The 71171-nt window shown below is 33.5% G+C and overlaps 8 protein-coding genes and 1 pseudogene across 11 annotated transcripts in view; 6 read left to right on the top strand and 3 right to left on the bottom strand.

The window, feature by feature from the left end:
• The window catches only part of LOC105803675 (probable protein phosphatase 2C 46), a 3325-nt gene extending 2499 nt beyond the window's left edge, over window positions 1–826 (bottom strand). Inside the window, exons 1-2 of the mRNA XM_012636029.2 lie at window positions 499–826; window positions 1–37 (exon numbers count right to left, since the gene is read on the bottom strand). The exon at window positions 1–37 is cut by the window's left edge and continues 387 nt beyond it. The gene's annotated coding sequence lies outside the window, so the exon portion shown is untranslated. The remainder of the gene's footprint in view (window positions 38–498) is intronic.
• Window positions 827–3698: 2872 nt separating this feature from the next.
• On the top strand, window positions 3699–6589 carry LOC105803672 (CSC1-like protein At4g35870). Its single transcript, XM_012636024.2, has one exon. It carries the CDS (start codon window positions 3861–3863, stop codon window positions 6267–6269), a length of 2409 nt encoding a protein of 802 aa, XP_012491478.1. The 5' UTR covers window positions 3699–3860; the 3' UTR covers window positions 6270–6589.
• Window positions 6590–7033: 444 nt separating this feature from the next.
• On the top strand, window positions 7034–8218 carry LOC105803676 (uncharacterized). The gene is made up of 3 exons (XM_012636030.2): window positions 7034–7600; window positions 7682–7733; window positions 7816–8218. Exons 1-3 carry the CDS (start codon window positions 7443–7445, stop codon window positions 8002–8004), a joined length of 399 nt encoding a protein of 132 aa, XP_012491484.1. The 5' UTR covers window positions 7034–7442; the 3' UTR covers window positions 8005–8218.
• Window positions 8219–8441: 223 nt separating this feature from the next.
• LOC105803673 (aspartyl protease family protein 1) lies at window positions 8442–11776 on the top strand. Of its 2 annotated transcripts, none has more exons than XR_001136553.2 (10): window positions 8442–8860; window positions 8967–9102; window positions 9650–9885; window positions 10031–10255; window positions 10379–10514; window positions 10586–10659; window positions 10755–10854; window positions 10940–11112; window positions 11232–11303; window positions 11379–11452. XR_001136553.2 is itself a non-coding variant. In XM_012636025.2 (10 exons), exons 1-10 carry the CDS (start codon window positions 8559–8561, stop codon window positions 11609–11611), a joined length of 1572 nt encoding a protein of 523 aa, XP_012491479.1. In that variant the 5' UTR covers window positions 8448–8558; the 3' UTR covers window positions 11612–11776. The 2 variants fall into 2 exon arrangements, 1 of the variants encoding a protein (XP_012491479.1); XM_012636025.2 differs by having other exon boundaries at window positions 8448–8860; window positions 10940–10997; window positions 11379–11776.
• Window positions 11777–27428: 15652 nt separating this feature from the next.
• On the bottom strand, window positions 27429–29963 carry LOC105803678 (uncharacterized). Of its 2 annotated transcripts, XM_052623516.1 has the most exons (4): window positions 29191–29963; window positions 28425–28506; window positions 28206–28337; window positions 27429–27455 (listed from the first exon to the last, which is right to left on the bottom strand). In XM_052623516.1, the coding sequence occupies exons 1-4, from the start codon at window positions 29194–29196 to the stop codon at window positions 27451–27453; spliced, it is 225 nt and encodes a 74-aa protein (XP_052479476.1). In that variant the 5' UTR covers window positions 29197–29963; the 3' UTR covers window positions 27429–27450. The 2 variants fall into 2 exon arrangements, with proteins under 2 accessions (XP_052479476.1, XP_052479475.1); XM_052623515.1 differs by having other exon boundaries at window positions 28206–28506.
• Window positions 29964–33999: 4036 nt separating this feature from the next.
• On the top strand, window positions 34000–37284 carry LOC105803679 (aspartyl protease family protein 1). Of its 2 annotated transcripts, none has more exons than XM_012636032.2 (10): window positions 34000–34435; window positions 34842–34977; window positions 35090–35325; window positions 35510–35734; window positions 35878–36013; window positions 36102–36178; window positions 36261–36360; window positions 36447–36504; window positions 36723–36794; window positions 36882–37284. In XM_012636032.2, the coding sequence occupies exons 1-10, from the start codon at window positions 34140–34142 to the stop codon at window positions 37091–37093; spliced, it is 1548 nt and encodes a 515-aa protein (XP_012491486.1). In that variant the 5' UTR covers window positions 34000–34139; the 3' UTR covers window positions 37094–37284. The 2 variants fall into 2 exon arrangements, with proteins under 2 accessions (XP_012491486.1, XP_052480502.1); XM_052624542.1 differs by having other exon boundaries at window positions 34232–34435; window positions 34868–34977.
• A 401-nt stretch (window positions 37285–37685) lies between these two features.
• LOC105801027 (uncharacterized) lies at window positions 37686–39713 on the top strand (annotated as a pseudogene).
• A 1245-nt stretch (window positions 39714–40958) lies between these two features.
• Window positions 40959–42699, bottom strand: LOC105801517 (aquaporin PIP2-7). The gene is made up of 4 exons (XM_012632789.2): window positions 42366–42699; window positions 41968–42263; window positions 41400–41540; window positions 40959–41311 (listed from the first exon to the last, which is right to left on the bottom strand). Exons 1-4 carry the CDS (start codon window positions 42625–42627, stop codon window positions 41192–41194), a joined length of 819 nt encoding a protein of 272 aa, XP_012488243.1. The 5' UTR covers window positions 42628–42699; the 3' UTR covers window positions 40959–41191.
• A 23586-nt stretch (window positions 42700–66285) lies between these two features.
• LOC105803680 (la-related protein 1C) overlaps window positions 66286–71171 on the top strand; it is a 4992-nt gene continuing 106 nt past the window's right edge. Inside the window, exons 1-6 of the mRNA XM_012636033.2 lie at window positions 66286–67096; window positions 68193–68718; window positions 68808–68967; window positions 69075–69165; window positions 70131–70202; window positions 70412–71171. The exon at window positions 70412–71171 is cut by the window's right edge and continues 106 nt beyond it. Coding sequence (XP_012491487.1) covers window positions 66647–67096; window positions 68193–68718; window positions 68808–68967; window positions 69075–69165; window positions 70131–70202; window positions 70412–70687 — 1575 coding nt within the window. The 5' untranslated portion in view covers window positions 66286–66646 and the 3' untranslated portion in view covers window positions 70688–71171. The remainder of the gene's footprint in view (window positions 67097–68192; window positions 68719–68807; window positions 68968–69074; window positions 69166–70130; window positions 70203–70411) is intronic.

Below are 71171 nucleotides of genomic sequence, written 5' to 3'. Positions count from 1 at the left end.
AAAGATACTTAAACCAATAAATAATCAGAGCGGTCTCCTGTACACCAAAAAGAATATACACAGCTGCTAAATTGATATGCAATCGAACAAATAATAGCTCACATCTAACTGGTAATAATACTTTCAGAAAAAAAAAAGAAAGAGTAAAACCCACATCCATTTCTGCCTAAAAATGGAAAAATAGAAAAGAAAACGAAACCCTTAAGCTACTACTACCAGCCAAGTAAATAAAAAACAACAGACACGACATAAGTTGAGGTCAATAAGAAGAGTGAAGAACAACAAATAGAAAGTCAAATCTACCTTTACATTCCTACACTTGAACAAAACAGTAAAAATCGTTAGCAACAGTCGAAATAATACAACTATAAATGTTGAATCACAAACTGGAATTAAAAATTAGGGGAAAAACATACCAAGTCGAGATTAAAAACATCAATCACATAAATTACTAAATATATATTTTTTAAAAAGAAAGGAAAAGAAAAATAAACTCACAGTAGAAATTAAGCTGTTTGGTTTTCAGCTACTGAATCATAGCAGGTGAAAACAACGGAGATCAAAAGAAACGGAGCGATACGTGTTGGGTTTTTTTTTTTTTCCTCAAAGCGTAGATCTACAGATCCATCAAATCAACAATCATGGGCTTTTAGGGTTTTTTTTCCCTTTCTACGGTTTTTCCCCCTTCTTAGAGATGAAGAAGATAGAAAGGGAGAAAAAGAAAAATAGAGATATGAATGAATATCGGGGTGATAATGATAATGAAAATGAAGGAACTAAAACTGGGTTCGGGTCTGGTCGCTGGGTGTGTGGTCTTTCTCGATTCTCAGTAGACAAAGGCTTATAAATGAAAAAGGAACCAAGTCATAGCCGATAGCCCGCTATGCATGTGGGTAGCCATGGGCTCCACGCACATTCATATATAAAAAATAATATAGGAATAACCATAAATTTAACCTCAATATTTATATTTTTTTTATCAATATGGTATTAGCCTTCTCAAAAAATCAAATCTCTTTCGTTAACGAAAATTTTGACCAAGACTTTAAAATTTTAACGATGTTTGTCAAGTAATGTATGCGACAGTCAATGTACATTTCATGCTGATATAATACTATTTGTCTTATATATCACGTTATGAAATAATATGAAATTTATTAAATATTTAAAAATAAAAATTATTATAACAAAATTCATAAGAATTTGCATAAAGTACGCTCAAATTATCATGTCTGTATTTTTTTAAAAAAAGCGTTTGACTCTTTTGAAAAATCGATGATCAAATTCAATTTCTTTTAAAATTTTGAAGACTAAGTTTAACTAAAATAATAATAGAGACTAAATCGACAAAAGAAATGTAAATATTAAATACTAAATTTATCGTTATGACAATAATATATTATATCGTCAAGTAAAATATAACTAGAGTAATTAATATTCGATTTCATATGTTCGGGTAAATAAATTCATTGATTTGATTAAATAAATTATTTAAAATTATAAAATTAAAAATATTTTTAAAAAATAGTTCAACTACCCAATTCAATCTATTCGTATCAATTCACAAATCAACTAATCAAATATATTTCTTCGAACTGATATTCCTATTGATTCCCAAACTAACCGGACTAACTAATCGATCTACTTCGATTCAAACAACCATGGAATAAACTATATGTTAAATTTCAAATTAATTTAAAATATTTAATTATTCCTTTCTTAGTTATTAAACAAATATAATTTGTATGAGAAAAAACGTAGTTGACATGCAAATGATAATTGATAAGTATAGCAAGGCAAGGTTCCTTTAAACATACACGTTCTACATGTAAATTTAATCTCCTTTGTATGTAGTTATAAAAGAAAATGGCAAATATTGAATACTAGGAATTAGAGGTACATTATATCCAGCAGAGATGACATAAGTACATAGGTGTCCTCCACCACTGCTCCAACTCCATCTCTCTCTCTGCCACACGTGTGCATCAATATTGATAAGCAAGTGGCCATTATTTTATGGTTGGATTCATGTTTAAAAAAGAAATCTGGTCTCACACACACACGTGGCTGCTGCGACTGCCATCTTCCCTAACAGCAAACAAACGCATAACTAAAGAAAGGAAAAAAAACTACTGCCTCACTGTCGCAGTGCATGCAATCCAACTGGGTTTCTCTGTGTGTCCGGTGAAATCCAGCTATTTTCTTAATTTCTTTATTTACTTAACCCCCCTCGTTAACCACACCCTCTTTGGGATCTGCATTAACACGGTTTACGTCTATCTATTATCTTTTAACACACATATAATCTCTCCAATTTAATAATAATGAAGAATTGCACTTCTTATGTTTTTCAACTTCTTTAGGGAAAGAGGGGTTGTTATGAGTCTTTAATGCTTTTTTTCCCTCATAAATAAAAAAGACAGAAAAAAATCAATTATTTTTCTTATTCATCGATATTTAAGGGTGAGTTTAGATGGGAGGTAGAATGTGGACCACATTTACCTTACTTTTTATAAAATGCTATAGTAACCGCAAGTAAACAAACCCACCTTAAATTTACTTGCACATACAAAAAACCCCAGTAGAGTTCAACCATGATCCTTCAATGCAAGTTTAGTATCTGATGTCTAATAAATTGTTTCCTCATAAAAGGATAATTTTAAATTTTAAAGACATAAAAATTAATATTATATACTTATATTATAATAAAACATTTAAAACAAGTAACTTACATTCGAAATTATTTCGGCCACAACTCTACTGGCAAGGGTAAAATGTGGTCATATGTCCTAAGAAAATATTTAAAAGAATAAAAATAATTTAAGACAAACACGTTTCATGTATTATTTGCTTTTACATATTCATGATCAATTTTATAAAGCTTAAAATGCGTTACAAGTCTCTATACTTTTTAAAAATTAGAAATTTAGTCTTCCTATTTTTAGATTTTAAAATTTAGATCCAATATTAATACCATTAACTTTTTCTTTTGTCAAATTTAAGTTAATTACAAAGTTATTTTTAATTACATGGCTATCAAATGAATATATTTTTTTGAAAAAATGATAGCAACAAATTTAAAAATGTTAATGTTAAACTTGAATTCGAAATTTAAAAAGTAGAAGAATTAAATTTCATGAAATATAAGTATAAGGACTAAATTCTTAATTTTTGAAAAGTCGGGAACTTGTGGCGCATTTTAACCTTTTATAAATTTATTGTCCCAACCTATCAAAGCTTTGAAAACTTAATAAAATGGATCAAGAAATTTAAAATAAAAACAAAGGCTACTAATGACTTATTTTTCAATTCTTTTTATAATTTAGATTACTAATTTTAAATGTTTTAACTAAAACAGATTGGATTAGAGTATACAATACTGATTTTATATCTCCAAAAATTAATGAGGTGTCATTATTTTATTGGTGTCTAAAAACTAAAATTTTTAAAATAATCCTAATATAAAGCATTCCCAATGGGCCCATTTTGACGACGTTGAAATGCCTTATCAATGGATCCGAAAATAGGCCTAGCAAAGGAAGCCCAACTGGTTGCCATTCAAAATTATAAGGGTATAATTGCAAGATACAGTATTAGGTAAAGGGTATAATTGCAAATACTCTATAGTTTTTAGGAAAATCCATAACTAGTGCATTCCGTTTCCGACAAATAAAAACCAAAATGACGCAGATTATTAGTTAGATATTAGATTAAAAAAAGAAGAAGAAAAAACACGCACACAAAAACGACAAGAATCTCACCTTCCTATTATTTCCCCCCTTCCCACACCCCTATGAATCGAAACCCCAAAATCCAATTACGAAATCCCTAATTTTCCCCTTCTCTCCGAGGAATCTCCAATGAGCGAGACGCTTCCTCCGCCGCCGTCCCCCTCATCCGATGAAGACTTCGCGAACGACGGCGCGTGGTATGGCAACATCCAGTATCTCCTCAACATTTCAACCATCGGCCTCCTCTGTTGCGTCCTCATCTTTGTCTTCCTCAAGCTCCGCAGCGATCATCGCCTTATTCCCGGGCCATCCGCTCTGTTCGCTAAGCTCCTTGCCGTCTGGCACGCCACCGGCCGCGAGATTGCCCGCCACTGCGGAGCTGACGCCGCCCAATTCCTCTTAATCGAAGGCGGCAGCTTCGCGATTCTCTTGTCAGTCGCCTTTGTGGCTGTTTCCGTCTTGCTCCCCGTTAATCTCTACGGCGGCACTGCTTTATTAGACGATCAGTTCTCGAAAACCACTGTAAGTCATATCAGTAAAGGTTCAGGGTTACTTTGGGTGCATTTTCTTTTCGTGGTTTTCGTTGTTGCTATTTTCCATTATGGAATGTCTGCTGTTGAAGAAAGATTAAGAATTACTAGGTTTAGAGATGGGAATGGAAATTTAAGTGACCCCAACTCGAATTCAACTGCAATTTTTACGATTATGGTTCAGGGTTTGCCTAAGAATTTAGGGGTTGACAAAGGTGTTGTGCTCGAGTATTTTCAGTATAAATATCCGGGGAAAGTATACAGGGTTGTCATGCCTATGGATTTATGTTCTTTGGATGATTTAGCCACTGAACTAGTTAAGGTTAGGGATGAAATTACCTGGTTGATAGCAAAGATCGATTCACGTCTTCTGCCGGAAGAAAGTGAAGATGTGAATGGAAATGAAGGGTTTCTGGGTTGGATCCGTTGGTTGGGGAGGAAAATACAACGAGTTTTTGATCAGATTTCGGGTACATTTGGGTTTACAGATGAAGAAAAATTAAGAAAGCTGCAAGAATTGAGAGCTGAGTTAGAGACTGAATTAGCGGCTTATAAGGAAGGGCATGCACCAGGTGCTGGGGTTGCTTTTGTGATGTTTAAGGATGTATATACAGCGAATAAGGCGGTTCAAGATTTCCGGAATGAGAAAAAGAGGCGGTTTGGGAAATTCTTTTCTGTCATGGAGTTAAAGTTGCAGAGGAACCAATGGAAAGTTGAACGAGCCCCTTTGGCCACTGATATTTACTGGAACCATTTGGGATCAACAAAATTGTCACTGAAACTGCGAAGAGTGTTTGTAAACTCATGTTTGTTGTTAATGCTTTTGTTCTTCAGTTCTCCACTTGCAGTAATCACTGCTGTGCAGAGTGCTGCTCGGATTATTAATGCAGAAGCAATTGATAATGCACAGTCGTGGTTGGCTTGGGTGCAGAGTTCAAGCTGGCTGGCATCCCTAGTCTTTCAATTTTTGCCCAATGTAATTATATTTGTTAGCATGTATATAGTGGTCCCTTCAGCTCTTTCTTATCTTTCCAAGTTTGAACGGCATCTCACTGTATCCAGTGAGCAGAGAGCAGCATTGCTAAAGATGGTTTGCTTCTTCCTTGTAAATTTGATCCTATTGAGGGCTCTTGTTGAGTCATCATTAGAGAGTGCAATCCTTCGGATGGGTCGATGCTATCTGGATGGAGAAGACTGCAAGAGAATTGAGCAATACATGAGTGCTTCATTCCTTTCAAGATCTTGCCTTTCTTCTCTTGCATTTCTAATCACAAGTACATTCTTGGGAATATCATATGATCTGCTGGCTCCAGTTCCTTGGATAAAGAACAAGCTTCAGAAGTTTCGGAAGAATGATATGCTCCAGTTGGTCCCAGAAAATACTGAAGAGTACCCATTGGAAAACCAGAACCTGAATAATTTGCGGAGACCGCTGATGCCCGAAAGTTTATTTGACTCTCCTAGGATGGGTGACATTGACATTCCAGGACAGGATCTTTCTGTCTATCCTATCAGCAGCCGGACCTCGCCTATACCCAAGCAGAAATTTGACTTTGCGCAGTATTATGCATTTAATTTGACAATATTTGCCCTGACCTTGATATATTCTTCATTTGCACCACTCGTGGTGCCAGTGGGTGCAGTTTATTTTGGATATAGGTATGTGGTTGATAAGTACAACTTTCTGTTTGTGTATAGAGTCCGGGGATTTCCTGCTGGCAATGATGGAAGGCTGATGGATACTGTGTTGAGTATCATGCGGTTCTGCCTCGACTTGTTCCTCATCTCGATGCTTTTGTTCTTTTCAGTCAAAGGAGACTCAACAAAGCTGCAAGCCATATTTACTCTTGGGTTGCTAGTAATTTACAAACTGTTACCTTCTGATAGTGATAGTTTTCAGCCAGGCCTTTTGGAAGGCATGCAAAATATAGACAGCATTATTGATGGACCGATTGATTATGAGGTTTTCTCACAACCTAGATTCGATTGGGATACATATAGTTTATGATTATCAAGTCATTTACGGTTCCCCACTAATTAATTAATTCAATGATTTGTGTAGCGTACCTCAATGGCTTTCTAGTGAAATCTTTTTAGGTGTATGTGGGTATCATATTGCCCTTCTCTTTTTACCCTTTTTAACACGTGGGTTGATTTTTGATCATTACTGTAATGACCTGCTTTGTATTCATACCTGGCTCGTGTGTTTTCAAGGATGTATTTCACAGTGTCGTGCAAGTGTACATGAAACGCATGACTGATTAAGTCCAATCAGAACAAGGAAAATGGCACTATGATCTTAATTCAAGTCGAAACATTTCATATCCATTTATTATAGTTTGGTTATCAAATTGCAAAACCCATATAGCATTGTAATAAATAAAACTGTAATTTGCATCCTTTTTTATCTTCTAATCTAGGCGATGGCATGTCAGCCTAACTGGATAATTATCCTTTGTTTTGTATATATACATAAAAGTGAATATATCACGATATTTGGCAGCAATAGAGAGATTTGAAGCGGAAAACAAGGCCTAAAGTATCCAAATCCAATAAAACCATGCTGTAAACGTGAGTAGAGGATTCATGATTTTCATGCGAATTTTGTTTTAGATGAGGTGTCATTTGTTCTATTAAAAGGTAAAGAGAAAATGATACGGTATATGAGTATGAGATAGCGAGAAAATAAGTGAAATAACGCAACCATTTATTATAAATGCCTGAAATGGTAGGGAGAAAGAGAAGTTCCAAGTGAGGAAAAACATGGACGAAATTATTTGTAGGCAAAAATTAGAAACAGAGGAAAACTAGGAGATGAATGCCAACTATGTCAACTGTCAAGAGTCTTTTAGACCTGTCCTATAACATATCCACTCTTGGCCAAGCAAATGGAACCTCTCCTTCACTCTACAATCCATTGCACACCTTGCCTTCCTTCACTCATCACTAATCTCTCTCCTTCTCTTTCTCTTTCTCTTTCTTTGACTGCCTTGTCTTTAAATTAAAGGGCCTTTTTTAAAAAAAAAATTATTTATTGCCATTTGAATTCGAATGAGAGAAGATTAACAATAATAACAAAGGAGGGAGAAAAAAAACAGTAGTCACAAGTAAGTTACCGAGTCTTTGCTTGTGACTTGGAATTTCGTTTCTTTCTTTGGAGAGGAAGGCCGACGAGAGAACCATGCAGCATTTACCAGTTAAAAGCAACCTTCTTGATTCAGGTTCGGAGACGACCAAATTCGGCTTCGGTGGTTACGAGCAGCTCCTTTGCCCCAAACCTCGCCGTGTCGGACCCGTCGTTCCCGAGTTTCTCAAGCCCCTCAGATGTACCAAACACAGGTTGGTTTCAATTTCATTGCCATGTTTTTTTTAATTTACATTACATTGGCTAATTTGGCCTCTCATGTAAATCATCATCAGCGAACACAACACTGATGGGAGAAGTGGAGTTCTGAACATAATTGCTGAGACGGTAAGGATTTTCATTCATCAAAACATAAATATATATACACATATATGTTTCATAGATTACTAATAGTATCACATGATCTTAGACCAATGATGGAAGAGAATCGGCATGCACGGGGTGTTCCCCATCTTGCTATGCAGGGTCACCCCCAGGCAGAACAGGCAACCCTCTGGTTCATGACGTCAACTTCATTCACCAGATGGAGCTTCTTTCACCTTTCACCAGAACCAAGCTTTCAGATAAATTTGGCATCACCTCTGCCTCTCCTGTTTGAGACCATTCATGTCAAATTTGTCCACTGCACCATCAGAAACTAGTCTTTTTCTGGGATTTTTTTGGTAGCTTAACATTTTAGTACCACTATGTCTTTTTATTATTATTTTCTGTTGTAAATATTATGAGTTGAAATGGACTGGGGTGTCTCTTGTACATAAAAAGCCAAAAGGGTTTCTTAATTGTTTTCAAGTTGGATTTCCTTCAATGAAGTTCAAAGTTCTGCCTATGAATGCTCATGCAAATCAGTTCTGCCTATGAATGCTCATGCAATTCCTTACTTAAAAGAAGAAATTATTGCATTGAATATAACTGCCACCGCCAGTTCAACTTCCTTAACTGTCATATAATAAATGAAAGTTAGGCCCCACATCTTCAAATCCTTTCAACATAAATCCAAATACCACCAAAAAAAAGTAATGATTTTTCTCTTTTAAAAACTAAAAGCTACCCAAGATCCAAACCCAATCTTTACTTCCTTCTTTTTTAATATCCATTTTTGTTTGTTCCAAATGCAAATCTTTGTGGACAATCCACTTAAATTCTCCTGATACAATGATTAAAAGAAAAATGTCATCTTTCACAAAGACTATATTTTTCTTGTGGGTCTTAAGCACTAAGCTCAGCGATGGCCGCATCTTCACTTTCAAGATGCACCACCTTTTCTCTGAACCCGTCAGGAACTGGTCCAACTCCACTGGGAAACTCTCTCATTGGCCTGCAAAAGGTTCTTTTGAGTACTACGCCGTTCTAGCTCACCGGGACCGCCTCCTCCGCGGCCGCAAACTCTCTGACATCAATGCAACCCTTTCTTTCTCTGATGGCAACTCCACTTTCCGCATCAGCTCTTTGGGATTGTAAGGATCTTTATGCCCCCTCTTTTTTTGTATTTTCTTGGAAGTTTTAGATTTAGGGCACTGTTTATTCTTTTGTAATCTTGCTTGGGGTTTTCTTGGGGTGCAGTTTACATTATACAACAGTTCAATTGGGGACTCCCGGGGTGAAGTTCATGGTGGCACTTGATACAGGGAGTGATCTTTTTTGGGTGCCATGTGATTGTACCAAATGTGCTCCAACTGAAGGAACTACTTATGCTTCTGTATGTTTTCTTCTTTTCGTTTTTTTCTCCCTTTTTATTCTGATTTTCTATGTTTTCTTCATGTCCCTGATGCATTTGAAAACGCTAAGACTATACCCCAACTTGTCCCCTCAAATGCAGCTCCTGTTTTGAATTTCACTGTTTATAACAAAGTTTTGCTCTCAGATCCTTTTCTGTTCATTCTAGAAGTCAAATCCAAATATGTAGTCCAAAGAAGTATAGTAGAACAATTTTCTTTTGTGTGTGTGTAAAGGACAGGGTATCCCAAGCCACATTGGACTCGAGGTCCCTCTCAACAAGTGCGCTTCTCAAGGTTTGAACTTATGCTTTCACCCTTAGGAGGGCAAGGCCGCTACCACCTCAACCTACAGCTTGTTGGTATAGTAGAACATTTAACCACATAAGGATGCTGTAATTTAACTACATTGAGTTAATGGGAAAAGTATTACTGGGGCTTGCAGTTAACCAGCTAGTGTGGAGATCAGTTCTTACACTGGTTGTCCTTTGAATTTATATTAAACTATGCATCTCCTTTGGAGGCTGGCAGGATTTTGAGCTTAGCATATACGACCCTAAAGGATCATCCACCAGCAAAAGAGTCACCTGCAACAGTAGCTTGTGTGCACACCGTAACCAATGTCTCGGAACGTTCAGTAGTTGTCCATACATAGTCTCTTACATGTCAGCTCAAACTTCTACTTCTGGGGTTCTACTGGAGGATGTTCTTCACCTAACAACTGAAGATGGTCATGCAGAATTGGTTGAGGCATATGTCACATTCGGGTAAGCTCTTGTAGTATGCAGCTTAAACATTTTGTATGCCTTATTCTTCCATCCTTCCCTTTTGCTGAAAGGCACTATGTAGGCCAATATTTGTTTCCCCAACGCTTTTCTAGGTTCAGATGAAAATGCAATATGAATTGTGCAGCTGTGGGCAGGTACAAAGCGGCTCATTCCTGGATGTTGCAGCTCCCAACGGTTTATTTGGGCTTGGCATGGAGAAGATAGCAGTTCCGAGCATTTTATCACAGGAAGGTTTGACAGCTAATTCTTTCTCCATGTGTTTTGGACACGATGGAATTGGAAGGATCAGTTTTGGAGACAAAGGTAGCCCTGACCAGGAAGAGACTCCGTTTAATCTTAACCCACCGCAGTAAGTGGTAATTTTCTTATTTACTTGATGCTTGATAAATAGTGAATTTAGATTGATGTATTAATGTTGCTGATGGAACATTTTATGTTATTCTTTAACATCTAGTCATGATTTATGCTGCAGTCCAACCTACAACATTACCATAACTCAAATTCGGGTGGGGACAGCTATAATTGTTGGTGATATTACAGCTCTTTTTGATTCTGGGACTTCGTTCACATACTTGGTTGACCCAACTTATTCAAAACTAGCAGAGAATGTATGTATTTTGCATGTTAAAAACCAACAAAACTTGATGTCCCAACTTTAGTAACTTATGCTTTCCTACAGTTCCATTCGCAGGCACAAGATAGGCGCCGCCCACCTGATTCAAGGATCCCTTTTGAGTACTGTTATGACATGAGGTACATTCTTTAGTCTTGTTCATACACTGTTTTTCTCCATTAGGGGTTGAACTTGAATTCTGCACATATTATCTCTTTCTCTTTGCATCATGCAGCCCGGACGCAAATGCTACTTTAATACCCAGTATGAGTTTAAAAATGAAAGGTGGAAGTGACTTTCCAGTCTATGACCCGATAATTGTCATTTCTACTCAAGTAGGATCCTTCTCCTGGACTTCTTTCATTTCGTACATAGGGAGTGAAGATCATGTTAAACACATTGATCTCTAATGATTTGCAGAGTAAACTTGTATACTGCTTGGCTGTCATCAGGAGTACGGAACTGAATATTATTGGACGTAAGTCTTGCATATAGCATGTGATTAATCGAGTGCTTCTGCTAGGTTATTAAGTTGGAACTGATTAAAAGACAAGCCTCAGTTGTTCCTTTATTGCTCGACTGTATGAAGATAGGTGAATTAGCAATGTATTTCATGAGGTTCATTAATGCTCTTCTCTGTACACCGTAGATGATGTCACTAAGTTCCAATATTTTATATCTTTGCTTATTGGGCTGTTCTTTCGCTAAACAGAAAACCTTATGACTGGTTACCGAGTGGTATTTGACCGAGAAAGATTTGTATTGGGCTGGAAGAAGTATGATTGTAAGTGATGCTTTGCCTCAATGCTTTAGTATGTTGGACCTTGTTTGCTTACGAAATTCAATGGCTTTCATGCAGGCTACGACGTTGAGGAAACTAATACATCTGAAGTAGAATCTTATGCCGTCTCCACACCTCCACCTGTTTCTGCCGGAATCCATAATTTTTCTACCCCAGAATCAACTAGTAAAGATATCAGAAATACCGATTCTGGCAGTTGTGTTCCCTTGCGAACTTGCCATCTCCATATTTCTCTTCTGGCTTTCTTCGGAGTTGTCTCCATATACATGCATATGGCATATATGGGTTAGATGTCTATCTTGTTGTTGTCTTAAGGCACATATGGCAGACAGATTTAGCAAAGGATAGGGAACTGTTGATCATTGTCGAATTTTAGAACACCGAGTCCAAGACAGAGACAGTATCGTCACAGTTTTGCTGGAAATAAAACCATGAATCAGTTTTGATCAGCGTAAGATATGATATCATGGGGCAACCACTGAATTGAATATTCAAACAGTCCACAACTAGGGTAGATAGGAAATTGTTGGATAGAATTTGCAAGTCATCTCTCAATCAACTTGGTAAGGTCGTGACTCGTACCGCTTTTGCTTTGCAGCTCCATCTTGGAACCTTCCCTTTGAAAAATTCCACACTTAAAATGATAATAATAATTAAACCCATGACGATAATTTCTTATCAAATAATTATTATATAAAAGGATTGCGTGCGACTTAAATAAATTTTCATATAATTGACCGCATCCCAGACTATGATATGGATTGGTTACCAACCTAAAGTAGAAGTGAAAGGTGGCTTTTTGGCTTTAAATATTAACCAAAAGGCAGGCGGAGTAATTGCTAGGCTACCATGGCTTTCTTCTTCTTCTTCTTTTTTTATTTTTTATTTATTGTTGACTCCTTCCATTGCAAACCCAAATGCAAATATGATGAAATCCATTACTATCCTTTATTGTTGTCGTACGCAAATGTGATTGAATATTTTACAATCAACCTTGGTTTTGGATACTTTTAAAAACATTCCAAAAAAATAGTTCTTAAGATGTGTTATTAACAAATTAACATTAACTTCAATTTTATATAAAATTTTAGTAAAAGAAAGTATTAGTTATTAATAGTTTTTATTTTTCTTAATTTTGTATTTATTAGTTAATTTACACTTATTTTTTAAAATTTTATTAATAATATACCTTCAAAATTAAAACATAATAATATATAATTGATGTCAGAATAAATCATATTTTGAATTTATTTTTAAAATATAAATATTATATAGTAACTACTCTCCTTCTTCTCTTGTATATTATATCAACAATTGGTGCAATGAGTGTAGATTATATGACTTCTCAATCCTAAAGTGGCACATCAACTAATTAAACCAACCAGACCAAAAACCTAACTGACCAAGTCAACTCTTTTGTTCCACTCAACACCTCCATCCCACCTATTTCAGGTATTTCTACTGGCTTGAGCTCTACACAAACCTTTTTTTCTACCTCCATTTTCGTTGGAGCTCAATTGCAATATGTAAACATCCTTCTCCTCACTTTGGAACAACTGGTAAAGGCTCTACAAGTTTCTCTAGCCTCCAACTCTACCACTCTTGGTTCACCAGCAGGAGTAGCTCCACTAGTCACCTTGACTCCCCTATCAATTGCAATGCCTCAATTGCAGCCTAATGTGATTTCTTCTAGATCTTTCGGCCATATAGCCCGCTGCTTGCAAGAAATTGTAACCTGTCTCACAATCGTACCTTCTCCTCCAACCACAACTCTCATCCTACTAGACCAGGGTTCTCACCAATAAGCATCAGTTCCTTAGCCTCATGACTTAAAGACTCAAAAGAAACTGTGATGTCTAGAAGAGCAATTCTCTTATCAAGAACGTCGCTTCAAGGAGCAACAACATATCCTTGACAAAAAGAGCGCTCAAAATGAGCAATTTATCACAAAGTTGAGGGCCGCACAAAAGGTCCCGAGGTAAGAAAACCTAGAGCATCAGAAGGAGGAAGCTCAATATGCGCTCTAAGGGGGCAACGAGCGCGACAATTTGGAAGGTCTTCATAGGCACAATGCCGACCTCCCGACGACATCCCAACACTCTTAAGGTAACAACATCTCCATAGAAGAACAACTTAAGGCTTTCAAGGCAAAGCTGATGCAAGAGGTAAAAAAGGGGAAGATCAAAAAAATCTATCTAGAACTACTCCAATGAATCGTTGGCAACATCCCATTTCTCTTGTTCTATTCATTCTATTCATTTCTACTCAAATATGCAATTCATTTATGGTTTCAACGAGCTATCGGAGGGACTGATTGGAAATATAAAGTTGAGGCTCAAATGATTTATAATTAAGTTTCGGCTTTTCGCCTATTAATTATAAACTCATTTAGTCATGAAGTCATTCCACTATAGTATCGTGATTGAGCTCTCCCCAATGACATACCATTACGAAAGCAACTACTTAGTGCTTGTCCAATGGCCTTATCATTAGTGTGTTACCCTCATAGGATATTCTTGATCTCTTTTGGATAATATTTGTTTTCCCAGTATGATCATATTTTATCTCATGGTAACCATTACATCTTCCTTCATAAAAAGTTAATCACTATCAATTAGTGATCAAGTCATCCATCACAAAGATGGACGACTCATGACCACGTTTACTTTTCATCAATCATGTAATGTCAATGCAAGGATATTATTTGCCCATGTTTTGGGCTATGAATTCCACTGTTATACACCCAACGCACCAATTTTCGGTTCCTTATCTATTTGAACTCAAGATTTTGCTTACATTAAAGTGTACGAGTCACGCGTACATAGTCTGCCATTCACTTAGGATTTAGGTATGTCATACTATGAACATCACAAATGAATAATTTCATAAATGGATTCAGTATCTATTCTGTTTGGGTCTTTTTTGATATATTGTCAGTCAAGTCAGTCACATCTATGTCTCTATCTTTTGTGAGTCATCCGCTCTAAATCCCAAGACAATGCATCTTTTGTAAGTCTTTCAATTGATTTGCTCATTCCCGATTAGACTAAAGATGTGTTTAGGTTTGGCTACTAATACAAGCTGTCTTTCCGTACTACTATCCAACCACGTAATACTGCTTAATATTAGTTAAACATTAGATAACCAATGAGCAACGTTTTCTTCCATTTGAAACAACTTGGAAAAGAGAAAGTTATCAGATCAAAGTGTTTCGAAGAAGGCCACGTTATGTAGATTGTTCATCTCCCCTAGCCATTTGTTAACAATTTTTTAGCATAATGGTGAAAATAACTCTGATAACTACAGAAAACAAAAATGATAGAGCGGACTGAAACGAAAGAACTTAAAAAATGCATAAATCGTTCCAGAAAACAAACAATGGCTAGTAAATCGCTAATAATAGTTGCAAAAATTTTCAAAAAGAAAAAGGAGGCAAAGTAATCTCGAAGAAAAAACCTAGAGAATATATAGACCTATCTCTTAAAAAGTATCGTTTCGAAGAACAAACGACACCCAATAGCAACTTACCACCTGTTCTAAAAGAATGTTGTTCATTATTATCACGTATCGTTTGGATATAACGTTTCACTATAGAATAAAGCCACCATTCGAAACAACATGGAAAAGAGAAAGTTATCATATCAAAGTGTGTCGAAGAAAGCCACTTTATAACCCTTCTCTCGATTCCGAAGGGGGATATTGTTATACCCCCATCTGTGTTAGGACACGTGGCAAGCTTGGAAAATGCCTCAACAATAAACCTACCACCAGCAAGCCAAGAGGCCACCTGTGAACTCACCCTTCCGATATGACTACCCGAACAACGAATGGTCTAATCTTTATTGGGAACATGAAGTCGTTTGGTTACCAAACATCACATTGGCTAAACTACTTTATTTCATCAGAGTCAGAATGAATGACAAGGTTTGTTTTGTCACAAATATCCTCGTCCAACACGTTAACACCATATTACACGAGACCCCTGCCTATAAATACCCCAAGAACGATGAAGAAAAAATCAATCCTTCGAGAATACTAAGCCTGCACCCTGTCAACACACTCTCAGCTCTCAGCCTTTACGTTCTCTTTATCACCACTCTCCATAACCTCCGACTCGACTGGGTGAACCAACCTCCACAACAACTATTCTCCTTTCTTCAATACTCTTTATCTTGTTGTACACTATATCAACAACAATGTTCATTGTTTTTGCATTAAATAATGAAGGAATTAATTAAGAAGACTCTAACATAGAAGAATTAGTGATCAAATTTGGTAGTCATCGCGATGTTTCCCAATGAGCAAGAAAATACGGAGGAGCTGCATAATGGTTACGAATTGTTCCTTCTGTGTTTTTTTTTAAAGGAATGGTAGCTGATTGCTATACTGTTTGTCTTTTTATGTTCATTTCTTTGCCTTAAATACTTGAAATTATATGGGAAAAATCATTAAAAATTGTTGGTACTTAATTAACATTAATAAGTTTATTAAAAATATTTTTTCTCGATAATTTGACTTTAATATATATATATATATATATGAAATAAATATCAAATCAAATACATTGTTAATTATTTGCCAAATGTCACCACTGTAGTTGCTAAATGTTATTTTAATTAAAACTTAACTTTTTCAGATCATATCAAACAAAACTAGTGTGAAAAAAATCAATATTAAATTAATGTGTGGTTGAAATTTTATTGTAGTGACATAAAGATTAAAATAAAACACAGAGATAACTAAAATATAATTATGATTAAATTAGTCTAAATGGATTAATTTAATTTTTGTATTCTTAAAATGAATTAAATAAAATAGAGTAATATAAAATATTGTTTAAATAATATTATTTACTATTTAACAAATTTAATTTTTGTTTTAAGATTTTATAAATAAAAATTAATAGTTTTAAAAATATTTTAAATCTATTACCATTTAAATTTCTTTGATTCTTATATATTTTGTTACACTAAAAATCATTTGCCACGTGGCGTTAAGGTGATGGCCTCTTCCTTTTCCTTTGCCTTTCCCCCTCTCTCGATTACTTTCACCAATTCCCCCTTTCTTGCCTTTTACTTTTGATTCATATCATTTTCTCTCTTTTCAAACATGCCACATGCCCTCCTTCAACCATACTTGTCATTTGCTTCAATCCATTAAATCGAAAATAAATAATTTAAATTACATTAATTGGATTAGAAAATCAGAAAAAAAAATAGATTGGAAAAATGCGGTAAACTAATTAAAATATTATTTGAATAAAATTTAAATTACTTCAAATATTTAATTTCGTTATTATAATTTATCAAATGAATATTTATGATTTTTTTATTATTTATTTTTGTTTATTAATTTAAAAATAATATTTTTTTATTTTTTAATAATTAAATGATTTGAAATCTAATCAGTTCAAATATGGATCTAGTATTTACACCTTTTTTATCCCAATAATACAAAAAATAAAATTAATAACTGAAATGATATCTCAATCAAATTAATTACCAAAATGGTATGTTTTGAATACTAACCATGGGTGGAGAGGCGAAATACGGGTTGGAGGGGAATGGAGGAGAGTTGTCAGGTGGCACACAGGTGGAGGGACGCTGTCAAGCGGCACTGTTTGGGGGAGGAGCGCTGTCAGGCGACACTGGACCCCTATTTAAACATCAAAATTTTGTGTTTTCTTAAACGACTTAGCAGTTAATTGATAAGAAGAAAGGGAAAAAAATTGGAGAATAGGAAAAAATAAGGAAGAAAATAATGAAAAATTCATAAGGTTAGTACTTAAATTTATTTTATTATAATTTTTACAGTAGAATCTTGTTTTTCAAATAATTATTGAGAAATTTAACTATTTGTATTAAAGATGGATAATCAATTCTTCGTATGTGTTTATTTCAATGGAGTAATTTTAAGAGCAACAATTGGTTGTATTTTTTAATTTCGCCAACAAATAAAAATGAGATTTAATAGAAATGTGCCTGTTGATGATGTGAAAAAAAGGATCAATGCAAAAATTGTTACACGTTATGGAATGAGGATGTCGAAACTATTCTACAAATTCCTAATTTCGTCAAATCACATCAAATATACCAAGATGGAACTTGTAGACGGTGAAGACATGGGGACAATGGTCACATTTTATTGCCGGATTGGGAGTGTCAACATTGAATCGATTCAGTTTGCTAAGTTAGCTAATGTGGAACTAGTTGAAGATTTCACTCAATTAAGTGAAGAATATGGAGTTCAAGATCCGTGTACGAAGGTTCTGATAGCGTCTGTCAATAGGCGATCATCTGTACGCTGGTTTGACATCGACCTTAATGCTCCACCTGCATCTGAGAACCTTAACCTAGGCCCCCATTTACAAATATATCTAGTGTTGATTGAGACCGATACGGATGGTGAAGATGAATATGATAATAATGGTTGTTTTGATCACGAGGTTGAAGATTATAGTGATCCTGATCTAGATGATGTATTGAATGATATCGACGACGAATGCGCGAATGATGATGGAAATGTTTACGCGTCTTTAGTCGGGAATCCGAGTCGAGACATTGTCATACGCAATGATCCTGGGAACCATATGTCGAACGTAAATCTTGATATGGCGCATGCATCCGAGTTTCCTAAGTATCTCGATATACTACCTGCTCACTTATTGGCCACAGCTCTCAAATGAGAGGAGTTGTTCGTGGGCTAAAAAATCACAACCAATGAAGACTACGTATTTTCTATTAAGCGATATAGCATGAATGTGTCAGTTGACTACAAAGTCGTTGTATTTAAACCAACATTATATATTGGGGAGTGTTAGAGGTTGACAAAAGGGTGTAATTAGCAGGTACTGGAGCTGTCCATGGGCCGGGCCGGGCCCAAAAAAATTTTCAGCCCGTTTACCAGGCCCGGCCCGAAATATGGGCCTGAGATTTTGCCCAGGCCTGGCCCGGAGAAAAAATATGGGGCCCGAGCCCAGCCTGGCCCGACCCATTTTTAATTTTAATTTTTAAATAAAATTAAAACTAATTGTTATTAAAATTAATTGTTATACATATATATATTTCCTTTGTTTTAATTCCCACTTTCTTCTTAAATAATAAATAATTTGATATAATTTAATTAATACATACATTCAGTTCGTACATCGCACCAATAAAAAACTAATAAAATATATTTAATATGAATTATTAGTATACTAAATTTACAGAATTTTTTTAAAACATATCAAAATACATGAATATATGAGAATACTGAGATAATATAAAATATAAATCAAAGATCTGGACCTATAATCTTCAAAGCCCAAACCTAACCGAGTACATTTTGTGAAGCAAAAGGGTAAAAAATGTGCTTTTTTCTGTTCTCCCGAGAAAATGCCGTCTCCATTTTACCTCTATTGCTGCTCATAATCACAACTTTTTAGCCTTTCAGCTTTGAATTCACTGTAGAAGTTGAAGGAAGGCGATTCGTTCAACCAAAGGCAAGTTCTTTTTATTTTTTTCACAAAATCAAATTGGAAGTTTCTTGGGGTTTTTTAAAAAAAAAAATTTACAGGTATCTAGGCATTTATTTCTGTTAAATTTTTATGTTATGAATTGGTTTTTTTTTTAATATTGTAAAAATTCAGAATTTAAAGCAAAGTTCATTTTTTGGCTGTTATATGTTTTGTGATAGGATGAATTATATGATTTCCTCTGGATCTGTTTAGAGTTTTTCATGCATGAATATGTTCAAAAAATGAAAAAGGAAGAATTTTTGTAATTGCAGTTTTCTTTTTCTTTTTCTTAGAAACAGTTTGAATTAAAAATGGAAATCTAATCTAACATTCTTACTTCATTTCTTAAAAAATGAGCAAACCCGTACCTGTGGTCCTGTACCAAACTCCTCGTTCTTGTATGCTTGCTTCTACTTGGCGATTTGGGAATAAACAAACCGACCGGAGGTGGATCGGTGGAGGTCTTGACGGTGGAGGTAGATCGGTACTGGAAGACTCTGTCGATTTTGGAAATGGGAAAAAAAAGAGGAAGGCACAGCCGCACAGCACAATAGGGTTAGGGATTTTAGTGTCTCTGTAGTCTATAGCAGTGTAGTGTGAGGAAATGAAAGACAAGTAAATGAAACTAAAAATAAAAAAACTATTATATTTTAAAAATAAAAAAATATATATTTAATATATTTTCGAACCGGGCCAAAAAAATTTTGCCCGAGGCCCGGCCCGTTTTTTAAACGGGCCTAAATTTTTGCCCAAGCCCATATTTCGGGCCTATATTTTTACCCGAATCCTCCCATATTTCGGGCGGACCGTTGGGCCGGGCCGGGCCGCCCGGCCCATGGACAGGTCTAGCGGGTACAAGCAGCATTTATTTAGAGATCGCAAATGTGGGAGATCTGGAAAATTTTTGGGCCTCATACATGCACTTTTGCACGTATGACGCAAGATGATCGCAAAGTTGATGCGAAAACTATGTACAACTGCATTATGTCAATGGTGAAGGACATGTCGACCATTCCTATATCGATATTGATTCCCGAGATGGAAGAACTATTTCAGTACCGAGTGTCATACCCGAAAGCATGGATAGTTAAACAGATGGCAATAGAGCTATTGTACGGGGATTGAGATGCGTCATACAATGAACTCCAAATGTGGATAGTCGTTATGCAGGAGTATGTGCCAGGAATAGTTGGTGAGTTGCAGACACGACCTTATTACAATCCAGACTACCAACTACAATTGGGAAGAAGAATTTTCCACCGAATGTCTTGGACATTAGATCTATGCATATGGGTCTTTCCCTACTGCAAGCCGCTTGTACAGGTTGATGACACCTAGTTATACGAAAAATATACGCAGATCCTTCTTATTGTGGTTGCACAAGACTGGAACCAGAACTTGCTACCGATAGTGTTTGCCATTGTGGAGTTGGAGAACATGAAATCGCCAGAATTCTTCTTGACGAACTTGAGGACGTATGTTGTTAGAGAAGACAATATTTGTATCATATTTGATAGGTAGAAGACTAATTACCGCAATTAGGCGTTCCGGTGTTCCATGAAAATCTATTTACTGTATCCACCATATTGCTGCCAACTTCTACTGAGACTACATGAATGCAGACTAGCGCAAACAAGTAGTGAGCATGGGTAAATTTGGATTTCAACATATTTTTAAATATTCTTAATACTTCTATAAATTAATTCGAAAAGGTAGCATGTTTTTTCGAAATATATACGCAGTGTACGAGCTGGAACAACACTGTTTCAAGCAAAGGCTAACCAGGCTTGAGGTTGATATCTACAGTGAAGCAAATACTCTTTTTTTAGAGTGGTTGGGTACCATGGAGCCATGGTAATGAGCTCAAAGTTTTGATGACGGATCTTGATATGGTCATATGACCACCAACCTAACAAGTGTTATTAACTTTATCATGAAGCAAACACGACATTTTCCAATTTTATTTATTTTTTCAACTATATTTTATAGAGTGACAACATTTATGCCAAGAATTGGGAAGAAGAATTTTCCACAAAATGTCCTGGACATTCGATCTATGCATGTGGGTCTTTTCCTACTGCAAGCTGCTTGTGCAAGTTGATGACACCTGGTTATATGAAAAATATACGCAGATCCTTCTTATTGTGGTTGCACAAGATGGGAACCAGAACTTGCTATCGATAGTGTTTGCCATTGTGGAGTTAAAGAACATGAAATCGCCAGAATTCTTCCTGACGAACTTGCGGACGTATGTTGTTAGAGAAGACAATATTTGCATCATATTCGATAGGTAGAAGAGACTAATTGTCGTGATTAGGAGTTTCGGTGTTCCATGAAAATCTCTTTACTGTATCCGCCATATTACCGCCAACTTCCACTGAGACTACAAGAATGCAGACTAGCGCAAACAAGTAGTGAGCATGGGTAAATTTTGATTTCAACATATTTTTAAATATCTTAATACTTCCATAAATTAATTCGAAAATGTAGCTTGTCTTTTCGAAATACATACGCAGCGTACGAGCTGGAACAACACTGTTTCAAGCAAAGGCTGACCAGGCTTGAGGTTGATATCCACAGTAAAACGAATACACTTTTTTTAGAGTGGTTGGGTACCATGAAGCCATGGTAATGAACTCAAAGTTTTGATGACGGATCTCGATATGGTCATATGACCACCAACCTGACAAATGATATTAACTTTGTCTTAAAGCAAACACGATGTTTTTTAATTTTATTTATTTTCTCAACTATATTTTACAGACCGCAAACATTTATACCAAGAATTGGAAAGAAGAATTTTTCACCAAATGTCCTGGATATTCGATCTATGCATGTGGGTCTTTCCCTACTGCAAGCCGCTTGTGCAGGTTGATGACACCTGATTATACGAAAAATATACTCAGATACTTCTTATTATGGTTGCACAAGACGAATACCAGAACTTGCTACCGATAGTGTTTGCCATTGTGGAGTTGGAGAACATGAAATCGCCAGAATTCTTCTTGACGAACTTGAGGACGTATGTTGTTAGAGAAGATTATTTGCATCATATTCGATAGGTAGAAGAGACTAATTGTCGCGATTAGGAGATCCGATGTTTCATGAAAATCTGTTTACTGTATCCGCCACATTGTCGCCAACTTCCACTGAGACTACAAGAATGCAGAATAGCGCAAAAAAGTAGTGAGCATGGGTAAATTTTGATTTCAACATATTTTTAAATATTCTTAATACTTCCATAAATTAATTCGAAAAGGTAGCATGTCTTTTTGAAATACATACGCAGCGTACGAGCTGGAACAACACTGTTTCAAGCAAAGGCTGACCAGGCTTGAGGTTGATATCCACAGTGAAATGAATACTCTTTTTTTAGAGTGGTTGGGTACCAAGGAGCCATGGTAATGAGCTCAAAGTTTTGATGACAGATCTCGATATGGTCATATGACCACCAACCTAACAAATGTTATTAACTTTGTCTTGAAGCGAACACGACATTTTCTAATTTTATTTATTTTCTCAACTATATTTTACAGACTAACAACATTTATGCCAAGAATTGGGAAGAAGAATTTTTCACCAAATGTCCTGGACATTCGATCTATGCATGTAGGTCTTTCCCTACTGCAAGCCGCTTGTGCAGGTTGATGACACCTGGTTATACGAAAAATATACGCAGATCCTTCTTATTGTGGTTGCACAAGACGGGAACCATAACTTACTATCGATAGTGGTTGCCATTGTGGAGTTAGAGAATATGAAATCACCAGAATTCTTCCTGACGAACTTGCAGACGTATGTTGTTAGAGAAGACAATATTTGCATCATATTTGATAGGTAGAAGACTAATTGTCACGATTAGGCGTTCTGGTGTTCCACGAAAATCTATTTACTGTATCCACCACACTGTTACCAACTTCTACCGAGACTACATGAATGCAGACTAGGGCAAATAAGTAGTGAGCATGGGTAAATTTTGATTTCAACATATTTTTAAATATTCTTAATACTTTCATAATTTAATTCGAAAAGGTAGCTTGTCTTTTCGAAATACATACACAGCGTACGAGCTGGAACAACACTGTTTCAAGCAAAGGCTAACCAGGCTTGTGGTTGATATCCACAGTAAAACGAATACTTTTTTTTCTTGAGTGGTTGGGTACCATGGAGCCATGGTAATGAGCTTAAAGTTTTGATGACGGATCCCGATATGGTCATATGACCACTAACCTGACAAATGTTATTAACTTTGTCTTGAAGCAAACACAACATTTTCTAATTTTATTTATTTTTTCAACTATATTTTACAGATTGGTAACATTTATGCCAAGAATGAGGCTAAAACAGGTAAACCAAATGGATGCAGGACATATGTTTTTCGAGGAGGTCAGGAAGGCAATTGATGCCAACACCCAAAGAGCGAGGTCGATGCATGTAGAACTATTTTTTGACAGATAAAAACTTTTCGAGTTACAGAGTCCATCGATCGTCGACCTAGTATCCCACTTAGGTCCTATAGAGTTGATCTCCGAAACAAACGGTACAACTGCGAGAAGTTCCAGAAACTTTGGTACCCTTGTACACATGTCATAATAGCTTATGCCCGCGCCTCTATTAATGTTGAACAATATATTAATGAGGTGTACACTCTGAAATGCACATTGCATATTTGGGGAAACTCGTTTCCCTTTTTGCATGATGTGTCAACATGGAAAGTGCCTCCGCTGACTTTCGAGCTGGTCCAAGACATGGGGTAACGTAGGAAGTCGAAAGGTTGCGCACATCACCAAGATTCATGGTGAAATAGACTTGAGGGAGAAAACTAACCCTAAACATTACGATCTATGCAGAACAATTAGTCATAATTGGGGGAAATGCCTACATCAAACCTACCATCATGGATAATCATATCGATCTAGTAGAATATGAATTTATATACTCCATGTTCAAATGTATGTGAAATGTTGTTGTTAATTGAAGTAATATTTCATTTTATGTAAAATTTATGTTACTTTTAATTTTATCAAAATTTATTTGATTATGATGTAATTTTGATATTGCTTAAACATGCTCAAGTATAAAATAATGTTATATTGGAATCTGAGAATATGACTAAACTATATTGCTTAAACATGCTCAAGTATAAAGATTGTACTTCAATGAATATTATATTGGAATACTGAGAATATGACTAAACTATATATTATACAAAATTTAAAACTTGAATTACAATTATAAAATACATGCAATAAAAATAATATTAAACGTGCTAAAATTGATGGTTTGATGGAGTTGTCCGTGAAGTAAACTGTTGCGGTGTCTGATGTTGGCGCCGAGGGTGTTTGGGATGGTCATTGTTCTCCTCACTCGAACCTTCATTCACAGTATCCATCAACGAACCTTAGGATGTGCTAAACAAACTTGAAAAATCGTATTTCCGAAAGGTTTGCCCGGGAAGGGTGAAGTATTGGGGTGGTAATGGGCTAAATGTATCAAACATCATTGAGATCTAGGTTGTTGATGATCAGAACTGAAACTAAAAATCTCCGAGTGATATGCGTATCCTGATGACTCCAAAAGATAATTATCTACCCCCAAATCTGGATGATAAGAACTATCGAGAGATTGTGTATAAGACCGCTCGGGATCAGGCTCGAGTTGGAGTGTATGAGGCAAATAACCTCGTCGACATTGTTGGTGCCCTCGTCGGTGCATGTGTGGAGGGATTACCATCAATAGGCTACCAAATAAATACGATTTCCCATTCTCGATATACCAACGTTGGTACTCAATCGAAGGCCGTAAATCAAAATCAAAATTAAAATCCATTTGAGGTGTCTGTTTCATCCAGCCATTCCATAATGCAAGATATTGTTGATGCTCTAATATTTAATTCTTTGATTCTTTCCCCCTTTTGTTAATTCCATGGCCATTTTCAAAATTTTGTAGAACATTCGAAACATCTTATTTGCACTTGAACTGTCGCATAACTCGATCCTCGTTGTACCACTCGACTATTGAGAAGTTCAACATGGGTGCATTAATACACCATAAGTGTGAGTGGATGTGAGCCAACGGGGGAATAACAACCGCAATGTCTGAGGCAGAATATGACATCCACATGAACTGCACAATTAATAACATGGTTATAATAACACAAGTCAAATAACATAAATTAAGTAATTACATGACATGATGATCTGTTGTAATTTGATGCATCAAATTATGCTCCCCATTACACTTAAAGAACTTATTCTTAGGCAATTTAAGTGTTTTTTATATTCTTTTGTCAATTTTTAGCTTTATTGTTAATAAATTGTTTTTATTAGTTTTAAGCCATTTTTTAGATCCAAATTGGCCAATCGTTCCATGGGGAACCTAACAAGTTAATTGAGTGTTGTAGGGAGTCAACGATGGTCTAAACATGAAAAAAAAATCACCTAGAAGGGGGTATCGCGATATCGAAGCATGAAAGTCGTGATACCTCTGACAGTGTTGAAATAAGGAGAATAGAGGCCATCTACAGTGGTATCACGATACCAGACCATGGGTATCTCGATACCGAGACCCCAAGACTTCTAATCTTAATATTATTGTGGGTATTGCGATACCTAAGCCTTACGAGTGAAAAAACTACAAGGGCAAATTTGTGTTCAAACAATTTTATGTCTTTTTACTTAAGGGAAAAATAGTCAATGTTAGGTTAAATATTAGTAGGCTATAAATACAACTTTATAAGCCTTTAATTTTAGATTTTGGTGGCTGATAGTTTCTTTTAGTTTTCCATAGTTTTGGGGTTAGGTTTTGTAATAGCCCGTTTGGTGGAGTCTTCGTATTTGGTTGCTGTTTGACGTATAAATGGTAAATTAAGGATAGATTTGTGTAAGTAAATTAGTTGTCATGGATAAGTATAGAATTCTGTGTAATTTTCCATTTGGCGAACTTCTAGTTTTGGCAAGCTCTAAGGTTTGGTGAACTCTTTTATTAAGTATCCGACCACCTCAGATGCTTTGGGTGAACTTTTTGAGTTTGTTGACATTTAGATTTGTTTATTATTTTAATGTAAGATGATTTGGTTAGTCAAGTTGATATTTAATTAGAATTGAACTAGACTACTATAGATTGTAAGACCTAAAACTTGTTAAGTACACTTAATCACAAGAATCAAGAGTTTTAGTTGAATTATCTGATTTTTCTACTAATTTTTGTCTCTGTTGCTTAAGTATATAATAATAGCGGTGGTCTTTCTAAAACACCTTTACATCTTCTTCTTTCTTGAATTCCTTTGTAAATCTTTTCAAAAACTAAGTTTAGAATATGTTCATTGAAGTGAAGGTTTGCAGTATTTAGCTAAAATTTACGTTAGTACCAGCTCCCTAGTAATTACTGATGAACCCTTAGGTTATTATTTAAGCACTACACTAAAACAGATTTTTAGCGGCGTTTTTTATGCCTTTAGCGGCGCTAAAAAGCGCCGCTAAAAGTATTTGCAGCGTTTTTGAAAGCATCGCAAAAAATGCCGCTGTTGTCAACGTCGCAAACTTTTGCGGCGTTTTTAGAAATAAACGTTGTTATAGACCATGACCTTTTGCAGCGCTTTTCCCACAAACGCCGCTATAAATCAGGACCTTTAGCGGTGATTTTTCCACAAACGCCGCTATAGATCAAGACCTTTAGCGACGCTTTTGCACAAACACCGCTATAGATCAAGACCTTTAGCGGCGCTTTTTTCACAAACGCCGCTATAGCTCAAGACCTTTAGCGGCGCTTTTTCCATAAACGCCGCTATAGATCAAGACCTTTAGCGGCGCTTTCCCCACAAACGCCGCTATAGAACAAACCTTTAGCAACGCTTCTCGCAAAAACGCCACTAAAAACATAACATTTAAAAAAATTATTTTAATCAAATAATATTTATTTTTATGATAAATATTATATTATGTTTTATTTTTTAAATTTGAACTTTAAATATACTTTCAAGGATAAATAAAAAAATATTATTTAAATTAATAAAACAATTAAAATCCAAAAGTTAGAACTCAAGTTATCGTAAATATTAAAGTAAAAATAAAAATTTAGAATCAAAACTAAAATAAATAATACATATGAGAAACAGACTGACTAGTTGAACCTGCCTATGACTATACACATTGCAAGGTAATAAAAAATACAATGCAGTCTGCTGCACCATCTTTGCTCTACAAGTTTCATTGAAGGCATTCCAAACTATATCCTGCAATATAAACATGCATTATTCATAAGAAAGATAAAAGGTACAAACCACACATGTAGGGAGAGGAAAAGTGAAAGAAAACAAAAATTTATGCGTGTAAATACAAAATGCTTCAAACAAAGCCTAATTGTGATTCATAATAAATATTACCTCCACTTCTGTTGAAGAGTAAGCTGGATCCAAGTTCTAAAACATAACAAGTTTTCCAAACTCGTTTGCATCCCACAAACTTTCTTCCAAAGGCTGAAACAATGTAGGAAGCAGTTTAAGATCAGCTTAAAGAATGTAGACTAATTTTCCCACAAATAACAGAAATCAAAGTAGGCTATGAAAATAATTTAAACAACTGGTTTAGGAGTGACAGAGGAGTGCTTACGAGTTCTCCAAACTATTTGCTCCTATCCTGTAAGCATGAATAAACAACAAAATGTAAGTACTTCTTCACAAGAAATATCCACATCAAGGAGAACAACAGAGGGATAACAGGATAGTAAATCTGCAATAAGGAGGGATAACAGGATGATGAGGATTAAACAAATAAATTTATTCAACCAAAAAGAAATACGAGTAGAAGCAAGAACCAGGAAGGAGAAACAATCAAATGAGACCACATTATTCTTCCAATAAATGTTAAAAGAAATTGAAATTTGAGATCATCTGATTTAAAAAAAAAAAGATCCAACGCAGGAGGGAAAAAAATAGGCTATAAAGTGAGGTGAACAAAGAAAGAAAATGTGTCACAAGATTTACCTATCACTTATATAGTAATACAAGAACTGCAACAAATCCATCACGTCAAACAATAGCATAATAACAATTGAATTTTGCAAAGTAATCACATCTTTCTTAACAAATTAGTAATTGTCATTGTGTGTCTTTCAATGCAACTAACAATCAACTATTAAATTACTAGCTTGAATATCAACACTTCAATATTTAATATGTAAGGAATTATCAAAATCAACATTTCAATAATTTATATGCAAGAAATTAGCAAAAATCAATCTTACAACAGTTTATGTGAAACAAATTAGCAAAAATCAATTATTCATAGTTCATATATTTACCGACAATAGGGCTAAATCTTTAATTTCTATAACGATTTATATGCAACAAATTAGCAAATATCAATGGTTCAAGTTCATGTATTTACCATAACATGCCTTTGCATAAGAATAGCAATCACTTCTCTGTATGTCAAAACATACTTCAGTTTGTTTCGTAGAATGAGAATAAGTGGCAAACATTCCCTCGACTTGTGGGGTCCAGACGATGGCTTTGGCGTCTGCATTAACAAATACAATGAATACAAAATTAAAATGAAGCAGCATCGGACTAGAAAGGAAGCCAAAAGAAAGCTCGGGAAAATAACATATGAATGCACCACCAAGCTTGTCAAGCATCCAATGCCTGAGGGCACTGAGCCTCTTCAAGTATTTCTTCAACCCTCTAGCCTGAAAGAAGAAAACTTTAAATAAATCCAAAATTTATATTGTTTAAAGCACAAGAATTTTCACATTAAAAACAATATATAGACCCAAATTTAAAACAAAGGAGAGTAAACACATTAAAAAAACTCAATTATAAACCAATTATCAAAGAAACCCAAACCATTTTAAAACTACCATAACATGAAATCAACAGCAAACATTGGCCAATCAAGTTTGACATTATCCCTTTCTTATTAGTAAAAATTTCAATCATCCAGGTTTATCTAAGTCTATTGCCTTACAAAAAAGAGCACCAAGGCACACAAGGCGTCTATGCCTCATTAAATGGGCCTCGCCTGGAAAGGTCTGAGGCATTTTTGTTGAATGCTGCAAAGGTAAAGACACACCTAGGTACATGCCTTGACAACACTGACCCTACCATTCAGCCTCAAACAAGGGACCCATATTTCATCCATCCATGCAGCAAGTAAATTATATATGGTAACTATATACCACAAATTCAAATTCGAAGCTAAAAATTACTACCAAATATCCCTATCTCCAAAAAAAACGCAAAAACACAAATAATGGTCAAACAAAAATCATATATATAGCAAAAAAAAAAATCTACACGCAAACAGGGAAAGCCCATGACCAAAAAAAAAACAAATTATAAACATAAAAGAAGAGGTAAATTTGAAAAGTTACCCTCATACGATCAGACAAAATTGAGGGAGTGATGAGCTTATTATTAGGCAAAAATTAAAGGAAGAATGAAAAGTATTCACTTGAAACTCGAATGATTGGAGGAGAGCTCTTGAGAACGACTGATAATTGGTAAAGATCTTCGGATAAATGACATTTTTGAATAGCAGAAGAAATTAACTGACAATACAAAAAATAAAAGGAAATTAAAGAAAAAAGAAGAAGATTAGAGTGGATTAGCATATTATTATTTGGTTTTTTCCAAACCTAAGATTGCTTAAGGTATCAATTAAAAAAATTAAAAAATTTCAGAAGAACTGAAAACATCAATGAAAACCCCAATTTTCTAAACACCAAACCAACATAACCTAGAATTCAGAAGAAAAGAGAAAATAAATTACAGCAGATCTAGAAATTAAAGAAAAACACAAAAATAAACAGCCAATGAGAAAATTTAAAAAAAAACACAATGTCGATTAAGACTGAGAAAAGACTGATATTTTATTCAATGTAAGGAGCAGCTAAAATAGAAGAACAAAGGACGAAATTTTGGGGTTTTCTAGCAACAAAGAGACTGAGAAAGAAAAGGGACGTCGTCTGGAAGCGAGATGGAAAGCTGGGTTACTTTGATAGGGTCAGGTGAAGAGGAAAGAGAGAAAGGGAGAGGGGAAAGGGTAATGGGAGAAAAGAGAATAGAAGGGGAACGGATATCAAAACAAAGTTCAAAACATTGTCGGCCATGGAAAGATTAGGGATTTCACGGGGGAAAATTTGGGTAAAATGGCGCAATTTTGAAAAGTAAAATGATTATTGCGGCGTTTTTATGCTTACTTTTTGTGGCGTTTTTGTAAAACGCATACAAAAATCATTTCATTTGAACAAAACGACGTTGTTTTGCTCTACTAAAATCTTTTATTTTGTCTCATAAAATTATTAGTTAAGTGATTTTATAAAATATTTTTATTATTTTTATAAATTAAATTTTTATAAAAACTAAGTACTCTCAAAATATAATATTTAAATATATCAAATAGTTTAAACCATTTAATCTAAATTTAGATTAAATATTTTAAATATAAAATATTAATTAATTGTATAAAATTTCATCATTTAACAAATCTAAAGTAAACCTTAAATCCTAAACCATTTAATATATATATAATTGATCTATTATCTCTTAAATAATTTAAACTATAATCATAATTTTAATATATTAAAATTAATATTATATCTTTACAATTATATAAGAAATTATTAAATATATAAATTAAAAACACCAATTAACCTAAACCCTAAACCCTAACCCTAACCCCTCTTTTACAATTATATAAGAACTTAGTTAATATATAAATTAAAAAATACTGATTAATCTAAACCTTAAACCCTAACATGATCCCAAATCTCTAAACCTTAAATCACTAACTCTTAACATTTAACCTCTAACCCCTAACCACAAACCCCTAACCCCAAACCCTTAACCCCTAACTACTAACCCCTATATCTTATTTAATATATAAATTAAAAACACTAATTAATCTAAACCCTAAACCCTAACCCAAATCCCTAACCCCTAAACCTTATTTAATATAAATTAAAACACACTAATTAATCTAAACCCTAAATCCTAGCTTGACACCAAATCCATAAACCTTAAATCAAACCCTTAAACCAGAATCCCTAATCCATAATCCCTAATTCCATAATCTATAAACCTTAAAATTGTAACTCCTAAACCGGCCTTAAATCCTAAATTAACCATATACCTTAAATCATATATATTAAACCCTAAACTATAATGATAATTAATTAAATATTTTAAAATTAATACTATCGTATCTTTTATAATTATATATGAAATTATTTAATATATAAATTAAAAATAAACCAGTCATGTTCCCCAAAAATTTTAAATAATAGTATTTTAATTTTTCTATTTTTAACAAATATTTTTCTCTTTTTATTTCAAATTATTTCTACGTGTCATTATTTCAAATTTATCCATTTTTAATAAATATTCAATTAAAAATAAATTGAATTTTAATTAATATAAAAAAACAAATTAAATAGTAAATAGACAGATAAAATGTTTTTGCGGCGCATTTTCAAAAACACTGCTAAAGCCCCGAGCATTAGCGGCACTTCTTCAAAAACACCGCTAAAGCCCCGAAAGGTCAGAAAACGGTGCCGTTGGGCTTAGGTTTTTTGCGGCGTTTATCCAAAAAACGCCGCTAATGCTCATTTTTAGCGGCACTTTCCTTAATGCTCCGCTAATGCTCGATCTTTAGCGACGTTTTATGTAAAGCGCCGCTAATGATCGAATTTTAGCGGCGTTTTTTATCCAAACACCACTAAAAATGCCGCTAAAAGCCTGTTTTGGTGTAGTGAAGTCAGTTACATATTTTTCATATTGCATGAATAGATGTTAGAATGGTGTGTGAGAAAGGAAACTTTCTGATTTTAGATTAAGTATGCTCAATTCTTGCATGCATGTTAAGATTTGATAGATTAATAATCTGATGTGTAGAATTATCTTTCTTTTAGCTTAAGAAGCTAATGAAAGTCTAAGCAATAAAGACAAAAGACCTGCTTTGTAAATTTATGCTAGAGTTTATGGTGAGTTCCTTCTTACTTCCATGTATTGTAGCTTTCATTGTTATATAACTTGTGTAAGGTAAGTAACCTTCTTTAGTGATGCATGAATGGTATATGTATGGATGATGGTCGTCTAATGTCGTCAGTTTATGTAACAACCCGTTTTTCAGTGGTGTCAGAAATACTATTTTTGGGACCACAACTCTGACGTTTCAGTCTGTAAGTATTAATTATTTAATATTTACGAGGTCATTAGATTTGTATTAAAATTTGGTTAGGAAATTTTATTGTTTGTATAGTTAATTAAGCAAAAAGGACTAAATTGTAAAGGTTGAGAAATTTAATTTCTATTAGTTAAAGTTATCAAATAGCTATATAAAGATTAATCAACGGACTTGAATGGAAAATAAAGCATCACTACTTTAGTGGATGGTAATGGGTTTAAAATTAGTGAATATTAAATGTATGTTAAAAATGTAAATTTCTAATTAGGTAAATAATTATATTATAACAAAACATGATAAAATTCTTATCATCTTCTTCCCTACACTTTCAAAACCGAGACCTGAGGAGATAGAGAAGACCATTCGGCCAAGTTTTAATCCTCAATAGGTAAGTGAAGTCTCACCCATTTTTAGTAATTTTTATGTTTTTGAGCTCGTATTAGCTTAGTCTAGCTAACCCAAAGACTGATTTGTAAAACTATCAAATGTTAAGGATTATACCATTGATGAGTTTGCGTTATTCTTGAAGTTTTATGATAGATTATTAAGCTTGATTGTTAGATAAGATTATTTTGTAAAGTAGTTTTTGATGATTTCAATGTTTAAGGACTAAAATGAAAAATTAGTAAAATTACTTGTAGTTGTTGTGAATTAATTGCAAATATGGACTGTAGTAAATCCCTTGACTGTTCGACTAAGCTGGGATTTAATAAAAAAGGTCAAATTGTGTGTTTTGAATTTAGGGACTAAATCGCATAAAAGTAAAATATTAGGATAATTTTGTAAAATGTATAAAATAACTTACTAGCATAAATGAGTTAATTTTTACTATCTGAATTGGTTAATTGAATGAAATTATAATTCTAGATTAAGAACGAGTTGAAAATTGAGAAAAAGAGAAAGTTGTTGAATCCGCCAAAAAATGGTAACCAGTTATGTCATTCTCTATGGCTCCACCAAATAAAATAATAATTTTAGTTTTAAAATAAAAATAAAAATCAATTTAAAATTTTTAAAAAATAATAATAAAGGTGGTAACACTAATATATTTGGCTCCATCACTATTATTTATTTTTTGGTCTTCGAAATATTCAAAAACACTCGTATTGGAGTAATATTTATACAAGTCTCGCCAAATAGATTGGCTCCACCCAAAAAAATAATTTTTTAAATTCTACCAACCAATGATTGGTTGACATGGCAAGTGGGTGGCGTCAATCTTTTTTGCTCCACCAATTTTTACTATTCATTTCAGGTCATTTATGCACATAATAAAAAAAGTGAGTCATTTTTTTAATTAATAAAAAAAATGAAGTTATTTTTATAAAAAAAAACCCATGTACATATAGTTAAAATTTTGATTTAATCTTTAAAAAGTTATAAAGATATAATCTATTAAAAATTAAAAATTAATTTTGACCTCCTAAAAAATTTTCATGGCTTCATCCCGATCAACTTTTTAATTACATTGCTATAAAGTAGGTATTTTTTATTTTAAAATGTTATATCAATGAATTTAACAAATAGTACTATTAACGATGAAACTAAAATTTTAAAATAAAAATATATGAACTAAATTTTAGGAGTAGAGAATAAAAAGATCATACTCTCATGCACACTAAATAATTAAAGAAACTGTAAATTTCTCAAATTAGCAAAACATATAAACATGAAAGAGTTAAAACTTAATACTTTTATATTAGAAATTCTGAATTTCTTTTTAGAAAAATAAGACTTTTTTAGAATAATACCAAATTAGAGCACCAGTTAACAAAGGGGAAAAGAATGAGGTCCAGAAGCGTAAAATCTCCAAAATACAAGGGGATTTTCGGGAAATAGAATAATTAATTAAATAATCAAACCCTTAGCTAGGGGACCCACGTTTGGACCCTACTTAGAGTTGGGGTACCAAACTGCAGCGGTTTCGTCTGCTCAGCAAACTCAAAACTAAAAAATAAACGTTAATTTGACTTCTGGTTTTTTCCTTCCCATTTATTTTATTTCCTTTTCAAACCTTCCTTTTTTCTTAAGCTTAACTCCCAAACACCTAAATTTTATTTTTTTTCCTCCAGATTCCTATTTTTTTTGTGGTTGGTAACGACGGCCAAACTTAGAGTACAGCAAAAGTTTTCAGACATGAGAGAGCTTAGTAGTTACAGTTGTGTGTTGTTGTTAGTGGTGTTGGCATTAAGCGCCGGAAGTTGTTACGGATTCGGTACCTTCGGGTTTGATATCCATCATAGGTATTCGGATCCGGTTAAGCAAATCCTGGCCGTTGATGAGTTACCGGCGAAGGGAAGTCCGGAATTTTACAGTGCTATGGTTCACCGTGATAAAATAATCAAGGGCCGTCGACTGGCGACGGCTAATGATCAGACGCCTGTTACGTTTCTCGACGGGAACGAAACTTATCGATTGGATGACTTGGGATTGTATGATTTCTTGCCACCTCACTCTCTCTCTCCTTTTTTTTCTTTATATATTTAAAAAAAGTATTTCTGTTATTGGATAATTATTAGTTTTTTTTTTTTTTTGCTTGCTTCTGCAATAACTCAACACTTGTTGGAATTTCATTTCATTTCGTTTTTTTTCTCTGCTTGTTAGCTAAGAAAATCTGGAGTAGTTTCCTTTAGTTTTAATTTGGGAGTGAATGAGGGGGAAACTTCAAAAAGCCAAATTCCCCCTTTTTTTTACACCGCGTGACTAATAGTTTATACTATGAAAAAATTATATCAATTTCTCTGCCATATATATATTTGAAATCTCTACAACTTTCTTGTTGCTGTTGGATTGAATTTGTTAAAAGTAATAGATTTCCAATTTCTGGGAATTTTACAGTTTGCATTACGCGAATGTATCAATAGGGACGCCTGCTGTGTCCTTTTTGGTGGCGCTAGACACCGGCAGCGATCTATTCTGGTTGCCATGCGATTGCTCCAAATGCGTGCGAGGCCTCAAGACATCCGATAATCAGGTAACCCTTTTTCTTCTTACGTATTCAATACAAGCTTTCGGATTTAATATAGTATTGGATACATGAAGTATCGTTTTTTGATGGGTATATGTTGTTAACTTTTGTGTTTCAGATGATAGAATTTAACATCTATAGCCTTAATTCCTCCAATACAAGCTCCAAAGTTCCCTGTAGCAGCGCCCTGTGTGAACAACAAAAACAATGTTCTTCACCTCAAAGTAATTGCCCTTATGAAGTTCTCTATCTCTCTAATGGCACTTCTTCTACTGGGGTCTTGGTGGAGGATGTCTTGCACTTAACTACAGATGAAGATAAAACCAAAGCCGTCGAAGCTAAGATTACATTCGGGTTTGTCACTTTCACTTCCTTTTTTATATTAACAAACATTATCTATTGTCTTGGGAAATAGCATCAATGGATGATATTAATATACCCTTGATCAACATGATATGCGCTGTTATTCCTAAGGAAAATAACCTGGTTCTCCCGAGTTGTTGCTCTTATGATTTGGATGTTCTGCTCTTTTTTGCAGTTGTGGGCAGACTCAGACTGGATCATTCTTAAATGGTGCTGCTCCTAATGGTCTTTTCGGGCTTGGTATGGACAATGTCTCTGTTCCTAGCATATTAGCGAATGAAAATCTTGCTTCGAATTCTTTTTCTATGTGTTTTGGAGTTGATGGGGTTGGAAGAATCACTTTTGGTGATAGGGGCAGCTCAGGTCAAGGAGAAACACCATTTAATCTCAGGCAATCCCAGTAAGTAGCCACTCTTTTTTCAGCTTCCATCGATGATGATAACAAACTTGTTAGTGGAACATGCAGCCTTAGAAATGATTCCAGTTTTGGCTTTTTAGTTGTTGGTTGTACTCATCTCTCCTCTTCTCAATGTTCATTTTCAGCCCCACTTACAATGTCAGTATCACTCAAGTAAATGTTGGAGGAAATACTGCAGATCTTGATTTCAATGCAATTTTTGACTCCGGTACCTCGTTTACATACTTGAATGACCCAGCTTATACACTTATTTCTGAGAATGTGAGTAGTTTAAATCACGTATTCCATGCTGTTTTCCGAAGCCTCTCTTTTTCCCATGTTAAGAAATTTTCATTATGTCGTGTGACAGTTCAACAATTTTGCCACAGAGAAGCGGCATACATCTAATTCTTCCGGCCTTCCCTTTGAATATTGTTATGACCTAAGGTATAATCTATTTGTTTAGACCTACCAAAAAACAATTCTCCGTTTTATCCCTTTGAAGCACTGACTTCTTTTAACCTTGCAGTGCAAATCAAACCAGCTTTAATTACCCTATTGTGAATCTGACAATGAAAGGTGGAGACTATTTTTTTGTTAATGATCCAATAATAGTGATTTCCTTGCAGGTAAAAAAAAAAAAGTAGTTCATTTTATTTCTATAGATGCGCTTGACTTGCCTTGAAATTAATCTTTTCTTTTTTTGATCTGGCAGGGTGGAGATGTATACTGTTTAGGTATTGTGAAAAGTGACAATGTGAATATTATTGGACGTGAGTATCTTCCAGCACAATTAACATTGCTTATTTTTGGTGCTTACTCTATAATGATTAAATGAATTACTGGGCATTAAAATCTGGTCATTGGAACCAAGGGTCTATCTAATCCTAAACTGACAGACGGCATGGCCTAGTATAGCACTGCACTCACAATTTGTTGTAATAACGAATATAGCTTCTTACACTTTTGTTGTTTCTTACATTGAAACCAGAAAATTTCATGACCGGTTATCGGATAGTTTTTGATCGTGAGAGGATGGTGCTGGGCTGGAAAGCATCCGACTGTGAGTAACTTGTCTTTGTTTTTCCGCATGTTTTATGCATCCAATTGATCTCTTAAACGTCTAACAATGAGATCCGATTTTCAACAGGTTATGATATAGAGGCCTCGAACACTTTACCAGTGAACCCACCAACTGCAGTCCCTCCAGCCATTGCTGTGAATCCTGAAGCCACATCAGGGAATGCTAATAATACAAACATTTCAGGGGCGTCACCATCCATTACAAGTCCATCACGCCACCTCAAAACATTGTTTTACGCACTTACATTTGCTCTCATTCCATTTTTTGCTTTGATTTAAATCATTCTTTTACGTCAGAGCACCCCCACCTTAGCTTGTACCATAGATACTGTTTTAGGTTTACAGGAAAGGAAAGCATTTTTATACTTTACGTCATAGCTACACCTACACGTGGTTGTAAATATGTTTTGATTTTAAGATACCATTGATAATAATATTATAGCATTGCTTATATTTCTTAAGTTATAAAATTTGGAGTTGTTTGTTTTGCTTAACAACAAAGGCCAATTGCATACATTGCTTCGTAAATACTACATTCTTTCTGTAGGAGTTCTCTGTTATACAGCTACGTTACTGAAACGTGGATGAGTAAGTACATGTTTGAGAAGAACACGTTGACCCAATGGTAACAATTATACTCTCGTACACATACTCAATTTTAGAAAAATGAACATTTCCATCGATGAAGATAAGCAAGCAACTTCGACTATATGTACAAAATGGAACTAATTTTATTCTCAGCCATCAACAAACAACGTACAAGTGACGAGATATGGTCTTTCCCCCTTCTTCAGTGACTGCTGAGCATGGTTATTGAAACTTCAAAGAGAAAAGACATATGGTATATAAAACGCTGCGTTTTAATATGCAAATGCCACAAGCTAGAAGCTCTACTCTAGTGTGTAGGCAACAAGATTAACGGCGATGAATACGTGATTGAGAATGGCCCAACGCATAAAATGAGCTCATTTGGTTTCTGGAAATCGTCCTCAACTAACTGCTCCTCTCTCAGTTCCACTGATTCTGATGGCTTTTGCGCATTATTTGGTTATAGTTCCAGGGTGAGCTTGGATGCGCGATTGGGTGCGGTGCGGTGCGTTTAGTTTACTTTTTGTCTCAAGCTATAGTATCGCTACAGTATTTAATCTCAACGCCACCACTGTTTTCTTCTTATTTTGATCCGTCTCTGCCTTCTTCCTTAGCTTTTACATCTTCTCCTCCTCTCTTGTCTATAGCTCGAAATCTCTCTAACTTTCCTACAATCAGACACAAAGGTAATTTCCTTTAATGTTGCTTTAATTTTGATATATATTACAATGTTGGGTTTAGTGTTCTTGAGTTTAGGAGGAAAACAACATGGAACATAATTTGTTGGATGTAATGGAAAATTTAGGCCGACTGTTATTGTTTTGTTATAGGAAGCTCCCGTTTTGATATTTTTGTATGTTTTTGGTCTAATTGTTGACAGCAAAGGCTGTTCCTCAACCTCAAGACTCTGAAGTGAGCTTAGTTGCTGATGCATTTACTCATTTCAAGCATCTGCTTCTGCCAATAACAGACAGAAATCCGTATCTTTCCGAAGGAACAAGACAGGTTTCCTTCTCAAAACCCCAAATCCTACAACATTAGCTTTAAATCCTTCAATAGGGGAAAGCAATGGTGTTTTTCTAAGGATGCTTTGTCGTGATTTGCATTTTGGGTCCTCGCACAATTCTGTTAAACATCTTAAACTTTTGAGCAGGCAGCTGCAACTACTGCTGCTTTGGCCAAGAACTATGGCGCTGACATTACTGTCGTGGGTATGTATGTGCACATTCCCTCTCTCCATTGCAGCATGTGTGTGTTGTTTTCAAAAGGAAGATTTCAAAAACTTTTATGTACGTTGCAGTTATAGATGAAAAACAGAAAGAGGAGTTGCCAGAACATGGAACTCAACTGTCCAGCATACGCTGGCGTCTCTCTCAAGGTATACATACGATGAAAATTCACCATTCATACATATATTTTTTATGTGATCAAACTGGTAAAAAACCTGAGGATAGATGTCTAGACTATCTAAAAAAGGTTCCCTTGTGCATTTTCTTGTTCTTGATTTGTACTATATATCTGCCTCAGTAGTTATTTGATTGGTTAGTACAAAATATACGCCAAGCATGAAACTAAGGTGGCGGTTGTTCCCACAATTCTACTTTTGTTCTTCAAATGTTCCTTTCGGATAAGATGTGCTAACAGATGTGAAAAAATAGAAAACAACAGGTGGGTTTAAGGAATTCTAGTTGTTGGAACGACTTGGGGAAGGAAGCAAGGCTACTGCGATCATTGCCGAAGTTGCGGACGACCTAAATCTGGATCTAGTGGTGATGAGCATGGAAGCCATCCGCTCCAAGCACGTGGACGCAAATCTACTGGTTGAGTTCATCCCCTGCCCTGTCTTATTTTTACCATTGTAAGATGTAGCAGTCGGAACAGATGACTGCCCTAGGCTTTTAGTGATCTCCGTTCTAATCTGTTTGTTTGAGGGATGCTAGGTGAATTGTGGCATCTTCTACTAATTGGACTTTGCTCTAGAAATTAGGATCTTAGTTCCCATGGGACGGTTGACGCTTGACATGAAACACATCTACTTAAACTAAAGTAGTAGCAGAGTGAGTGATATCCATAACTTATGGAAGCTTCCCTGTCTTAATTTCCGTCCAAATCCATTGTATTCCTTTACGAATAGTTGCTATTTTCACACTTTTTGTCATCATATAGCAGTGATTTTAAATCTTTGTTTCGATCGGCGACCCCGACCTTTGAGCTGATTGTTGGTCGCGGTTTACTCAACATGTTTTTTCATAGTTTTATTTTGTATTTAATTTCAATCCACATCATTGTGGTTTTGTCCACACTTTCCTGATTTTATTTTGTTCACATTTTTCGTGGTTTTTGTTTTGTCCACTCTGATTTTTTTGAAAGCAAAGGTGTTCTGATTTTACTTTTAAGTTTTAGTCATGTTCTATTTTATATGTGAGAATTGCCAATATAAAGGTGCCGCCAGATTTATTAGGAACCGTTCTTAAAGGATTTTATCGTGATAGATCTTAGTGATGATGATGATGAAGAGGATAGGCCATCTGAGACTTGGCCTTTTGTGCATTACTAATGCGGTGGGTTTCTCGTGACTTTTGACGGTTGTTTCTTGGTTGATCGGTGTTCAACGTCAAGTTAATTTGATGATGGCGAGACTAAAATGCAAATTTAAGCGATTTGATCAAGTTGATGCATCTATGGTGTTTTCACAATTATTCAAGTGTTGGAATTACTATCAATTTGTCATTATCTTATTTTGATATTATTTTACAGACATGACATTGTGCATTAGTTTGTCGTAATTTATTTATCGTTTGTAGTATATGTCATGTTTTTATATCATTATTGTTCATATTTCTTATTAATAATAGTGTTTTCTTAAAAAAATATATTGGTTACTTAAAAGTATTTACATTTTATATTTTATAAATCATAATACTAACCATAGTAATTTTTTATATTTTATTAATTTGTTGAATTTTATTAATGTTAAAATAATATCACATCATATTAATTATAAACAAAGATAGGTCGAATTAGTTTTTTTTAAATTTGAGTGAATTATTCCATCAATTATAATTTTTTATTAATTTATAAAAGTTATCTTCATACGTGATTTTAAATCTATAATATAATTTATTCTTCTAATTAAAATTTATAAACAATTTTTATTAATTACTTAAAAAGTATTTAAAATCCATATTTTATATATTATAGTATTAACAAATTTGAATATCGTTTAAATTAATTTATTTTTAATAATACTTTTTGACAACACTTTAAATTTTAAATCACATTTTCTTTATAGAAATTTTGAAAAGCAACATTAAACTAACCCTAAATAACTAGAGTTTTATATTACTTTGTTATATCCTACTAATGTTATTTTTGCCATATTTGAGTTAATAATTTGAATTATTGAAAGTTTTCATTTTATCATATCAAATTTTTATTTTTCATATCAATAATTACTATAAATAATAAATAGTATTACCTACTTAAATTTTGGGCCTAATCGTGCAAGAAAAAGAGTTCCTCGAAATTCAACTGGCAGTCCTTTTCTTTTTGCAAATATGGGTAATAAATAATGTAGATCATAGCATATCCATCTGGATGCATTAGTATAATTATATAAGCCTGGGGCTGGCAGTCATATTTCAAAACGTACACACATTATTTCACCCAATCCACTTATTAAGTACAACTTAAGACATTTACATATGTCACAACACACATGCAACAAGTGAGTGAGAAAACCCACACACAGCAATCAGCAAATAAAGCAGGCAGCCACAGCCGACGCCTTTAACTTGTAGAGTTGCCGCGGAAGGATTTTAAAGCTTTCATAGCCTCAGCTCTCAGTACGTATTGATGATACGCCGCTGCCATCACCGCTCCAATGAAAGGGCCAATCCAAAATATCCACTATTTTCAGCAGATTAAAAGTCAATAATATTCAATCCACAATTAAATATGGTAATAAATGAAATTAATAATACATATATATATACACCTGATCATCCCACACTTGTCCATTGTTGTAGATGACAGCAGCACCGAGACTCCTAGCCGGGTTAATGCCAGTGCCGGTGATGGGAATGGTGGCCAGGTGCACCACAAACACAGCAAATCCTATTGGCAAGGGCGCCAACACCTAAACCACACCGCATCACAATAAACCCGAAAAGTTGTACTTTAATTCATATTAAATTGGTTTAATGATAAATTTACACTAAATACAGAATCATTCATTTTAAAATTATTTTTAGATAATTATATTTATTTTCTTTAAATTAAAAATTATTTTTTATTTTTATGTAATTATCTTATTTAATTATTTAAATAATAAATTATATCTCATTAAAAATATTATATATATAAAATTTTACATCATCGTTAACTTTTTTAACAATATTTTCATTACATTTATTAAAAAATAATTTAAAATAAAGAATAAAAATTGATGACTAGAAGAACTCAAATATATAATTAGGAGCATTTTTATAAAATATATGTAAATAATTATTGCTATTAAATTTAAGAGTGATCTTTGCATGTCTGGTAGCTACTATGATACTTACGGGGACATGGGAATCGCGTGCATTTCTTTTGGGATCAGTGGCAGAGAAAACGGTGTAGACGAGGACGAAGGTGCCGATGATCTCAGCTCCCAAAGCGGCGCCTTTCGAGTTCCCAGCAACCACGACGTTTGTACCACCTCCTAGTGTATTATAGTAGTGCTTCATGACGGACTTTGCTAAACCTGCGCCAAAAATAGCTCCCAAACACTGCGCCACCATGTAGGCCACCGCTCGAACCAATGAAACCTTCCGAGCCACGAACAACCCCAACGTTACCGCCGGATTAATATGACCACCTGTTTTAACAATGATGGCAAGGTCATAACTCATAAGCATAGTTCACATATTCATCTACTTCATAGGCTAACTTAGCTGATTCGCTAAGTACATAGGGTTACCAGAGATTCCCGCAGTGCAGTAGACGAGAACGAAGATCATGCCGCCGACAGCCCAAGCAATACCAAGGGGACCAACACCCTGACAAGCAGGTTGCCTTTGGTGACCGATAACAGTGGCAACTAACACGTAAAGAAATAAAAGAGTAGCAACGAACTCGGCAAGGACAGCTCTGTGAAAAGACCAGCTCTTAAGTTCTTCCATGTCCAACAAGGGAGCTGGTGGCGGGTCTACGTAATCCTTCTTCCCCTGTACCTCATCCATGGGGTGAACGAACTCAGGTTGTAGACTACTTTCCTTTTTTTGCTCAAACAAATGCAATTATGGGTAGGAGCAGAGGCAGTGGTACTTTCTATGAGAATAAATATATGCTTCAAGTAAATGCATTGCATACAAATTACAGCTCGCGCATAGTTCCAATTAATTTCCCATTGTTATAGTTACTAGATATGCCGCAGGCAAATGTGAAAGCAAATACTTGTATTCATTGCTATGGCTGTTCGCTAAAATCTAATTCTAGTTTTGTGTTGAATTTACATTACTAATGATTAAAATAACCTTAACCTGCAGGTTTAGTATAAATATTTGTGTTGAATTTTTGTCATGGAACTCTACTTCGGTATAATCAAAACCACCTTTTCTTCTTGATTGATTTTTTTTTTGTTTATATTAAAAAATTGAAGGTTAAAAATATATTTTATTTTTAAAGATTCAAACTCTCTATTTTTTAATTTAAAATTTTAATTTCAATTGTTATTGCTATTAAAATTTTTCTATTAAATTAATTATGAAGGTTAAAATACGATCTAAGTCCTATAGAATTCACACATTTGAAATTTAGTCTCCTTATTTTATTTTTCAAGAATTTAGTTCCTTTACTCTTCAAAATTAAGAATTTAGGTTTAATTATTACCATCATTAAATTCTTCAGTTAAATGTAATGGTACTGTGACATTTTAAAATTAAACAAAACTCACTTAGTAATAATGTAATAAAAATTACGTTGAAAATGCTTATGTGATATTTTTTCCTTAAAACACGCATTCAAATTCGTCATAATAGGATTTTTGTTGTTGGAATAGTGTTCTTAAAAATGGCTACAGCATTGTAATTGAAATACTTGACAATATGAACTATTTAGACTAATTAATGACATTATAAAAGTAGAAAGATCAAATTATGTAAAAGAAATAAAGTATAGAATTTAATCCAAATGTTACCATATTATAACTGCCAAATTGAAATTTAACCGTTGGCTCTTTCAAAAATAAGGAACTTCATAATATTTTAATAAAAAATTTAATAATATTAACCATTTGAACTAACTAATAACATTATAAAAATATAGGATCGGATTGCGTTAGAAATTAAATATAAAACTTAAATTTTAAATTTAAATATAATAAAAGGAGTAAAGCTAAAATTAAATCAACTTTTGTAAAAATAAAAAAAATGGTGAGTGGGTGGGTATCCACATTTCAATAGGAGGAAGGTCCAAGGTAGTCAAATGACTTTCTTTTTATATATAGGTACTAATATAATTCTCATGGTAGTCAGTATTGCAGAGCGGACGTACCATCTTTTAGATTTATCACTATTTTTATAAAATATTTGATGTATGCATATAAAAAATATTTATAAATATCAAATAATAAAATTAAGTAAATTTTAAATATAAAATATACATAAAAATAAAATTTTAGTTGAAGTAGTAAAAAACTTTTTAAAAATTTTGGTGGCATGAGTTTAAACTAGACCTGTCCATGGGCCGGGCCGGACCCGGAAAAAATTTCGGCCCGGCCCGAAATATGAGCCTAAAATTTTACCCAGGCCCGGCCCGGGAAAAAAGAATAAGCCCGAGCCCGGCCCGGCCCGATTTTTAATAAACACAAAAAAATATTTTAAAATTAAAAAATAAAAATAAAAATATTTTTAAAGTATTTTAAAATTTAAAAATAAAAATAAAAAATATATATTTATTATATTCGGGCCGGGCCGGGGCCGGGCCAAAAAAGTTGAGCCCGAGCCCGGCCCATTTTTAAACGGGCCTCGTTTTTTTGCCCAAGCTCATATTTCGGGCCTATATTTTTACCCAACCCTCCCATATTTCGGGCAGGCCGTCGGGCCGGGCCGGGCCGCCCGACCCATGGACAGGTCTAGTTCAAACCTCATTTTATGTAAATTTTAAGATACAAAAAAAAATACTCATCAATTATATAAAATTTTATTGTATCAGCTTCACAAATACAGTCCATCATTAAATAAACTTAAAACAAACAAAACATCGTGTGTTGGCCTGATGACCAATGTGTTCACCGTCCTAGGTATGGCTTGAGTTTAAGTCATGCTAGTCGCATTATTATTGGGGCTTTGCCCTCCTCTTGTAACTCACCAAAGAAAAATTAAACAAGCAAAACAAATTATTCCATAAATTAAACAATAAAATTATTCCATATAACAATTCATAATTAAATTAATAAAAAGTAAAGTTAAAATTAATTTTCAAATTAATTTTTTGATACCGGTTGGTACACCATATTTCAGTCAGTACGAGCGAAATTAACCAGTACGCGTCAATACAACTTATACCAACCAAATTTGCATCAAAACGAAACCTAAAGTTTGTTGTTTCAGTTTACTATTGGAACGAAGCGTTCCAGTCGGTATGGATGGTACTGAAACAGTATCGACTACCATGATAATTCCCCCATCATTGCTTGGGAAAATCTCTTTTTATTTTTTTCCTTAAATTTTTAGGTTAAAATATGTCATAAATCCCTGTACTCTTAATAAATTTAAAATTTAAGCTATATACTTTTATTTTTAGATATTTAGCCCCTCTACTTTTTAGATTTCAAATTTTAGATAATGTTTGGTGTTTTCCCATATTATGATTCCAAGGATAATTCTAATGGAATGTGATTCCTTGAAATCTTACTTTACAACGCGTGGTATGCATTGGAAGGCATTAATTAAAATATCAAGAAAGTTACATTATCTCATTTGGTTAACTAAGTACTTTCCTAGGCACGTAATGATAATTTATGAATTTACCCTTCCTAAATAAAATATGATATCCATGTATTAATTATTATTTTTAATTTATAATTTTAATCAGTACCAAAAGAATTATAGTTTTAATTGAAAACAAAATCATTTCAAATTTGTCTTGCATTTATCTTTAAAAAATATAAATAAGGAAATTATTTGGTATGTGGAGTTTTAGACTCATAAACAGGATCAAGTAGTTGACAAGTAACTTATAAGAGTATAGTAAAATATTTAAAAATATATTTAAAAAAAGAGATATTTATCAATTTTTCAAAGCTACTAGTGAAATAAATACAATAAACTGTTAGACAAGTGTACAAAATACTAACCTATATAATAATGCATATATAAAATTATTGATATATAAAACTTATTTTGGAATAAATTAAAAAACTTGCGAAGAATTTATTGGTGTAATAGAAAAAATAAAGTAGTAGGAAGAAGAAACGGGGCAATAGTTGTAGCTTCTAGTTTTTACATTAATTAATAGATTAATACCCCAAACCAATATGAAATGGGATTAATTTCGTCTTAATATTTTTTGAAAATTTCAATCTACATGAGGAAATAAATTTCTCATATTTTATCATGGGAATCACATTGCCATGTTTATAGGAAAGTAACTCCCAAAGGAAAGCCAGATTCCAAAGAAATTAAATAAAATTTGGCATACCATACGTTGGAATCACTTTTCAATAGATTAAATTTCCAAGAAAGTTAGTAAGTTACTACTTTTCATCATACCAAACACTTAAGTCAAATTCTTAAGACTATTAAAATTATTTTATTAAATTCAAATTCATTACTACGTCATTTCTTATAGTTACATTACTATCAATTAAATATTTTTTTTATTTTTAAAAATGTCACATCAATAAATTTAATAAAAAATTAACAATGTTAACAAGAATTTGAGTTTTGAAATCTGAGAAGTTAAGGTAATGATGGCAATGGAGCGGAACGGGAGCGGATATTGCTAATTCCACTACTGCTTCACAATTGACACATTTTGCTGCATCCCTGCCCCACTCCACTAAGGATTTATAATTTTGAAAATCACCACTATAACGACATAGTTTTCAATGGTATCGAAAAAATGTAATTTCGGAGCCCCGTTTCCGTAAATAAAATCTGTAAATATTAAATAGAGATATTTACGGAGTTAGTGTATAGATGAGTAATTTAGTTGAATTTGTGGTTAATTAACGTTGATGGGAAGACGGGAAGGAAGTCTTTGCAACCAGGCTCAGGCAGAGATAGACGATGGGTCACTTGGATGTTTTAAATGCCTCGAGAGGAAGGAAAGTGACTTATCAGATGGCTGGGTTTTATTTTTTGGTTTTCATTTTTCTTTTCTTAGGTGTTACTATTGTTGTTTTAAGTTCCAAAAACAGTTATTTTTTGGGAGCTACTTTATTATTTTTAATATAATCCAACCTGTTTAACTTTTTTTAAAAATACTAGTAATCATGAAATAAAAATTAACAAAAATTTCGACTTGCATTTTTAAATTTGAATAGTAGAGTGATTAAATTCTTTAAAATAAAAAGTATGGAGTAAATTTCAAATGTGAAAAAGTACAGGATTAGAACATTTTTTGTTAAATTAAACTCCAAGTCCATGTACTTTTGAAATTTACTCCCTTACTTTTATTTTAAGAATTTAATCCTTTTATTTTTAATATTTCAAATTTCAAGTCTAATTGTTAAAGTTAAATAATATTAATCCAAAAACAAAGAGATTAAATTTCTTAAAATAAAAAATTAAATTCTAAATATATAAAAATTGAAAAGTATTGAAATTTAAAACATATTTTAACCTATTTCTTTTCAAAGCAAGTTGTAAAATATTTATGCTTAAGAAATTAGGGCCTTTTTTGTTCAACGGGCTACGCTTTTAAGCACATATCGAAACTTGAAGCCTCCACATTGAGGTATTCATCAAATATACGTTTAAAATTTTGCTTAAGTTCTCCAAGCCCATTTTAGATTTTATGTTTTTTTTTATAACTATTTATGTTATTTTTAATGTATTATTTTTACAATTTCAAGGCTTAATATATCAAAAAGTCCTTGTAAAATAGTGCAATAATCAATTGAACCCTCAGTTGAAAACATCACTCAATCGAACTTTTAATTGAATATAACCAATTTCCTTGTAAGCCCTTATGTCAATTAACTTTGCCAAATGGCACGATAGGGTTATGCCATTTGGCAAAATATGGTAATTTCCCTTAAAATTGTTTAAAATTTTTAAAAAATCATAAAAAATTCAAAAATTATAATAAAACCTAGAATTTTGAAATTTAAAAAAAAGTTATAAAATTATAAGAGAATTTGCAAAAATTTTAAAAATTGAAAAGAATTGCACTTAATTTTTTGTAATTTTTAAAAATTATAAAAAATGCAAAAATATGAAAAATTATAAAAATATAACAATTTTTTTAATGGATTCATCTTTGATATTGATAAACTTGTTGATATAATCATTATAACCATCGATGTCGCATGGGAACATAGTGCCATCTAGACCTGGCATGGGTTGGGCCAATGCTAAGTGTCTAGGCCCATTTTCTATGCCTAAGCTCGACTCGGCCCAAAAAATGAACAAAAATTTTGTCCAAATCCGACCTTGATAAAAAAAATTATTAACTCAAGCCCGACCTAACCTATCCGTATTAGTTTTTTTAGATTTTTATATAAAAACAAATTTAAAAAATATAATACATCAAATACACTAAAAATATTAAAATAAATATTTCCCAACACATTGTAAATGTATTAAAAAAGTTTTTATACTTAAATAACACTAAAATAGTTGCAACTTAGCAAGCAAATGCCTCTAAAATAGTAGCAAAATTAATAATAAAAGAAAAGTTATACAATATCCAAACAACAACAACAAAATAATAGCAATATAATAGTGGAATGACAACAAATCAGTAGCAAAATGGTAGGGAAACAACAACGAAACAACATTAAAAGCAACAACAATTAAGATTAGGAGGTTGGGTGCTTTTTTTTTTTAGTTTTAACTTTTGGGTAATATATTTAGTTATAATTGGGTTAGTGATTTAATATATATAATTAATATAATTACTTTTACAATATAATACATTCGGGCAGGGTAGGGTCAAGCCTGGGCCAAAAATATTGTTCGAGTCCCGACCCAATTAGAAAACAGACCTTAAATTTTGTTTAAGCTGTTGAGTATGCCTCAAGTTTTAGTCAAAATTGAGAGATAATCTCCTAGTTAAACTCTGTTTATTTGTTTCAGTCGAACTCTGATTAGTCTAGATTATTTTATTATTTGACCTACAAATTTAGCCTATAAATAGGCTCTTTTACAACCTTAGAAAATACACCCATTAAAATATTAGAACTCATAACACTTTTGGAGAATTTTGTATTTACGTTTTGAGGGTTCTTTGTTTTCAGGTTTTGGGGTTTAGTTTTTATCTCCATCTTTTGTATTCTTCGTTCTTTTGTCATTATAGTAAAACTAACTTTGCCCATGATTTTTTATCCTCTTTGGAGGGGTTTTTTCACATTAAATTTATGTGTTCAGTCTCTCAATTTCTTCTGCTATTTTTTACTTGTTCGTTACTTAATCGGGTTGATCCCGAACAAGTGGTATCAAGAGCTAGGTTAATTTTCGTAGATCAGCTCGTTTAAATATGATAGCAACAATGTTTGACATTGAAAAGTTCGATGGTGTCACAAATTTCAATCTGTGGCAAGTTTAGATGATGACAATTCTAGTTCAGATTAGTCTGAAAAAGTTCGTTACTAGGAAAGAACCTGTAACACCCCTAACCCTTATCCGTCGCTGGAACAGGGTTACGGAGCATTACCGAACTTTCCAAATCAAATACGAACATTTCATATCATTTAACATTTCATATCATTTCCAGATCAAATCACTCATATTGTCCCTTGTATGAGGCCTCGAGGCCCAAAAATACACATTAGAAACAAATCGAGACTAAACCGGAAACTTAGAGAATTTTTCACAAAATTCCAAAATTTTTCCTATGTCCAGGGGACACATGCCCGTGTGGACGAAAATAGGCCATTTCAAGGCCACAGTTCTCACCCATTTTAATATCAACCTAAACACAGCATTTTAACACATCAATATATCCCAACAAACAATCAAAACAAGTCAAAATCATGTTTTAAACATAACATAACATCATTTATATATGCCCAAATACCTATACTTACCTATTTAGTCCATCTAACTAGTCTACTAAAGTTAACCACAAATTGAATACAATAAACCTATATCATTCACATCAACATCACTAATATGTCTCATTTTCAACCCAACATATATATATAAACAAAATTATAATTATTAACATTTACACAAGATAAACTTTAATTAAATCCACACAAACCCTATACATGCCATATAAACCATATAGAACATTTCAAAAACTATCGGAATAAGCTGGATAGTGTGACTTGATATGCTGATCCAATCTTCCAACCTTTTGAAAATCTACAAAGACATTAAACAACTCGAGTAAGCTTAATGAAGCTTAGTAAGTTCGATGGGTTAAATATAAATCATACCGAACCTACAATAACACATCAATTAAATAAATTCATTCAATGTAAACTTCTTGTTTCAAGTGATGAATACACTTATTTCAGATCAATATCAATAGCAAACAATATGTCTTTCAAATTTCAATTACGAAAGCTGAACAAAAGCTCATGAGAGCTAAAAAAACCCATAAGGGTTGAACGAAAGCTCGTAAGAGCTGAGCAGAAACCCATAAGGGTTAAACAGAAGCTTAAAAGAGCTGAACGGAAACTCATATGAGTTAAACAGAAACTCGTGAGAGCTAAACGGAAACTAAACACGAAATTTCGCAACAAATGCTGAACCTCGATTTGCTTGAATAATTTTCCACATTATCCTCCAATGCCACCAATTCACCGAGTGCCGAATGTACTCAAATCCCGCGTTCCAATCGTTTTGAACATTCAATTTAAATTCATAACTTTAACAAAATTTCACTTTCAACAATAGATATGAATAAATACTTAATACCATTCATCAATTCAATATATATATTTATATATTAAAATTTAACCATACGAACTTACCTAGATTGAATTGTAATATTTGTAGAAGTTCAAGGACTATTCCACTAATTTTCCTTTTTCACGAGTATCTACGAGTTTTTGTTCTAAAATATAAAATGACTCATACATTAACATATATTTCAGTTCCAATTCATTTCGTAATTAATACCCTTCCATTTTTCAAATTTACACAATTGCCCTAAAATTTTACAACTTTTGCAATTTAATCCCTTAACAAGTTAATCTATCAAATGGACTAGTTTTTCTAAATTAATAATTTATTTAAATATTCTAGGCTATCATACAACCCTTGATAAAATAGAAATTTAGTACCTAACCATAATACTTTAACTTTTCACAATTTAGTCCTAAAATTAACATTTTACAAAATCACTTTATACAATCATCATATAACATAATTAAAGCTCTAAATCCATGTTTATTCATATAAAACATCCTATATTCATCAATGGTAACTTCAAAAATTTTCAATAAAATCAAAAACTAAAGCAAGACTTAGTTGGACATAATTGTAAAAGTCTCAAAACATAAAATTTATAAGAAAAGGAAATAATTAAACTCACTTGAAGTAAAAATATAAAAATAAGCTTAAGGATCTCTCCTATGGCCTTTTTTGGCTGAGAATTGAAGAAGAATTTGTCTAGAAACCTTTAAAATTTTAATTTGTAGTTTTAATTTTGCTTTATTTACTGTTTTACCATTAAATGACTATTTTTATTATTATTTTCACTACTTATGCAGCCTCAGCCATTTCATTTTGGCTTGTTTGCTCTTGAGGTCCTCCTTATTTACCATTTCAGCCATTTAACCACTATTTCTTCTAATTAGTAACTTTTGCACCTTTTTCAATTTAGTCTTTTTTAATTAATTAACTATAAAAAAGTTAAAATTTTCTAACGAAACTTTAATACTACCTTAATGACACTCTATAAATATTTATAAAAATATTTATGGCTCGACTTATAGAATCGAGGTCTCGATACCTCATTTTCTAAACCACTTGACCTAATAAATCCTTATAAAACACAAATTACTAATTCAAAAATCTTTCTAAAACCACGTTTGACTCGTAAATAATAAATATTAAAATTTACGAGTTTACTCGTCAGGTTTTGTGGTCTCGAACCACTATTTCTGACACCGCTAAGAATCAGGCTGTTATAGAGCCTAAAAATCTAGACCAAATAAGATGGGAAGAGATTGATGAAAAGGCTATGTCTACAATCCAGTTGTGCCTCACAAATAGGGTATTGCAGGAGGTATTGATGGAGAAAACATTATCTACCTTGTGGAAAAAGTTAGAAACTCTTTATACGACTAATTCTCTGGCTAACTGTTTAGTGTTGAAATAACGTTTATTTACGTTTCGCATTAATGAATGTAAGCTTCTTAAAGATCACATTAGTTAATTTATTACTCTTTTGAATGATTTAAAGAATGTTGAGGTTAAGATTGACGATGAAGATAAGACTATGCTATTTGTACAAGCCCAATTTTTATGCCCGGGCCCAATTAACCATAAACCTACCTAAGCCCAACCTCAGCTACCCAAACACAACCAAACCCTCAACCCAATTACAAGCCTAACCCACCAAAACCAAAGCCCAAATCAGCAACCCAATTCAGCCCAATAGCCCCAAGCCCATTTTCTCTAAAAAATCAGCCTAGGGTTTCAGAGACTGAAACCCTAGGTGCCGCCCCTTTGACCTTTGGTTCTCTGACGCCGCCGGACGTCCCATCCGCGCCGCCCACGGTCACATCCACCATGCCACTTGCGCCGCCGGTCATCTGCGAAGAAAAAACAAGCATAACCAGTAGCAGAAATTGGCTATAAAAGCCATCAAAAAAATGTAATTGTTTTTCTCTTCTTCTAGCGATTTTTGTAACACGAAATAGAGATTAGCTAAACGAAAATAAAATACAAATCATTCAAGGTGATTTCACCATACTATTTCTCTGTTTCTTGTTCCTCTTTTCGCAAAGTTTTTTTTATTTTTTATTTTATTTTGATTTTATTTCCTTAAGAAAATAAAAAAAAAAAGGGGAAAGGGGTACCTTTTGTTCGTGCCGCGCCACGCCGGAGAGGGAAGGCGAAGGGTTTTGGCTCATTTTGGAGTCTTTGGCCTCTTTTTTTTTACGAGCCTCGACCCCAGATTCATGGCCTAAAGGAACGAGCTTCAAACGGGGCTAAGAAAGGTTCCATTTTGCACCTCCGGCCGCCGTCTACGGTGGAGCTACGGCGAAGGTGCGTCGGAGCCTATGGCCGGACTGGGGAGAGGGGTTCAGAGAGAATGAAGTTTTTTTTCTGGAAAAAGAAGGGAAATGAAAATTTCTCTAAAAATTTTAGTTTATATGCTAAGTATAAAACGACGCCGCCCCCCTTGACCCGCGCGGTGACCCGACCCGAGGGGAGGATCCGCGTGTTTTCGCTAAGGGGGATATTTGTGGGCGCAGTCCCTCTGATTTGCGGCGTGTTTCAATTTGGTCCTATTTCGATATTTCTTTTTATTTTTTTAATTTAGCCCCATAATATTATTTTTGTTTCAATTTAGTCCACTACTGCGCTGCGTTTTGGGGGCTTTGGGGTATTTACCATTTTAGTCCCCCCTCTTGCGGCGCGTCACAATTTAATCCTTTTTATTTTTTTATTTCGATTTCACCCAATACTTTCGTTTTTATTTCGATTTAGACTACATCTTGTCAATTTTATTATTATTATTATTATTATTATTATTATTATTATTATTGTCTTTACTATTATTATTTTTATATTCATTAATATTATTGTTATTATTGTTAGGTTTTTATTTATATTTACTTATGTAAATTTTAGATATGTGTTTGATTATATTATTATTATATAATTGTTTTTTATACATATATGTATATATATATTTTCTAACTTATTTAATATATATAAATACTCAATTTTATATACGTGTCTATATATATATATATTTTATATATTAAAATATGTATATTATATATTATTTTATGTTATTTTATAATCCACATATATATCTCTTTACATTTAATTGTATTTATTACTTATTTATTTCATTTTCTTTATTATTTGGAATGAATGCTTTAATTTATTTGTTTATATATTGTTATTTTATATGATTGTAAGTATGACTTTCATTTATTTTATATTGTTGCTATTGGTCGTATCATTTTATACTTTTACGTGCATTATGATTTTATCATGCATAACAACAATGTAATTGGCTTTCGCATTTTTTACTATGATTTTCGTATTTCATTTTATTCGATATAACAAATTTGTTTTGAATAAATAAAATTTCATGTTTAGATTTGAGAAAATCGTATCCTAACTTACTGGGTTTCGATTTCCACGATATATCTAAATACACGAATCTTTCCAAATTCAAGTTTTAAATGATCTCGGGATTTATAAAGGATCGTGTCCTAACTTACTGGTCATGATCCCTTTTAATCCAAGATAGTTAAATATCTTTTAAATAAGCATTTTTTACGTATCGAGAATTCGAGACATTGTGTCCTAACTTACTGGATGTGATTCTCTTTCTCAATTAACGTGAAATATGCCCATTTTCCCTAAAATTTTTAACATTTTAATACAAGGATCGTGTTTTTAAATTTCTTTAATGTTTTCAATTTTCGACATTAAGACATTAGCTAAACAACTAGGTACCAATTTTGGGCGTATAGAGGGTGTTAATCCTTCTTTGTGCGTAACCGACTCCCGAACCCGTTTTCTAAATTTCGTGGACCAAAACCGTTGTTTTAATAAAATCAAATTATTTATTAAAAACAACCTTTTTCAAGGTGACCCAATCACACCTCAAAAAGGATTGGTGGCGACTCCTGTTTCATTTTTCAAAACCCAAGTCGACCCAGCTTTTCAATCAAAAAAATGGTGTCAACACTATTATTGTGCTCTTTACCCTCTTTATACAAGTCTTTCAGGGAGACCCTGATTTATGAAAAAGACAAACTCTCGTTCGAGGATGTGAAGAGTCATTTGTTGAGTAAAGACAAACTCGACAATGAGTTTGGTTTTGATAGCAAGGCAGATAGGCAAGCTTCTATTTTGGTAGCATCAAAGAAGTGAGATAAAATGTGTCATTATTGTAAGAAGTTAGGTCACGTCAAAGCAGATTATTATAAACTACAAAATAAAAGGGCTGCTGAGAGTAATGAGGAAGATGTAGCTGGTGCTAATTTAGCTGACAAAAGCGGTGATAATTAGTGTCAACGAGCGATAGCTCTGAGTTTACGTCCGAGTGGATCTTAAATTCAGGATATTCTTTCCGCATGTGTCCCAGCAGAAAATGGTTTTCCACATACAGTTCGATTGAAGGTGGAGTTGTGAGCAGGGAAACGATTCATCTAGTAAGATAATCGGTATTGGTACTGCTAAAATTAAGATGCACGATGGGACGATTAGGAAACTCTTAGATGTCAGGTATGTACCTGATTTATGAAAGAATCTCATCTCATTGAGTATTGTAGACTCGAAAGGTTACAGAATCAACACCAAGTCAAGTGACATTAAGGTGTCTCGTGGGGCTCTCGTTTTGTTAAAAGGTAAAAAGTTTGACAATCTTTATATTCTAAAAGGTTCTATAATGATCGGTGAAACTGGACGTCCCTCATCCATTATGGAGTCGAAGGCAACTTAGTCATAAGAGGGAAAATGTATGACCGTTTCGTTGAAGAGAGGTTCTTTTTTGGATACATGTTTTGAAAAGTTAAAGCTCTATGTTCATGAAAATTAGACCTAGGTTAGTTTTGATTTGGCAGTGCACAAGTCGAAGGCTAGAAGTCTTCCAGCTTCTAAGCATAGATTCGGCTTAGTTAACTCCCTGCATAGTTCAAGATAGGTTCGTGGCGGGCTTTGGCAATGATGACATTGTGGAAATACGAGTCAAGGTGGAGATTTGTTGAGTATGACTTATATTTCAGTCAAATTTGAGAGATAATTTCCGAGGTAAACTCTGTTTATTTGTTTTAGTTGAACTCTGATTAGTCTATATTATTTTATTATTATTTGACCTACGAATTTAGCCTATAAATAGGCTCTTTTACAACCTTAGAAAATACACCCATTAAAATATTAGAACTCATAACACTTTTGGAGAATTTTGTGTTTACGTTTAGAGGGTTTTTTATTTTCGGGTTTTGGGGTTTAGTTTTTATCTCCACCTTTTGTACTCTTCGTTTTTTTGCCGTTATAGTAAAACTAACTTTGCCCGTGATTTTTATCCTCTTTGGAGGGGTTTTTCCACATTAAATTTGTGTGTTCTATTTCTCAATTTCTTCTGCTATTTTTTACTTATTCGTTGCTTAATCGGGTTGATCCCGAACACAAGCCTATTTTTCAAGCTTATATTTTTGCCCAAACCCTCCCACTTTTTGAATGGGCCTTTGGGCCTGGGCGGGTGGCTCAACTCATGATCAAATCTAGAGCTATCACTTGGAAACCTGGACCTCTTCCTTTCGACCTTAACCCAATTCTCGTTATTTTTCTCGACAATCAACTCTTTATTTGGCATGTTAGCAAACCATGCAAACTTATTTTCATAATTTTATATAATTTTTTGCAATTTTTATAATAAATTTAATAGTTTTTATATTTTTAACATTTTTGCAATTTTATATTATTTTTAATATATTTAATATTTTTTTATAACTTGTCATTTTATATATTTTTACTTTTTGTCGTTTTTGAAAGTTTAAGTATTTTAAATATTTTTATTATTTTTAATAAATTTTTATATATTTTTCAAAAAATTTTATAACTTTAGAAATTTTTAAAATTTTAAAAAATTAACAAAATTTAAAGGAAATTACCAAATTTTGCCACGTAGCACAATCTTAGCATGCCACATGGTGAAGTTAATGAATATTGCGAGCTTACACGAAAATTAAATTTTTGAGGACTTAAGCAGTTTTCAATTGAAAGCTTAATTGATTATTAAACGAAATCTTTTCTTATCACGAAATTAAACTTAAATATCAAATTTGAGATTTTAAAAAGTAGAGAGGAGATTAATGGATTGAAAAGGACGTTAATAGAAAGCTAATGTAGTGGTACTTTCCAAGTAAAAGTAGTTGAGATGAGTAAGTAGAGCAAAGTCCCTGGATGTGGAAGTCAACAAGCCAGCCACCAACAATTCCAAATTTATATTGCCTTCTTTCATTAGATGATAACTCACTCTGCCACCAAAGTCAAATGCAGTTCCCCACTTAAACTGTCTCATAAATTTTAGCCTCTTTTCTAGATTTGGTAATTTTCAACATTACACTAAATCATTTGCAATCAACCTACAAAATCATATACTACAATGTTTAGGATGCTCCTCAACTATTTCATTTTTCTATCAAGATGTGTAAATTTCATGTAAGTTTATTTTTGGGTTAGGATTTTTTAAAATTAGAATTGTCATGAGTTTGGATTAATAAGGATGGATTTTCAAGTTTCGGGTCTATTTTATCAGCTATCGTAGGGTTAGTTTATTGTTGAGATTAAAAATAGTGAAAACATGCTTTTGAAAAATTGATAATGTTTATCATTGTTGTTAATAAATGCTTTTGAAAAAATAGATTTAATAAAAGATAAAAAAATATTATTAAAAAGTACTTTTTATGTTTTTGGCTTTGCTTAGAATCTCATTGGTTTACCAATTTTCTTTACAACGGTGAAAGTGTTATTCAAAATGCTAAGCAAAGCTTTAAGAATTTTGGAATCTCGAATTTTATTTGTTTAAACCATATATTGGTGTGGGTGCTGATATGGGTGAAAAATAATTTATACAAAATATATATTTATTGAAATTTCACGTTAGAATCAAACAAATCTTTGATATTTTTTTTAAATGTTGGATAAAGTTAGGTTTTAAAAGTTATGGTGTAGTAATGACAAATTTATGAGAAATTAAGTTTTTTTTAAAAATTTTATTGATTTATGTTGTTTTTGTAGAGAGGCAGAAAGACGCGTACTATAAGGCACTCTGTAAGGCACGTTTTTCTTTCAACGATAACATTTCCAATAGCTACATGGGCTCCAACAGCCATAAATTTTCCTATATGAACCCCTTCAAACTTCATTCTTTGCAACCAAATACCCAATACTCATTCTTCCATTCTATATTCTCAATCCTCAATTTTCAATCCTCAATTATATTTTTAATTCTTTTTTTTAAATTTTATTATCTTTGATTTTATTTTATTCGTTATAACTTTTAAATGGCAAATCAACTTATTCGTTTGGATGACAAGTATATCTCCGACGTTCAATTACAAATGATAAGAAAATTTATTAAATTATTTAATTTTAAATAGTTAATTATTATGTTGTTTAGATTATTAATTTTTTATGTTTATATAATCGACTCGAAGGCCTGATTTTGGAGACGTACATAAACAATTTAAGTGAAGGTGCACTGAATGTCATTTTTGAACACTTGCGAGATGCAAGATTTTTATACGTGGCTCGCATGCTCAGGGGGACTAAATTGGATCCCCTTACTTATCAGTGCTTTGGTCGAAAGATGGAGACCGGAGACACACATTCCATCTTCTATACGGCGAGTGTATAATTACACTCGAGAATGTTAGTTTACAACTCCGTCTACTGGTCGATGGGGAAGTCATTATGGGGCTAGTTATTAGTGTCAATTGTAGTGCAACATGTGAGCAACTATTAGAGAATGTGTCGAACAAGTTTAGGGGTAGCCGGATCGAGATCAGATGGTTGGAGGACAACTTCCAAACTATCGAGATTTCTGCGAGTGGCGTTAAAAAGGAACAATTTGCACACACACTCATCTTGAGGTTGATCGAGGGTTTGTTAATGATAGATAAATCTCACAATTTGGTACATTTAAGGTGACTACTACTACTAGTCGACTTGAGAGAAGTGGAACGACTTAGTTGGGGATCAGCGGTGCTAGCGACATTATACCGAGAAATGTTTTGAGCGATGATACATGAAAAAGTTAAAATCGGCTATTTCATGCTCCTTCTTCAATAGTGGGCATGGTATCGACTATCATTTTTACGCTCCCGAGTGAAAGTCTCTTACGAATTCCCACTCATAATATGGTAAAATTCATTTGATAATATCATTACCATTTTTATTTTTCGTTGTTGTAATTTTAAAATAACATATTATTTGAAGAGGTGGAATAACCCTGCGAGACACAACGGTATATCAACCGAGCTTAAGGATATCCGACTAGTTTTAGATCAACAAACTGAAAATGAGGTTAGTTTATAATTTCAAAGTTATCAATTTTTTATTCTAGTATTTCAAATTTAATATTAGGCACGTGCTAAAATTTATAAATTCATACTAAAGTTTGTACTGTTGCCATATGCTGATCCAAGTATTCAAGAATGTGTCCCGATTGAATTTTTGGCCAATTAAAAGATCTGGCATGTCAAAGTGCCATTGATCATTTTTATAACGTTTGTGATGTATGAATCCGACCAAGTAATGTGGTAGTTCGGGTGTATGCAACGTATTTCGCTGCCACCCTAAGAGCTCGATGACCTGCACAAGATCGACTTACGAGGGAAACTCAAGGAAGATTGGCCAACATTCCATAAGAAGTATATTGATATGTGGCAGCTTCAAAAAGGAGTTGGCCAACATTCCAACATTCCACGCGTGAACCATTTCTCACATCGGAGTTGGCAACATCTCTAGATTACATGGACTGATTCAAGCATAACGACAAGTCGTATCTACTGGCGGGTTTAAAAAGGAGTAGGCAACATCGCCGTAAGAGGCCAAGACAAGGGCTCATCAATCCTAGGTCGGGAGAAGATGTCGTGGCGAGATCAAGATCTACCCATCGCACCGGAGGACCCAATTACCGTGCAACTTCCCAATCAATATGGTTAATTTATTTTTGGGTCTAACCTAGTTTTTTTTGTCACAAGGTTCACAGCATGCACACTCATTCCCCGTATCAAAACCTTCAACTCTGGTTTATTTTACCCAAGCACCATAGCATGCACAATCATTTCTTAAATCAACACATTCAACACTAGTTTATTTTACACAACCACCACAACACGCGCAATCATTCCCTACATCAACACATTTAGGGATATATTTTGCACGACTGCCACCCACCGTATCATATTACATGTCGGTCCCGCTAACAACACCAATGTACTGGGTATCATAAAAAATTCTCACCATTCATCCATAATCAACCCATGTGACATGATATAGTCATCTAACGTTAATCTCGCAAACACTGCCAAAATCGTTGTTCTACCAAGGTGGGTCATCTTTGTAACCATTGACTCAAACATGGGGGATGTGCGATGTGCAACTAGGACATGGTCCCAGTCAATGATGGATGAAGTAGTTGATTGTGGCGATCAAGCCCGGCGTGCACATGAAGATGAAGATAAAGTCAATGAAGAGTCGCCAACCTAAACAGTATGATGGAACCCTAAACGTGCCCAACGGCCATCCGATTATGGCACACATTCAGGACGCCAATGATTATGTTATTTTTTAATTTTGTAATTTTTTATATACTTTGTTTTACACCCCAAATGTACACTTATTTACAATATACGAAACAAATTTATTAAATTGGTTTGATTGGTACACAATCATATCGTGAGTTTAAAATTTACAATTATTTATGTTATTTTTTCATTTAAGTTTTTCTTCATCCATTTGTTAAGTACAATACTTTTAGAAAGTAAAGAATTGCTCAGAAGGTTCGGAAAAAAATTAAACGTTGTCTTGCATATTGTAATATATCTTACTTAAATAATTAATATTAACATACACTTTACAGAAAAATAAATAAATGAATAAATTAGTGTTTTCACTGCATGAGTTAACATGTAGTCATTAGCTCTTCTCTTCGATGCTCCTTAGTTATGTGCACATAATGAAGTCATTGAGTTCACGATTTCTACATTTTCCCCAATCAAGTTTATCTCGAGAATCTTGGGTTACAGACGCTCAGAAGCAATCAAGTTGGCTTGGTTGAAATGGTCGAAGAGAATAAGCTCCTTGCAGAGGGTGGTTTCATCTAACATGACAGTGAAACACTTTCTGCAGGACGTGTTTTTCAGCTACATGTTTGACATGTTAGTGGAAAACACATCCTATAGGAAATGTTTTGATCTACCATAATTTGATATGGCAAATTAGGTTTTCCGGGTATACTTAAGAAGCTTATTCTCGAGTAAAGTAGCGTTTTTTCATAGTTTTTCGTAATTTTTAGATTTTTAGTTAATAAGTGTAAATGTCTCATTTTTACTTATTGTATGACCTAATTTGGCCAATGGTGTCATTGGGGGGCCTAACATGTGGTTAAGTGGTGTCGAGATGTATTGAAGATTGAAAATGAGCGAAAATGACACCAAAGGAAAGGGTATCACGATATCCATACCTTGGAATCGTGATACCTCTAACAACATAGAAGATTGGAGACCACCCTTCAGTGGTATCGTGATATCCACTTTGGGTATTGCGATATCCACCCTTCAAAGAAAACCCCAAAGTTCGAAATTGCCTAGGGTATCGCGATATCCTCTTTTGGGTATCATAACACTGACATCGTGAGGGGGACAAAATTGGACAAAAATGGTAGTCTTTATCCATTGGGTCTACCAATCACCCAAAGCCTGTATAAGGGTAATTTTGGCAAAAACAATTTAGTAGCATTTAGCCTAAAACAACCAATTTTGGCTGAGGAGGAGAGAGGCACACATTAGTTTAGTTTTAGCATTAGTTTCTTTAGGTTTTTTCTTAATTTTTTCTGTAACTTTTCTAAGGTTTTCATTTTCTTTTCTTCTTTCTTAGTTCTAGAGTTTATTTTTCTACATGTACTTCTTGTTCTTAGTGTTCTTAGTATTAGTTAAATTAGTTATCACTGTAGCTTAGATTTATTTACACTTTCAGGTCATTGTACCTTGGTTGTAAGACATTTCTAGCTTTAGTTTAATGTATTTCAGTTTCTTTTACTTTAAATCGTTAAAGTTTATTCTTTTTATGTTTATTGCTTTAGATTTTCTTGTTGAATGCCTTTAGTTTCATGTTTTTAAGTTTTCTTGTATAAAAATCCAAACTTTTATATTTTTCTTAAGCTTTACTTCAATGACTTCCTTGCTTTTCATTTCCATGTCCATTCTCTTTATTTTCAACATGAGTAGCTAAACCTAAAAAAGAGGTTGGTTGATGGAGACGTGGGTAAATTTATTGTTTTGGACAAGGGGCTAAATCATAATAAATTGGACTAAATCGAATAGACCTAAAAACTTAGGAAGTGACGCCTCTAAGGGAATATCTAAACAAGTGAGACCGAGAGGTAATCTTGTTGTGCACCAATTTATTAGTCCCGGATTAACTAGTGAGATCGGGAGATAAATTAGGCTAATTCATCTAACTTGATAAAATTGAGATCAAGAGATAAAATGGAGTCACTTAGTAATTTAAGCAATTTAAGTCCCTCATTCGAGGACTGACGAAGCAAATCAAAATCAACCAACAACCGTTAGTTATTTATTGATTAACCTCTTAGGGTTAAACTAAGCTTTATTTGATAAAATATTTTGATATAACAAATTGAAATGTTTTTGAATAAAAGTTAAAATTGAACAAAATTGAAAAAATAATTTGTTTAGAATTGAAGTCTAAGTGATAAAATTTTGAATATCTAGTTTGAACTCTTTGAAAATTTTTGAAACAAATTTAAAATAAAGTTAAAATGATTTTCACTTAGTAAAAGGCTTTTAATAAATCAAATAATCTTCAAACAAGTCAAAATTACTCTAGGCCAAAAAGGTATCAATATTTTTTGAATTATCGATACCCCCTCTTAAAAGCGATACCAAAAATGCATTCTATTTTTCACAAACCCTACTAAGTATCGATACCTTTTTGGTCAAGTATCGATATTTTTTGAATTATCAATACCCTATCTTAAAAGCAATACCAAAATAGCATTTTGTTTTTCTCAAACCCTACGAAGTATCGATACGGTATCGATACCTTTTCATAAAGTATCGATAAAATTGTTTTGGTATTGATAGTGAAACTCCAATTGTCATTGAATTTAGCATTTATTGCAAAAATTATCATTACCTTTTTATATCCCCAACGGCTCTATTCATGACACCAACAACCTCAACTGTTGGAAATCAATTAAGGGGTATAAAAACCAACTTCTAAAGATCCTACAATAACAAGAAAACACTTTCAAGCAAAAATCATCAATCAAACAACCTTTGAGCTTAATATTTCCATATTTTTTTACATACACTTGTGAGCTTTACTTCTATTCTTTTGCTCAAGTGTAATTCATTGTATTTGAGCTTAATTTGTAAACACTCTGATCTTGTAAGGATTATTTATTTGTTTGCTTATTTGTATTTCCTTGAGAGGGTTTGCGTCTTAAGATTTGGGGTAGAAATCTTAAAGGAGTTGTAAGGTTAAACATTGTCCTCAAAGGTTATCAAATTAGTGATTTTGGGAAAATCCTTAGTTGTGGAAAGCTAAGGTAGTGGAGTAGGCAATTGGGGTCGAACCACTCTAAATTATTGTGTTTATCTTTTAATTTTCTTTCTAGCTTTCACAAATTTTTTTAAAAGCCAATTCACCCCCTCTTGGCAATTTCAGTTTGATTTATCGAGCTAACACTTGGCTTTGTACTCTTTACAATTTGGTTCTTAGATTAACATATTTAATTTTCTTACAAAATTTTCTTGTTATGATTTGCCGTACTATAAAAATCATATCAGTAACCGCTTAGACTCTATAGTGTATGCTATTTATAACTCAATCGCCATCTCCTTTGGGTTCGATCCTTGGAATACTCCAGTGTTCCATTGTAACATTACAAATATTTCAAGTAATTTGTACGCTTGTAGTAAAACTGCACTTTAAAATTATTTTATAAAATCATTTATTTTATGCGCACATGCGAACGAGGTCACGTTTTCACTGCCATGTCAGATGAAAACGCCTTCTACAAGGAGCGTTTCCTCTCTAGCCATTTCAACTAGCCTAACTTGATTGCTTTTGAGCCCCTGCAACTCGGGATTCCTGAGATAAAAAAAAGTTTTTCCCTTTATACCCCGCCCCATCTCAATCTCTTCTAAATTGTTTTTTTTCTTGCGTGTTGAAATTTTTGGGTTTAAAGATTTATTTCTCTTTTGCTTTAAGGAAGACATAATCATAATTTTAAGTTGTGTTTGGGTTTACAGTGATGTCATGGAGCTCGATAACCTACAAATTTCACCTTCCGTATGAGTATGATGCCATCACTCAGGAAGTCAGGATCACATTGCAACTTGAGGTTCAAGTTGGCGGTGATTATACCATCTCGGATTAAAGTGTAACTAGGGCTTCAATGTTACAAAAGTTATGCTGTCAAAGGATAAAGCATAATTGGGGCCCTAATTGAAGATGGTTATGTGGACATGGCAACAAGTTTCTCCTCGTCAAAGGAGCATGCTTTATAAAACTCATATGAAAGTGTGAGGAAGAAAAACGCAGAGGCCTTCCAATATAATTAAGTAATTCATGTTGTTCATCTCCACCAAAGGCAATGACCCTGTTAGTAAAACATTTTACACCCCAATTATGTCACATGTTATAATAACGGGGTCACTGGACATGGATAAAATGAAATACTTGATTATACTAAAAGGCCACTGCGTTTTTCTTCTTCATACGTCTGTTTGGGTTTTATAAAGCATCCTCCTCTGACGAGGAAAAACTGGTTGTCGTGCCTGCATAACCATTGTCAATTGGGTCCCAAGCTATGCTTCATTCTTTGACAGCATAACCTTTGTAAACTTGAAGCCTAAGTTACACTCAAACCCCAGACCGTATAATCATCGTCAACTGAGACCTTGAGTTGAACTGTGATCTGGCTTCCCGGGTGATGGCTCCATACTCAAATGGCAGATGAAATTTGTAGGTCACCCAACTCCACGGCACCACAGTAAATTCAAACATTCTTTAAAACTATAATCATGTTTATCTTAAACACGGACAAAAATAAATCTACAAACTTCTAATTTCCAACCGTAAGAAAAAAAATTAGCTAAGTGAAAATGCGTCCTACAAGGTGCATTTTCATAAGGTGCATTTTCTTTGCCACATAAGTGAAAATGCGCACTGTAAGATGCGTTGTTATTCTCTCTCCTAAAAACGCGTCCTACAGGGTGCGTTTTCCTTTCTCTCTCTAAAAACAATGTAGATCGATAAATTTTTAGAAAAACAACCTAGTTTCTCAAAAAAAATTTCCAACATATTCTTATAAATTTTTCGTGTCATAATTTTAAGTAATTTATTTTTTTTGATTTGAAAAAAATGTTTATTTTGAAAATTTTTAAGGTTTTGGGTCAATTTTTGAGATATTTAAGAAAAACGCTTTTACAGGGCACACTTTCTAATATATCAACTCATTTGGTCAAATGATTAAATGTTAGTGATTTTATTTTTGAGTCTCGGGTCCGATTTCTCTCCTACGCACATTTATATTTTTATTTCATGTTGTTTCAAACTTTACTTTTATTTTTAATTACTATTTTAAATATTAACTCCTTTGGTTAGATGGTTAATTAATAATGATTTTATCCTTGAATCTTAAGTTTGATTTCCTCTTCTAAGCATATTTATATTTTTATTTAATTAATAAATATATTGTTTTAAAGTTTTTATTTTTTAATTAATAACTCTTTTATTTATAAAATCAAATATTTATTTTTCAATTCATATCATGAGTGTTGTAAATTTTAGTATTATATATTTTTGTATGTATATTTAAAATAATTATTTGAAATATTTCACATATAAAATATTTGAAATATCATATTCATAATGTAGATGAAAAACAATGATATTTGAAATATTTTACATATAAAATAATAATGATATTTGAAATAATTATTTAATTTTATAATATTAGAAATCACCATACCCACAATATAGGTGGAGAAAGTAAATATTTCACATATAAATATTATATATAAAGAAAAATATCAAAAATATTAGTTGATGTTTTTAAAAATAAAATATATTTAACATAATGATAAATATTAATTTTATCAAAAGATATTTTTATTATATAATTTGTAATAAATATTTGATTTTTAAGTAAAAGATTTATTAATTAAAAGATAAATTAAAACAAATAATTTGGAAACAATATATTTATTAATTAAAAAATAGTTAAAATAAACAACTTAAAACAATATAAAATAAAAAATACAATGAATAGAACTTGAGAAAATCACAATTAATTAATCATCTAACCAAAAGAGTTAATATATTAAAACAGAAATTTAAAATAAAAGTAAAGCTTCAAACAAATGAAATAAAAATACAAATGTAAGTTGAAGAGAAATCAAATTGAGATTTGAAGATAAAACTACTAATATTTAACTATCGACTAAAGGTGCTTGTGTTAAAAAGCTAAAAAACGCATCTTATAGGATGTGTTTTCACTTCATATTATCTCTAAAATCGATCTATTTTCTATTTCAAAAATCAGCTAAAAATTCTAAATATTTTTAAAAATCTAACCATTTTTTCCAAATTCGGCGAATTGATTTTATATAAAAATAATTTTAGAAAAACAAAATTTATTTTTGTAAAAAAATATAATATATTTCAGCTATTCGATGGTTTATGACCCCGTTAACATGGTTACGTGGAATATTTTTATTGGATTCTAACTTACGTATTTGCTAAGCTAAATTTCAAAGAATACTGAAAACGTGAAATAAGGAAAGCAAAACTGTTAGAGAGAGAGAGAGAGAGAGAGAGAGAGAGAGAGAGTAGCAGAGGTTACAGTCCTACAGAGCCTCCGTTCCTCTTCTTCCCCTTTTTCTATTTTTTAAACTATTATTATTGTAGCATTCGTCTTTCTTCGATTAAATCCCTACATTTTTTTTCCTAAAAAATCCCAAAATTTTCATAACCAAAGCATTGAATTGAACTCACCTTCCATCTTTCTCGCCCCATTATTTTTTTAAATTTTATTTACTATCAACATTTTCTTCTCTGTTTTCAAGTGTTTTTCTCCGTCGATGAACTTTTCCCCTTAGAAAATTAAAAGTAATCAGGGTTTTATATGGGCGCAAATATTAATATGGATAATTTCAGTACCTCCGCTGTGCTGACAGCAGTTAATCACTCTCCCAGTTGCCCTGACCAATCACATCCTGCCACGAGGCCTATTTCTGCCTCCTGGTCCCAAATCGTCCTTGGAGAATCGGAACCGCTCGCTGGTGTTCCTTTATCGCCTTCCTCATCTTCTTCGTCATCAACGGCTGTGATTGAACCACCTGTTCCCACGGCGGTCGAAGGCGAAGGCGTAGACAACGTGAGTGCTGGGCCCAATAGCAATGCCGGTAAGAGGCTAGCTTGGAACAAGCCCTCCGACGGCGCTACCGAGTTTGCTCCCGTTATAGAGGCCGACGCGTGGCCTGCTTTGTCTAAGTCCGCTAGGGTTTCTTTGAAACCCTCTTCAGATTCATCCAGAGCTTTACCGGATGGATCTCCTTTTGTCCCCTTTTCCCAGGTTTGTTTCTAAAAATTTTAAGGCCTTCTTTATTAAATTCAATTTAATCGTTATCATTTCGAATGTTCTGTTACCAACTTTTAAGTAGCTGAAAATAAATGTTTCAAATGAACTGAATCTAAGTGAAATTAGTTTTCCAACTTGTTTAGTTATCTGTTTGGTAAGCAAGAAATTAACTACAAAGAGTCTTATTTGGATGAAAAATGGTAAGTACCTTAAACCCTTAATCTAACTTTAGGGTTTAATTGAATTTTGTCTTATTTAAAGGAATCTGAATTATAGATTTTATGCATGAATTTATTTATCATTTGAAGGAATCTGAATGATAGATCTTTACTTGTTCAAAGATATATATCATGTAAATTGGATTAGTTTGGACTTTGAGGCTACTTAGGGTCAATTTGGGTTGGCAATGAGATTAGCTCCAATGAGATTAGAAAAACAACAATGATGGTGAGATTAGTTACTGTAGCAGTGAGATTTAAATTAATGGTGGCATATCTGTTTGGATCCAAATGCAGTGCTAGCGATAAATGGGAATGAAAATGAAAATGGAAATGATTATTACTAATATGATATTATAAATATCGATAAATTATTTTTATGTATTCATATTTATTTTAAAAATTTTATTCTATCAAAATATTTATACATATTGTTTTGCATTAAAATAAGAATTATAATTTATGTGTTAAAAATTTAAAAAATAGATCAAAACACTTAACATTTGAAGAAATAATACTTATAATATTCATAGTATTATTTTTAACAGAAATAACAATAAATTATGTCATATGATAATAGTGTAATATATATTTTTCTACTACAATACATAAATCCTAAAAGTGTAAGGACAGAAGAAAAAATGTAAAAGACAAGCACACTATTGTCCAAATTTCACCAGTGTTCGCTGGACCCATAATGCTCCAGTCACTGAGAGTGCAGTGAGATTTGTGATTAACTTTCCACTGCACTGGTGTTTGCCAAACGGGTGCAGTTGGAGAAAACAGCACTCCAAATGCACTGTACCGCAGCTCTAGTTAAACCCAAATGGAGCCTTAGTCTTGATGGTTTTGCTACGTCCCATAAACTGTAGGGGAGTGGAAGCACATCATTGTTATCATCTTCACAGAAAGAAGCCAAGAAAGTTGAAAAATTGAATTTAAATTCAACACCAAACCATGCAATGCCTGCACGCCAGAGGTCAATGAAGCGAAATAGTAATAACTCAGCATCTAGTAGTGGACTCCTGCAGCCACCACCTCAAGGTGCTCTAGTTGAAGCACCTGTGAATGGCCCATCTTCTAGGGACCATATACAGAGAAGTGGATTTGTGTCACAGGCTGGTAATGATCACCCAAGGAATTCATTCAGACATCGTAATGCTGGGCCACGTCCTCGAGGAGATGGCTCTCACCATCAGAATTATGGAGGTAGGCGCAATCCATCCCTAGGAAATCAAGACTGGAATGGTCGAAACTTTAATAGCAGGGATGCTCATATGCAACCAAGAGTTGTTCCCAGGTTAATGAGGCATCAACCACCAGCTCCACCGCCTAATGCTGCACCATTTATCGCTCCTCCACCAGTACGGCCATTTGGCACTCCTGTAGGATATCCTGGTAAGCTATATTTTTCTAATTGTTTTTGCTTTTTCTAGTTGAGGAAGGGAGGAATTCTAAGTTTTCCCTATTTCTCTATCTTCTTGCAGAATTGGCATCTCAATTTTATTTCATACCTGCTCCCCCTCCAGAATCACTTAGAGGTGTGCCATTTGTTGCTCCAATGCCCCCAGTGCTTTTCCCTGCTCCAGAGCCTCCAGACCGCCAGTTGCATGCTAACATAGTGAATCAGATTGATTATTACTTCAGGTTATGCTTTTTTTTGCATGTTGACTTAGGCCAGCTTGGTTAATTCTATGGCAACATCTTGGTATTTATGTCAGATAAGAGGCTAACTGCCTGTATCTTTATGGTAGTGATGAAAATCTTATCAAGGACACTTACTTGCGGCAGAACATGGATGACCAGGGATGGGTTCCTATTAAATTAATAGCTGGCTTTAGAAAGGTAAGTTTCTAGAGGCTTTGGAGCTGGTTTCATTTTCTGATTGTGATATCCTGTTAGGTAAAGGTAATGTGGCATGTTAGGTGTCTATCATTGACTATCTATATGCATCAATGATGAAGAAATCACAATTTCTTATACTCTCTTCTTGTTTGTATATGTATACATTAGATTAGCATTCAGTTGACACATGCTCATACGGTCTACAAATTCATACATGTCTTGCTATAAATGGACATTTCCCACCCATATGCATTCATGCCCACCCTTTAGATACTATTCAAAGTAATCTCTGTTTTTAGAGAGATTTAGTGCATAAGCACCTGTCTACATTACTTGTATTGAGGTACATTGGATCTTGTAGTCCTTCCATTTGATTTTGCTCCAACTACTTCTACCAATGGTTTTTTTTTTTTTTTTTAATTCATGGAGAGCTGGATCAACCACAACGGGTAATGATTTTTTTTTTTTAGTTTAATAATTTTTAAATATTAAAAATTGTATATTCTTTACATGATCATAAACTTAACGTTTCTAATTGAGCAGAATTTGCCTGTGTCAGATAGATGATATTCTTCTTTTACCAGTTGAAGTTTTACAGTCAAATAGATGATATTCTTCTTTTACCAGTTGAAGTTTTACACTTTTTTGGTGTAAATTTACTCACTTGATCATTCTGTGAAATTTTCTCTTAAATGAAATATTTTAGGATGATCATATAACGTTTAAACCTTTTGCCAGGTAAGGTAGTGAGCATCACTTTGTAGAGATGATAGTCCTATAGGTAGAAGTGATATACTCTTCCTCTGGAAGTCTAGCTTTTGTGATTATGTCATTTTGGTTTCTAAAATTTGTATCTATTTCTTGTGAAATATATGCTGATGCTATTGCTATGCCTACTGTTAGAAGGTGAGCTTATTTTAGGACTCTCTGCAAAAGCAACATTTTCTATGGCTTCTTCTTTTCAGGTTTCGCTTTTGACCGATAATATTCAGCTTATACGGGATGCTCTGCGAAGTTCAACAGTTGTGGAAGTGGAGGTATCTTCTAGATTGAAGTCCTGGGTTGTATCTTCTTCACTGCTTGGTCAATAATGAAATGTTTCCCCTTAACATGTGCTTCTCTAATCCATCTTCAAGACATGCACATATGTGCATACAGATTACGACTTACTTGATGTCCTGTTAGAACTGAGCTCCACATGATGCTGTTTCTTTTTCTTTTACTCACTTATGAATTTACATTTTAGGGTGAAAAAGTAAGGAAGCGGATTGATTGGATGAAATGGATCCTGCCACCTTCCGTTAAGTTCCCTGCCATGTCTGGTCAGGATATGCTGGTTGCCCGTGTTCAGGATATTTCATTGGATCAGAGAACTGCTGACGTGAGTGGCTCAAGGAACCAAGAAGATGCTTGTGCTGGACTATCAGATAGATCATCATCTGGGGAGTTCAATAATCGGTCACAGGTATTCAGCAGTGAGGGAACAGCTGTGAGTGCTCAAAGTGTTGCAGCGAGTAACTAATAATAAACTAATTGTGCATTGGAGAGCTTATGCTTGCTAAACTTTCTGGGAGCGGAGGGTGATTTGAAAGACATCAGTTTTTGCCTTGGCATGATGGAATATGATCCATCTTACAGGTTGCTAAGTTGGGAAAACATGACTAGAAAGAAAAGGAAAGGCAATTTCTAGAATTCTTAGAAAAAAAAATGGAGGATTAGAACATTTTAGACCTGAGATAGTAGCTCGAAATTGTGGTGGCTATATGTAATGGATTTAAAAGTTAGGGGGATTTTACATTTGGCTTTACTACTATTAGTGGTGGAGCGGTGGACGTTAAGATCGGGGGAATTTTTTATATGCTTCCCGTTGCTACTCGTAGACATCTTTTCCTTTTTCTTTGCTTTAACAATTACCAAGAAAGAGCTGCATTCATTTCGCATCTATGTACTGTGTTACTTACTTCATGGTGTATCTACTATCTAAGGACTTGCATTTGCTGCATAAA

Source organism: Gossypium raimondii, chromosome 11 (genome assembly GCF_025698545.1).
Source record: "Gossypium raimondii isolate GPD5lz chromosome 11, ASM2569854v1, whole genome shotgun sequence".
NCBI lineage: Eukaryota > Viridiplantae > Streptophyta > Magnoliopsida > Malvales > Malvaceae > Gossypium > Gossypium raimondii.
This window is presented reverse-complemented; position numbering and strand designations above follow the sequence as displayed.

Excerpts from the sequence above, each read along its gene's own strand:
- LOC105803672 (XM_012636024.2), top strand. The coding sequence starts at position 3,861 with ATGAGCGAGACGCTTCCTCCGCCGCCGTCCCCCTCATCCGATGAAGAC.
- LOC105803679 (XM_012636032.2), top strand. The coding sequence starts at position 34,140 with ATGAGAGAGCTTAGTAGTTACAGTTGTGTGTTGTTGTTAGTGGTGTTG. Across the intron at positions 36,179-36,260 it reads GAATATTGTTATGACCTAAG|TGCAAATCAAACCAGCTTTA; the intron begins GTATAATCTATT and ends TTAACCTTGCAG. Across the intron at positions 36,505-36,722 it reads CAATGTGAATATTATTGGAC|AAAATTTCATGACCGGTTAT; the intron begins GTGAGTATCTTC and ends CATTGAAACCAG.
- LOC105803673 (XM_012636025.2), top strand. The coding sequence starts at position 8,559 with ATGATTAAAAGAAAAATGTCATCTTTCACAAAGACTATATTTTTCTTG. Across the intron at positions 8,861-8,966 it reads CGCATCAGCTCTTTGGGATT|TTTACATTATACAACAGTTC; the intron begins GTAAGGATCTTT and ends CTTGGGGTGCAG. Across the intron at positions 10,998-11,231 it reads GGAACTGAATATTATTGGAC|AAAACCTTATGACTGGTTAC; the intron begins GTAAGTCTTGCA and ends TTCGCTAAACAG.
- LOC105803676 (XM_012636030.2), top strand. The coding sequence starts at position 7,443 with ATGCAGCATTTACCAGTTAAAAGCAACCTTCTTGATTCAGGTTCGGAG. Across the intron at positions 7,601-7,681 it reads CTCAGATGTACCAAACACAG|CGAACACAACACTGATGGGA; the intron begins GTTGGTTTCAAT and ends AATCATCATCAG. Across the intron at positions 7,734-7,815 it reads TGAACATAATTGCTGAGACG|ACCAATGATGGAAGAGAATC; the intron begins GTAAGGATTTTC and ends ACATGATCTTAG.
- LOC105801517 (XM_012632789.2), bottom strand. The coding sequence starts at position 42,627 with ATGGATGAGGTACAGGGGAAGAAGGATTACGTAGACCCGCCACCAGCT. Across the intron at positions 42,264-42,365 it reads CTGCACTGCGGGAATCTCTG|GTGGTCATATTAATCCGGCG; the intron begins GTAACCCTATGT and ends TTGTTAAAACAG. Across the intron at positions 41,312-41,399 it reads GACAAGTGTGGGATGATCAG|TGGATATTTTGGATTGGCCC; the intron begins GTGTATATATAT and ends TGCTGAAAATAG.